This window comes from Dasypus novemcinctus, chromosome 3 (assembly GCF_030445035.2).
Source record: "Dasypus novemcinctus isolate mDasNov1 chromosome 3, mDasNov1.1.hap2, whole genome shotgun sequence".
In the NCBI taxonomy this organism is placed as follows: domain Eukaryota; kingdom Metazoa; phylum Chordata; class Mammalia; order Cingulata; family Dasypodidae; genus Dasypus; species Dasypus novemcinctus.
Window position 1 is genome coordinate 96,203,635 of NC_080675.1, and position 72,089 is coordinate 96,275,723.

The 72,089-nt window shown below is 40.4% G+C and overlaps 1 protein-coding gene and 3 non-coding genes across 7 annotated transcripts; all 4 read right to left on the reverse strand.

Annotated features, from left to right (window-relative positions):
* Nucleotides 1–31,663: 31,663 nt before the first annotated feature.
* Nucleotides 31,664–49,446, reverse strand: LOC101442087 (ribonuclease 4). 4 transcript variants are annotated; one of them, XM_058293828.2, is made up of 2 exons: nt 49,289–49,446; nt 31,664–32,847 (listed from the first exon to the last, which is right to left on the reverse strand). In XM_058293828.2, exon 2 carries the CDS (start codon nt 32,828–32,830, stop codon nt 32,396–32,398), a length of 435 nt encoding a protein of 144 aa, XP_058149811.1. In that variant the 5' UTR covers nt 32,831–32,847; nt 49,289–49,446; the 3' UTR covers nt 31,664–32,395. The 4 variants fall into 4 exon arrangements, with proteins under 4 accessions (XP_058149811.1, XP_004482344.1, XP_071070183.1 ...); XM_004482287.5 differs by lacking the exon at nt 49,289–49,446 and adding an exon at nt 43,108–43,297; XM_071214082.1 differs by lacking the exon at nt 49,289–49,446 and adding an exon at nt 43,127–43,296.
* Nucleotides 49,447–49,912: 466 nt separating this feature from the next.
* Nucleotides 49,913–49,984, reverse strand: TRNAP-UGG (transfer RNA proline (anticodon UGG)). The gene has a single exon. It is a non-coding gene; the product is annotated as a tRNA-Pro (tRNA).
* A 1,429-nt stretch (nt 49,985–51,413) lies between these two features.
* On the reverse strand, nt 51,414–51,504 carry TRNAY-GUA (transfer RNA tyrosine (anticodon GUA)). The gene is given in 2 exon segments: nt 51,414–51,449; nt 51,468–51,504. It is a non-coding gene; the product is annotated as a tRNA-Tyr (tRNA).
* Nucleotides 51,505–52,660: 1,156 nt separating this feature from the next.
* On the reverse strand, nt 52,661–52,733 carry TRNAT-UGU (transfer RNA threonine (anticodon UGU)). Its single transcript has one exon. It is a non-coding gene; the product is annotated as a tRNA-Thr (tRNA).
* Nucleotides 52,734–72,089: the final 19,356 nt, after the last annotated feature.

The window sequence follows — 72,089 nt, forward strand, 5'->3', positions numbered from 1 at the left end:
ACCAGGGTCCTCCTATGTGGTAGGCAGAGGCCTTATTACTTGAGCCACATGAGCTTCCCATACAATTATTTTTAAGATAAGAAATAGTAAGTCAATTGAAGAAACAGTTGCAGTCTTGAGCTATGAAACATTATACCTTAACACACTGATTAATTGGAACACCTATAACAATACTGTAAAGATGTTAATTATGTTGGCCTTCAACATCCAAAGAATGGATGCAGCTTTATTGTGACTTCTCCGAAAATGCCCTTGCAGCACTTAACACACTTCTGGTGTTGTAGAATTTGAGAGAGGTTCAATTATTTGCATATAGAGAGGCCAGGACTCAGGAATGATTTTGAGAAGGAAAAATGGTTTATTTACGGCCAGCTGGACTCAGGAGCTTTCTGTTTGAATCCTGAGCCAGAACAAGATTTTCAAATGTCTTTTATACAGAGAGGAAAGGCCAAATGGTCCCTTTGTTTCAGTTCTCAATAGGCTTCAATTAGCATATCTGTCTTCCACATCTTAGGTAAGCTTTTAGCATGGACTCCAGACATTCTAGGTAAGCTTTTAACATATTTGGTTTGCATTTTCCCTAAATACTTAAAGTTTATAGACCTTGCTTTGTTAAACTGTTTCCTGGGACTGGAGTCGTTGCCATTGTCACTAAGGGCAGGACTGCAGCCTCTTACTGTTCTACACCCACAAGTCAAACAGCTTACTTAGGTTGTTACTGAAGAGACAAAGACCCTCCCACCCATAGCCCACATCATTCCCCCCCTTTGCCAAAGTTTAACTTGCTAAGCTTTGGCATAATTATTGTTGGAGCTATGAGGTGGATGGCTGTTTGTTGTTTTGATCGATTATTTATCAATCTTTAGTGTAGCATCCAGGACTGTTTTTAAAAGTTTAAAAGTTTTCATTCTGGACAGCAGAATCCTGGGGCGGGGGCCTCCTGCAGTCATCCTGCGGCCCCCGGCACTCACGTGGATTTCCAGTCAGGTTCCAGATCCATCTATTAATTTTATTTTACCCTTGAAGAGTTTACACCTTTAATTTAAAAGGGGTGCTGAAAGGAGACAATCTCTTTTCTGTAACTGCTTCCTCCTGGCCATGGGCTGTAGTCATTGCCTAATAAGGTGTAAAACTCTTAATTTATTTTAACTGAAGGAAGATGGATCTGGCATTCTGTACAAAGTTGGATGAAGTTTTCATATGGTTAATAAGATGTTCACTTATTAAGCAAGCCTCACCTTTGCTACACAGCAGAGTACAGAAGAATATAGTAAGTTGACTGAGACTGGCTGAGACTGCCACCTTATTCTATAGACATGTTTATTAACTGTTTAGAAAATGATTTTACCAGGAATTTAACATGTCTAATATACTTCTGCACTTGATCCAAAATAGAAAAGATAACGTTATAATTATTAGGCATATATTTAGTACAGGATAAAAGTACAGCACTTAATATTAACTAATGTATTACTTAATGCATAAGGATTCAGAGTTGCAGTTATTAGTTTTGAGTTTCAGGTTTGTAATACTTTACATGTTATCTCTCCATGAGAGCAGGCCATAATGCCAATTGTGTTTAAGTTTCACTTACAGTATTCCTGATATCATGGCTCCACTTAGCATGTTGTTCAACGCAGTGAGCAAGTCGCAGCATCCTTGATCTTAGAGAGATTTTCCAGTATTCTACTAGCCTGGTGCATAGTGCTCTCTGGCACCATGGAACAGTGCCAGTCTGGAGTCGATATCCATTGTACACTTGGCTGTACCGAGTCATTATTGGCTGCTGCAGGAGCTTGAAACTGCAACTTAGTTTCCATCGACTTCAGGAGCAAAACCAGAGGCTGATATAGCAAATATTTTTAATTGAGGGGTCAGTGACCAGCCTAGCCAATAACTCACATGGAGAGGCAAAATGCAATGTACAAGGCCTGGTTTGAATACACAAGAGTTTGATAATGTTAACATTTATTCCTTGTTTTTATATATATTTTAAACAATTTAATGCAACACATATATCAAATGACTGTTTACTTACACAATTTTATTATGAAGATAACAGTAGGTACTTTACTTTAGTAATAGAGGAAAAAAATTATTTTTCATTGTTAAAATGAAAACAGAATATTTCCAATAGAATCAAGATAACTTTTTATTACCATTTACTTAAATATGTACCTTGTGGTGGCCGTCAGACAGGTTTTATTATCACGAAGTTATTTTTTTCAACCAATACCAATCTAAGTTTTAGTTAACAATGACTTTTAGAACTAGAACTATTTAAACGTTTTTAGTTTGGAAGATGTTTTACAAACTCTTTATAATTGATTATAACCACATTGACTAGCCACCTTATATTTAAATAAACTTATTAAATTACAATTACCAACCAAAGATATGTACTCTATTTATTTAAGAGAGCATATCTACAATTTTTCTTTTAGCCTGATTTCACCAATGTGAACTTATAATTTTATTACTCTAAAGATTTTGTACATATGTTAATTTAGTTTATAAATTAACTATGGGAGATTACACTCAAGTTAAATAAAATTGAAACCATTATAGTTTATGCAAGGAATGTTCTCTTTTTCCCTTACAGGAAGCTAAAAACTTCTTTTCTTTGTTTAGGTTATGAAAATTAATAATTTAAAAGCATACTGACTTCCAGGTTTTAAAACACATTACACAATTACTTAATTTGTTTAATCATAACCCAGGAAAGATCTCTCCATAGTTTTTATGGACTTTTCTTTACTTACTGAAATTTGTTAATAGAGCCACTAATTACCTTTATTTTGTTGGAAAGAAATCTTCTGGAAGAAAATAAGGCTCACCAGAGTGTGGAGAAGAAAATAATTTATTCTCAATCTTGCAAGAAGGGGTGCAGAGCCTGATATGGCTGGTGCCCCGAACAAAGAAAAATGACACAATTTATACCCCTAAGCCTAGCATGCAAGCTTTTCCTCTGTTTTTCCATAGATTGGATACTTCAGAAGTTACATCTTATCTGAGATTTAACTTTCCCACGCAAAAGTTTGTGATTTAACTGCTTCCTCTATCACATTCCAACCATTTTAGTTTTTACCTGCTCCCCTTTGTCAAATAAGGAATAGAATTTAGTGCTGAAATGGCACCGACTTAGCTCCTTCTTGGGCATCCTTCCACTGCCCATAGGACTGGCCTAAACTGGTCTCTTCCACTGCTGTCCAACCCGGGAGTGGGAGACTGAGGCAGCAGGCCACCAGGTGACACTAATCAACATTTTTTTTTCCTTTATGTGAAAACTAACCTAATCTTTGTTTTTGTTTTTTTAACATTTTATGGCTGATAAAAGGTTTAAACTGGGAAATTACAGGGCAAACTGATTCTTAATTCCCTAGCCTAGTAGATAGGTTTAATCTGCCACACCTAGTCTTGGTTTTAAAGCTCTTGCAAAGAGGAGGCCCTTTCCCAATTGTTTCTATAATCAGATTTCTACATGACTTTTTCATCCTGCTTAGTTTAATTTGGGCTTTAAGAATATTTACATATATAACTGCATATTTAATTTTTAACAATTTGAATAGAACTCTTTTAAGAATTTTCATTTGTTAATTTGATATTATTTATGTATGAAGACATACACTGAGCAAATGGGCAGACAACGAGTTAGACATAGAAACACAACTCATTGATATTACTTATAATTTGCATTATTTTATATACTGTTTAGCTTAATTTGGGGTCCAGAAATATATTATTTATATAACTGCATATTTAACCTCAACAATTTGAGCAAATAGGCAGACATGAATAGTTTGACACAAAAACATAACTTTAGTTACTTTAAACTTATAATTTTTACAAAGCAAGTGTGACTGCAAAACATTTCAAAGACTCCTGAAACTTTTCTTAATTTGCACTATGACTGTGCAGTTTTACACTATGACCATGCAGTTTTACACAAGAATTTTCTTGCTTAATTAATGGATTGTAACCAAAATGTTCTCAATGCTTTAGCACCATTTTGTTTCAGAACTTTATATTTTACTTTGAAATTAGCAGAATTTTGGATAAGCAACAAGATTAATCTTATATATATTTACTGAGGCTATTTGAAGCCTCAGGGAGACAGATTGGTTTCTCTCATAAATTACTACTCTTAGGAACACTGACCGTCAGGGCAGGAGACTTCTCCCCCTCCACCCCCCTTTTTTGATTTTGGAGATAATAAAACTCCAGTGGTCATTTAACCTTATTCTATCAGGCAGCAACTTATTTAGTTTACACTTGAATTCATGAGAGAAAGGGTTACTAATACCAGGACAGGAGACAGTGATGTCCCAGCTCTTCTCTGGCCTGTAGGGGCAAAAGCTATTATGAAATAACCATAGGCAAAGGCAAGGGGTGAGGTTAGGCTTGAAGTAACCATAAACAAAGGAAAGGTTAGTTTAGAATTTACACTTAAATAATAGTTTCAGGCTAAATTCACTCAGCTATAATTTCAGTTATTATCTTTTCACTGTTTTATAGTATAGATGCATTTATAAATGATTTTAACTCTTAGTTACAGTTTTTATTAATTTTTAAAAACCTGTTAATTTTATAACACTTTTAAACACTTTTCATTTGACTTATAACATATTAAATGAACTTAACCATTACTTTAATTTTTCTTTTAAGGTAAAATAAATCTCTTGCAGTTAGTTTGAAATAAAAGCTACTTTTCAGGATTTGATGAGATAAGACCCTTTTTCAAACACTGAGGAAATGATGAGGTTAAAGCACAAGAAGCTATTTTGATAAAACAGATTTTCTTTGTATACTAATCTTACTCAATTTTAATCATAAAAGTTTCCTTCCACAAACCTTCTACACTTTCAGTATTCATTCAGGTTTTGTCCCACACTCTACTCTTTCCAATAATCAATCACTTTATCTTAGGAAAAAATCATCTTCTGTTTCCTTAACAATAAAAACACATTCCATATATCCCACATAATAAATTACCAGGCAAACTTCTTACAATATATAATTGCCATTGATACTAAACAAGCTTGTTAAAATAATGAACTTTTCTTTGCTTTTAATACTTAGTAGCATGTAATACCAGAAACAGTTTTTTGGATGCAAGTTGGCAGGGAAGGTTGGTATTATCAATTCAGTTTTTGTTTAATAATGACTTTCTGCAATTAGCCATTTAAATACCTTAATTTAAACAATGCTTTGTTAAAACTTTTATAACTATTTATACCTTAAAAACAAATTTTACCTTCACAGAACACATTCTCTTACTTAAAGTTACTACAACACCTTCTAAGAACCTGGGCAGAATGCAAACGTATTTTGGCTTTGACACCCTATGGAGGGAACTTTACTGCATTTATTCTGATTCTGCTTTTCACCCCTTTCACTTCCCCCCTTCCAGGCAGTCGGGTGCCCAACAATTAAACAGGAATGCGGCTTATGAATAGAAGGGTGGACTCACTGGAAAGGGGCAAGCCCCTCCCCCCTTTCCAGCTTTCAGGCCAAAATGGGCAGACAGAACCTTCTCAAATTTGGCAACTCTCTAGGGGACCCAGCCACCCTGACTGGGGCAGCCCCAATAGACTTGGGTGTGTGGCGCGGACACAGATGGCCTCCAAGCCCCGGCAAAGGGCCAGACGAGAGACAGACAGCAGAGCATGCACAAACATCTAGACTCCGCAAACATCCATGCTCCTCAGTTTTGCCCCATAATCATTTCACCCCCTTGCCAATGGCAAGGGAGGGCTCCAGTTCAGCTGTAATTCTACTTTACATAAGGACACAACTCCAGCGCTAGCACTGAGCTGACACAGACAGAAGCACAAAGGTCACTAATCTGACCCACAAGTTCTATATATATATTTTCAGCATGGCTGCCCCCACAGCCATCACAAACCTTAGAACACTTAACATTTGGTATAAACTGAATTCATTCACAATTTAGCACCATATCAAAAGATTTCAGCTAGACTTTCTCCCACTGTTTAACTTTACACCCAGACCAAGCTCCACTAGAAAAGCTGATCCATTTTCCTGTAACCAAGTTGTTGTTTTTTTTAATCTAGATCAATTTCCAGGATGTTAGGACTTGAACCTATAAACAGCCCTTTTTATTAAAATCAAACCTCCACTCGTTTAGTGGATAAAAGACTAGTACCAGATTCTAACATGCAGTTAGACAAACCCAAAACACCAGGGCTTTTTCCCAGTTTTTCTCCAAGACATTAGGACTCGAACCTATAAACAACCCTTCCTATTAAAATCAAGACTCCACTCCTTCAGTGGATGTGAGACCAGTAACAGATTCTAACATGCAGTTAGACAAACCTAAAACACCAGGACTTTCCCCTGGTTTTTCTCCTTTTCCCAGGCCTAGAGAGAACGGCTTCCCCCCAATTTTCTGGGGCTACTAAGGTTCTCTCGGGAGGTGATCAGCCTCCCCTTCTTAGCAATTAAAGCTAGGGCTTTACAGACTCTGCTCACCCGGGGAGTCTTACCTTCTTCCATGTTTGGAATTCTTTTTCGTTCCCAGAATCTTTCTCTTCAGACCTTCCATTGCCCTCGATTTTTGTCGGGAAGATTCTGGTGGAGCCCACATCTTTTCTGGATTAAATTTAATCCAGGGGTGCCCAGATTTGGGGTTCACCCGAGTCCTCCCAGCTTCCTCGGGGATTTGGAAGGGGCAGCAAAATGGTACTGTCTCTGGCCTTCGTTTGCTCTCCCATCTGGGTCGCCAAAAATGTTGTAGAATTTGAGAGAGGTTCAATTATTTGCATATAGAGAGGCCAGGACTCAGGAATGATTTTGAAAAGGAAAAATGGTTTATTTATGGCCAGCCGGACTCAGGAGCTTTCTGTTTGAATCCCGAGCCCAGAACAAGATTTTCAAATGTCTTTTACACAGAGAGGAAAGGCCAAATGGTCCCTTTGTTTCAGTTCTCAATAGGCTTCAATTAGCATATCTGTCTTCCACACCTTAGGTAAGCTTTTAGCATGGACTCCGGACATTCTAGATAAGCTTTTAACATATTTGGTTTGCATTTCCCCTAAATACTTAAAGTTTATAGACCTTGCATTGTTAAACTGTTTCCTGGGACTGGAGTCATTGCCATTGTCACTAAGGGCAGGACTGCAGCCTCTTACTGTTCTACACCCACAAGTCAAACAGCTTAGGTTATCTCTGAAGAGACAAAGACCCTCCCACCCATAGCCTACATCACTGGTACACAGTCTGAAGGTCAGTCATTCCCATAATAGGGATCTTCAATAAGTTGTTTTGAGATCATAGCTCCCAAGTAGTTCAATTTTAGCTTTGCAGTCTGTTTTTTTTTAAGATTTATTTTATTTATTTATTTCTCCCCACTCCCTCATTATTTGCAATTGCTGTGTCTGTTCATCTTTGTTTCTTTAGGAGGCATTGGAAATGGAATCTGGGACCTCTGATGTGGGAGAGAGACACCTAATCCCTTAGGCCACCTCCATTCCCAGCTTTGTTTTGTCTCTCATTATGTTCTTCTTCCTGTGTCTCTTGTTGCATCAGCTTGCCATGCCTGTCCTTTATGCCAGCTCACTGTCTTGCCTGTCTCCTCTAGGAAGCACTGGGAACCTCCTCTGCTCCCTGCTTTGTTGTGTCTCTCATCATGTTATCTTCTTGTGTCTCTTGTTGTGTCATCTTGTTGTGTCGGTGTGCTGTGCCTGCCCATTGCACAAGTTTGCTGTCTTCTTTAGTAGGCACCAGAACTGAACCACGGACCTCCCATGTGGTAAGCAGGAGCTGAATCACTTGAGCCACATCTGCTTTTCTAGCCTTGCAGTTTATTTAATTTTTTGCAGTTTTTGACTTATTTTTTCTCTTCAAATTTCTCAGATTGCTTTCATCAATACCTCGCATATAATCAAATATGGTAGTCTTCTTTGGTAACCTCCTAGGCAATGTGATTCATAGAGATCTCATGCCTCTTCATGCAGTTTTGTTCTCAGTTATCAGGAGGGTTTCCCAAATGATATGTGGATGTTGCAATACTGCCTATCCTCCAATTATCTGAAAACAAGTTTTCTGAAAACTGCTTCCACAATGGGTAATAAACAAATGTTGCTTTTATAGTTGTCATTTTTTCTACCTGGAATGTCTTTTTGAATCTAGCCTTCTTAGAGAGCACCTATCCATTTTTGATGATCGTGCACAAATGTCCTCTCCTCTGAGAAGCCTTCCCATTTCGTTCTTCCCCTTTCTAAACGCAGATAGTCTCCAGCTAATCGGTGGAAACCCTACTAACACTTACTGAATTCTATTGCAATTGTTAAATTATATTATACTCACACCAAAGTATAATTGGAAAGGAATTCAAATCTGCTGATTCCCTCTTCTATTCTCTGCAGGATTCTTCAAGGCAGAGTGGTTTTAAATAACCAGACATCTGCATAGTAGCTTCCATTGTTCCTTCTAATTAAGTTAGGATTCCTCTGTTACACAAAATTAGCCTCCAGGTTTTTAGCTTTCCTGTAAACAACACTATGTGGGGAAACAACAATGCATGCTTCTCAAATCTAGAATAAAAATTTAGGACTTTGGATAGTTGGCATAAGATACTCTAACATCTGGCAAAACCAGGATTCTTCAATATTTGAGGGGAAGAAAGGGAGGACTGTAAACTGCAGAAAGTTCACAAAAACAAGATGGGTTCAAAAATTTCTCCGTACATACAAAAAATGACAAAGATGGCATAGCAAGTCATCTCTCCTTCCCCCTCTCTCTCCAGCACACCCACCACCAGCAATCTGGATGTGAATTAAAGTGTTGTGTGGCATGGAAATACATTTTATGGAAGGGGACTTAAGGAATTACTATAATTTGGAAGCTTATAACATCTTGATGAAAGCATCTATCTTTTTAAAAAAGAAGTTGTGAGCTTACAAAACAATTGAAAACATCTATCTTTGAATAAGATTTTATTCAGAACCATATTCACTCCACAACATGGGTTATTGATATGGGGTGTGTGTGTGGGGGGCTGTGTGTTTCTTCATGAATAACCTGGGCTGTGTATACAAACTTGCTAAAACTTAAGATTCCAGTATAAACCATGTGTGCATGCAAACAATATGAACTGCAGCCCTGCCTTTCATAAACATGCCAATCACTCCAGTCTGCCTAGATCCTGGAAAGCCAATTAAATGTTTAAGGTCTATAGGCTTTGGATATTCAGGGAGGATGCAGACTAAATATGTTAATTCAAGCTTACCTGGAATGTGGGGGATATGTGTTAATTCAAGCTCATCTGGTACTCAAACAAAGCACCATTTGACTCCCCACTCCTACATCCTCTGTATAAAAGAGACTCAAAACTCCTATTTGGGGCTTGGCTTTTTGGACAAGAGTCCACCGTGCCTGGCCAGTTGTTAATAAATTTTCCTTCTCAAAAATATTTCTGAGTCCTGGCCTTCTGTACGTGATCAATGAATCTCTCTGCTTCCACAACATTTCAACATATGGCCAATAAAATCTGAAATTTTGACAAAAGTATCTCTATCTTAATTTAAATTATTTCAGCACTATCAATCCTAGTTGTTAAAGATGAGTTCTGAGTAGTTTTGTTGCTGGATTTCCTCTGAGTTCTTGGCTATGTTACATGAGAGAATTTAAGAACATGACAGTTCAGTTAGGCCAGTAGTTTATTAAGGAAATAAGAAAAGAGAACAGAAATGGGAGAAAATAACAGATTACGGGTCTCCAGGTATACTTGTGGTCTTGTCCAGGTATGGAAGGGGTGATTTAGTCTCTGTGCTTGCTTTTTAAACCATTAATTATTCTTCCCTTTGTTAATGTTTCAGGGGAGGGGTCCCAGCTGTTCGGTGCTTTGATTTTTTTTTATTAAAGATTTATTTATTTTATTTATTTCTCTCCCCTCCTCCCCACCCCAGTTGTCTGTTCTCTGTGTCTGTTTGCTGCGTCTTCTTTGTCCGCTTCTGTTGTTGTCAGCAGCATGGGAATCTATGTTTCTTTTTGTTGCATCATCTTGTTGTGTCATTTCTCCGTGTGGGTGGTGCCATTCTTAGGCAGGCTGCACTGCACTTTCTTTCGTGCTGGGCGGCTCTCCTTATGGGGCACACTTCTTGCACGTGGGACGTCCCTGTGTGGCACGGCACTCCTTGCATGCATCAGCACTGCGCATGGGCCAGCTCCACACGGGTCAAGGAGGCCCGGGGTTTGAACCGCAGACCTCCCATGTGGTAGACGGACGCCCTAACCACTGGGCCAAGTCCGCCGCCTCTGCTGCTTTGATTGATTGCCCCACACATCAACTCCCCTGGGAGTGCCCAATGATAAGCCTCCTTGACAATATCCAGGGCTTTTCATTGATCTCAAAAGAAATCTTGTTCCAAATGGGGGATACTTGTGGGGTTCTTCCAACAGCCTTCTTGTGGGATCTTTCTCTCAGGGAATTTCCAGGTGGAATTCCATGGCCACGTGTTTCATGGCCATGTATTTCTGCCAGGTTTTAGATTCATCTTCTCATTCCCTAAACTAGCCTACTTTAGTTTTAATGTTTTGGTTTTTTTTTGTATATTTATGTGTATATATGTGGTATTTACATCTCAGACACTCGACCAATGATTCATAAACTTCTATGAGAAGTTGATGGAATGTATGGGCCCTCTCTACAAAAAGGGAAGTACATCAAAATGCACACATAACAATTTCATGGGTTCATGGACTTCCTGAAGTCCCCAGTTATAAACAACTGTTCTGGAAGAATTGATCCACTTGAATACATGGAAAGCATCTTTTTCATCATTATATCACTGTAGCAGTTTGGCATTATTTATGAATTCCAAAAATATTGGCTTATGTTTATAAACTGGTCTGTTCCTCTGGTCATATTAGATTGTATTGGATTCATGAGTTGCACTTTTACTTGATTAAATAATGATTAAGGCTTTGATTGAACCACATCAGTACGATGTTGGGTGCCCTCCCTCTTAGTGGGTGGGGACCCACGGAGAAAACACATGGCAGAGGAGAGAGATGGAGTTTTTTGATGCTGAAGCCCCGGGAAGTAAACACACAGGATAAGAACACAGAGAAATAGAAATGGCTCCATAGACACAGCAGAAGCCCTGGGAAGAAAGAAAGCCTGATAGTCTACAGAAGACCTTGTAGAGAGAACAGAGCAGCTGAGGCTGGAGAGAGTGAGACCCGGGAGAGAGAGAAGACTTATCCCAGCCTATACCTGAGAAAATTCTCAGTTATCAGCTTCTACCTCAAATAAATACCTTTTATAAATGCCAACAGATTTCTGGTATTTTGCATCATCACCCTTTGGCTGACTAATACAATCACACAGTAGATATTCTACAAATGCTGCTGTGTAAGTGAATAAATGAATGAATTATTGAATATCAGTAGTTTTTTTGGTGATGCAAAGTGATGCATGCTAAGTGGCCAAATGTGAGGTATAAATGAGTTAGGAGGCGTTGATAACCATGAGCTAGAACCTAGAGTATGGGACTGAACTGGGATATGAAGACTGGACAGGCTTTCACTGAGTGACAATGAGTAGAAAAGAGATTTCAGTGGCTGGAATGTGTACAGCATATTCCTGGAACAGTAAGTGACTAGGTATGACTGCAGTTAAGGAAACATGTGTAGCAAGTTGAAGGAGATGAAGTTGGGGAGACAGGCAGAGGTCAGATTATGGGAGAGATTATGTGCTGTTCTTAAGAAATCTGATATTTCCTGAAGTATAGGCACCTAGCATGCATGGCACATACAAAAATTTCAATGGCATAATTTCTGGCACAATCATGAGGATCACAAATGTTGAAGGTAGATATGTAATACGAATGCTGCATCCATCAGGATTTTTTGGTTGCAAGCAACACAAGTCAATTTGAGGTAATTTGTGGGGGAAAATTTACATGATGGTGGGAATGGGTGGGAGATTTATTGAAACAAACTGGGAGAGATTATAAAATGAAGAAATAAAGCCAAAAAATCAGTTTTTGGAAATAGCAGGGCCTAATGGATATGAATCAGCCCCAACTAGCTTGTTTGCTTGTTTTTAAATCCTTGATTTATTGCTTGAGATTCAGACTCCCAGGAGAAAGGTCAGTTAGAAGATCTTGGATCTTATGATCATTGCTCTGCTCAAAAGAGGAGACTGGGAACCTTGATGGAAAGTCCCACCAATACCGTACACGAAAAGAGGAAGAATAGTTCCTCCAAAGGAAATTAATTACAGCTCAACAATCCGAATTAGGGGAAGTAGATGCTAGGAAAGTCAAAGCAATGACTCAAAGCTATTATGCAGATTGTCTCTAAATCCATCTCCTTGTATACTGGTTTGAATCACCATCTGGTAACATTTTAATAAAAAGCAACTTTTAAAAAGTTTTAAAAATGAGTTATTTCTGTAAACCTATGTTTGAAGCAGCATTTATCAAGTGAAAAATACAATTAGTATTCTTCATATGTAAATCGATAATTAATGAAGAACTACTGTTTTTACATCAATCTCTTTTGAGTTTAGTTGGTATTGGTCACTCCCCAGGTGTGCGTTCATACTCAGGTGCACCGGAAAATTGCAAAGCTGAGGATCTGTACTTGGAACATGATGACCCATCCTAGATTCACTGGCTAGTCATTGAGGTCAGAGTCCTAGGAAGGTAAGCAGTTGCCTAATTGAAAATGTGGTTCTTTGGTCTTTTCTCTGTTTTGCTTCAGGGCCAGAGAAATTTAATAGTGCAGGAGACTGAAGAACATAAAGTACTTCAATGTTTAGCGTTTTCTGTCCCCACACTTGCTCCAAACGAAATTATATGAAGCAACCGTGTCTCTTAACTCCCCCTCTCTTAATACTCTGTATCTCTCTTCCCTCTTCTTGTGGTCTCTGGTTCCGTGTGTCTCAAATATATCGTTCTCTCATTTACTCCTCTTCCCTCCGACAAACTTTAAGTTTTAAGCCCCATTCTTGAGCACTGTTGCATTTCATAGTTGTCTCACTCCCACTCTATTTCTCTGCCAAGTAAAAATGAGTATTTTCAGGTAAATTCATTTGTGCTAATATACTTAACATGTTAGCCCCCAGGAAACAATAATCAGTAATGCCTTAATCCATTTAAATGCACTAGCCTCCTTAGAGACCTTCGTCAGGAATAAATCCATTAAGAGCTCTGTCAGACTGTGGCAGATAGAGAAAGGTCTTTTTGATCCTGAGAGTTCATAGCTTCCACAGAAATAACAACTTAACTCTATTTTCATATTTTAAAATACTCGTCTTCTGGAGCCAAAGAGTACAGATGACCAGTGAGCACTTGTCAGGTTTCTTTTATGACTTGGGAACCGTGCTACATAGTTTATACTCAGTCAGCTCTACCTCTTCCCTCACCCCAACCTGGTTGGTATTCATAATGTCATGGTAATCAATGCCTAGCACAATACCTGGTCACAACCTGTGCCAGTTTAGCACATAAACATTTACATACCCACCATAAACGTAAGACAGAGCATACATGTGAGACATGCACACGATACACACCTTAAACCTACACCCAGCACAAATTATATCCAAGCATAATGTACATCACACACATCCATATCGCTCACACCAATCACACAGTGTACACTCTGCACACATCACATATATAAATGCTTCACACTTTGGAATGACATAATTTATTTAGAAAAGAAGTGATTGTTCAACTTGGGTAGGCATAAAGAGAGTCTATATTAGGAAATATCCTGGGTTACTGAAGAAGAGAAGCCATTTGAGTTGAATGTTGAAAAAAAAAATGTAGGAGTAAAGCAGGTAAATGAGGAGAGAAGGATATTCCAGGCAGAAAAACAACATAGTCAAAGTTATGATATCAAGAAACAGTGTGACACATAACTCTAAGTAGTTTGAACACATTAGCATGTAAAATACAAAGCAGAAGGAGCTGTTAAAGTAGGCAAGGACCACCACCTGGGAAGCAGTTAACATTACTAAAACCTGGGGTGGTGGGTAGCCACTCTAGACACTGATAATGTCTAGCAACTGTATGTCTTCTATGTTATCAACATACCCCTTCATGCTACAGTGGAATTCAACGTAGCTGTAGCTCCTCCTCTCTTTGTAGCTCTTGCTGGAATTATCTCGGGAACACTCAAGTACTTTGATGGGAGACCTGGCCCATATATATACATTACTATAGCGCTCTTTCCAGGTCTTGAAGCACAAACGATCAATATGATGCCACAGAGTATAGATGAAAATGTGAGAATTTTTGCCTCTTAAAGCATCTATTTCCTTCATGAGGACATTGCATTTGTATAGGCCAAATTCTTGGGTTGGCCTCAGATAGTGCTGTTTCATGAAATCCTTCCAGGTGAGGTCCTGGCCATGTATAAGCAGCCCACATAGGGAGAACAGGACTGCAAGAGAGCCCAGGACCTTTAGAGAGGATGCCATCTCCCTCACCAGAGACACCTGCAAATCCACAAGGAAGAGAGAGGAAAACATTAACTGGATACTGCCCTGAAAGCATAGCTCTTAAAATCCATTTCCCTGCCAGTGCAGGCCCTTGAATCCAATTTCACTATTTGGTTTCCAGAGTAAAAGATGAACAGTCTCATTAAATAATAAAATTTATAAGAACTGAAAATGTGCTGTAGCTTGAGTAAGCCAAGAATAAAATTGAAAAAAAAAAATTTATTTTAAGAATTCCAAACATCTGTCTGCCCTGTCTCCCACCCAACTAAGGAACCAATTGCCTTCCAGCTGGCTCCTTTTTACCATCCAGATCAACTATCAGGAGAGCATGTGTCCGAAAGACAATGGAACTTTAAGCTTTATGTTTGTGAGGTAGAAAGTAGTGTCACCTTTTAAGGGAATGTAGAAAATGAGTAAATATTTGGGAGATATTTTCTAGACAGGAGTGCTTTGTTCTCCTGAAATCATATCTCAGGATGCAATTTTAGTGATTCTATATATAATCACACTTCTCCATCTTAACTTCCTAACAACAGTTCCCCAAAGCATGTGTAAAACGCATTATCACTTCCAACTACCAACATCCTTTCTTAGGGCCCATTTCCCTAATTATCACCATGGTAAATTATCTTGATTTATCTTAGCTGGGTTTTGAGAATGCCATCATAAAGGAACTCCAGTTCTGAAACATTGCTCTGACCAATCAAGCACTACGCTCACAAAATCTAGTCTGGTCAAAGCATAAGGTGTAGAGATGTTAGAAAAGGCTACCCTTTAAATCAGCCCCTCTGTTCTTACCTACCATGTAGAGGGTACTTGGCCCAATTGACCTCTGACCTGATTCTCAACTCTCTGAACATCAGGATCCTCACTCGGCCTTATAATGACTCCCTCACAGACCTGTGAGAATCCAATGAAATGCATACATGTGAGAGCACCTCTGAAGGTATCAAATGCTGCTTCAGCCACAGGACCAGTTCTCATTTGTGGAACTCTGTGCCTGGCCACAAAGGCCTAAACAAAATGAGACCAGGCTTCAAGCTGCTTCACTGCATTATACATGGGAAGGCTGAGGACAAGGAGTCTATATCAGTGATACTAATGCAGAGTTAAATTCAGTCTTTGCTTCCTACAAGTTTGATCACTTTTCATTCCTAAAGTCTGATCACTTTCCATTCCTAAATCTACCACCTACAAATTCAGCCAAGATCCCGATGCCTTCCAGTATTCCTGGGTCTTTCCCCCAAGCATCGGCAGCATTAACCCTCTAACTCACCTTAATTAGACTCAGAATTCACGTCACGAGTTGTAACTGGCATCAGTACGTGAACCAGAAGAGCCCCTTTGTTGAGCCCAAAATGTCTGTAGCAGTGGGAAAAAAGGAGCAGCAGTGGAAGGTCCAGAATTCCAGCTGATTGTGGTGGTAGAGAGAGAAATGGTAGGGGAGAAAGCAGACTAGTTATGTGAACCTATTCCTGTATCTTCTCATGTAGAACACTTGGGTCACTCTGAGAATAGCCCGAAGCAACAATGTTATGCATCAAAGACTGACTTTTGGCACAAACGATTTGGAAGGCCTGAAGAGAGCTGACCCAGGAGAGGGGTTTACTGGAGATATCAGGAGAAAACTGAGAATCTGGCTCCTAGACTCATTTCCTGACAAAAATCTGGGGAAGTCTCTGATAACTAAGCTCTGGTCTATAGGATCTTTAAGGAGGGAAATTGCCTCTTACGTTGTGAACTGTGGGGCCCTCACTGAGGACTGAAAGAATGTCTAGTCAGGGTGCAATTTAAGTGAGCTCTTTGAGCCTGTTTTCTACCAACACGTCCAAGGGCTGCTCTGAGTTAAGCCACGCTGGTTGAGTTTCTCACTGGGGCAACCTTGTTATCAGTAAGTCAGAATGTCCTGTTTATCCAGAGCTTATCTTCAAAGCATGTCAGCAATGCCATCCTGTTTTTTAGTCTCGGAATCTTCTTTTGAAATGGGAAATAAATCCTAGAATTAGGAATACTTTGGCATTTGTAGAAACTCTGTTGCACTAACCCCAGTTCATGTCAAGCATTCCTTGAAAAATAAGGAATAACACTAGGTTTGTCTCAGCTCACACTGTGTAAATTGTCTTACAGTTCGGTCCTTGTGGTAACAAGAAAGAACAAAAACAGAGGAATTCATGGTAGCTCAGTTTGGGTGACTTGAAAGGTGACTCTGAGAAAAAAATAAAGCAACTATCATATGCCCGTACATCCAGAGTCCTTTCTAAGAAATTTCTGTTATCCACAGAAGACTTGAATTCAAGTAGTGACTCAGTGAATGTAGAGAGTGGGGAGAAAGAAAAGTCACCTTGGTCAATATGTGAAGAAGCAAGTTGAGAAAGAAAGCCGTGGAGTTTTCTAAGGCATCATATTTTCTGGTATATTTTAGAATCAATGGGTAACTTTAAGAATTATAAGAAGCAATGCATGTGAAAATATTTTTTAAACAACACTGTATTGTGCTTATAACAATGGTTACTGTTATTGTTATTGTTCTACCCCAGTCATTTCCAATGTAAACTAGTTAATCCGGGATTTTTCAAATAAATGTGATGTTCCACTTTTAATGTGGAAAAATAATTTTTGTGAACCCCAAGCATACATTCACAAACCCTACTATGAGCTTTGTCAAAAATCTTAAGGCCTCCCTGATATAAAGTAAATTAGGAAACAAGCTAAACTAAACTGTAGGAGCAGTATCCTTTTGTATCCGCAGAAATTAACAACTGCTAAAGCAGTTCAGGAGGTAAAAAACAAAACAAAACATAGTTTCTGGAAACTACCTCTTGGTTCTACCTCCTACAGCCCTAATTTTTTAACAACAGAAGCTGCTTGGGTTGTGGCTACTAATTTGAATTTTTAAAGAGATAATGTCCCTTGAATATAAATTTTAAATCTTTTGCTAATCATATTTTTTCTTTAAAAGTTTTCCTGGATTTTAACTCCTTTCTATTAATTCCCTGATATTTCCTGTTAGCCACTATTTTATTTTTCAATTTTTCTGAATAGCTATTCCTCAAAACCATAATAATGAAGTATTTTAAATATTAATATTGATTTTCAAGAACCAAGTTAAGAATAATCTCTACCAAGTCAATACACAGACCTATGGCCCATTTACGGTTTTATTTCCAGTCTTTACAACCACTGGCTACTACTTAACATCATCAGTCCAGGTGTTATGAGATGCTCATCCATAAAGATGGTACTTGAACCATTCATGCCAAAACCCTCTTGTAACCAATGGGACACATTTCTCAGGCAGGTGATACTGAGTTATGTTACTGTCTTTGACCTGGAACAGAACTTCATGAAGAAACATTAAATAAAGGGCTGTGGTATTGGTATGCAGTTTACTTCTATATGAATGAGGCAGAGACAGCTTCCTACTCTATTTAGGAGGTTAGCTTTATTTTGTCTTGAGCCTTTCAAAGTGACATTCGAGGAGAGGAGAGGAGGGAAGGGGAGGGGAGGGGAGGGGAGAGGAGACTTTTGACTTTGCAGTTCAGAGACCTGACTTTTCCACTAACTAACAGTATAACCTCAGACAGGTGACTCTATCTCTATGGACCTCAAAATATTCTCCTGCAAACACAGAGAACTTAGTATGTGGCAGGTGTTGTTTGGGGGCATTTTATATATGCATACTAACACATTTAATCTTCACAACAATGCTATAAGGTAGGTGCTATTATTATCTGCATTTTCTAGAAGAAAGGAGAACAGAGAAATTAAGTAACTGACCCTAAATCCAAAAGCTCGTAAAAGCCACACGGCCTGATTGGAAGCCAGACAATCCAGCTCTAAAATCTGTTCTTGACAACATTACCAGAACAGAGGAGGGTTGAAGTCAAACCAGCTCTAAAATCATTTTATTCAACTAACTGTAGAATTGGTTTGCGTAACAGAGAGGTGCTTTGTTGGACTAAGGGGTAGAAAGAGTAAGTTGGGGCAAAGGTTTGGATTTTGTAGTTTTTGTATAGCATTAAGAGATGTTTCTACCAGATCACTTTTTATTTGCATGTTGAAGTGTTGGTATCTAGGGAAATCATCAAGCTACTGGGAGGGGAGGTTGAATTGGAGTGGTGTGGTGAGACATATGGAGGGTAAAGAAATCTGGCATGGGCAGGGTAGTTGTATAAGAATTCAAAGATTTTGTTAACAGTTGGAAGAAAACATCTTTGGGCATAGCTGTTTCTTATAAACTATGGTGGGTATGCAGGGTAAGCAACTCTGCAAGGTGTGTCTTATACTTTTCTAAGTTAGTAGGTAGAAGTAGTTACAATGCTCAGAAAGCATTAGCCAGATGGAAGGAGACGATGGTTTTTTAAAAAATGGGTTGTTGGAATGAAGAGTGTAAGTGAGAGTGTTGAAGCTTACGTATGAGATGGAAATGGCCAAGGCCTCTGACTGGAACATAAAAACAGGTTGGTAGAGAAATCAGGAGAAAAAAAATGTCTTGGAAAGTTTGTGTCATGACCAGATGCCTCAAACTCATTAAGGAAATTAAGAGAGATGTGACTATGAATAAGAGCAAGTTTGTGTTCATGGGAAAAAGATTGCAATGCAGTAGAGGAAGGTGGCAATCTGAGTAGCAGCCAAAGGTAAGGCCATGGGAAGGCTGGAAAACTTTCTATGTTCTACTTAAGGGAAGGTTCTGGTCCCAAGAGCATTTACACCTCTTTCCATGCTATACAATGGTAACTTATTGGTGATATTGGTTGTTTTGGTACTTGGCGATTTCCCCCAATGTCAGGATCAGTTCTTGGGCTTGCTAAAATACTTTTTCTGTAAAGAGTGGAGCAGACTCATTGCTGTCCACCAAAATCAATTCCTTGTCTTCCATGGTAATAGAATTGTAGCTGAGTATGTTGGTTTCCAGCCAGACTACATTTTTCAGGTTCCTTAGGAATTAGGTGTAATCAGATTACTGTATTACTACCAGTGGAATAGGATGAAAAGTGACATGTCTGGTCCATAAGACTTCCCATGTGCCCCTTCCACTCCCTCTTCCCTTTCTGTTGCTAGAACTTGGACAAGATAACTACCCAGGTTTCCTCATGCAGACAATGATAATGTCTCAGGAGGTCTTACCATGAGATCCATGGGCCTCCAAGGGCTCCATGGAAGAATTCAGAAGAGCTGTGATCTGGTATGGGGGGCAGGGAAATTACAACTTTTTTCACCAGCCTCCAACTGAAATTTTGCAATTTCTTTAGTTATAAATGTAGAAAAGAAACCATGGCAGTATTAAAAGTACTTATGATTTGGTCGCAAATTGAAATCACATTTTTATTTCACTTTACACTAGTTACAAATAGCTCAAAATATCATTTTACATGATCACTACTTCAAAATTATAGTAGTATAATTTACATCTTATTGAATACATTAATAAACATATTACTATATCACAAAATTTTAAATATTTAACATTTGATTTCCTTGGTAATTCAGTGTACTTTATTTTAGGCATTGAATAATGCATAGACTTCACCAGAATGCCAAAGAGGTACATGGCACAAAAATACTTAAGCCTTACCCCTAGGGGATGGCAGAATAGCACAATGGATAAACTCTGGATCCCTGAATAACCTGCACCACTCACCTTGGGATTCTTAAGTGAGAGAGAAATAAACTTCTTTTTTCTTAAACTACTATATTGTTTTCACTGCTTAGACTTATCCTAAATAATACATAGGGATATTTTGATTGCCTTGACAGTTATGATAAATGTTAACTTTTATTATTAATAATGTGAAATTTAACTTTGCCTTAACTATTTTAAAGAGAGAGAAGTGTGATGTCAATATTGCAACAACAAATTAAAAGACAATGCACTAATTGTTTTCATTAGGCCTTGAGTGAATTTCTGAACTCCCAATAATGTCACATTTAGGAAGAAATACATTTGCACCCTCGTGATTCTCCAACCCCCAAGTTTATCTCTAGCTTTCTCTTTGTCAATGAAGTTAAATGCTTAGAAAGTTATGGAAAGGACATGTCCTCAGACTTTCTCTCTAAATTTCATATTATTAAGATGACCCCAGAATGACTGTAGATAATCAAAATACTGCCTGCATATCAGACATAATTAAAAAGATCGAAGAATGCAAATATTTGAGTTATGCTATCTGTGTTACAGTAGGAATGATGGGGAACAACAAGCTCACCAAAATGGACCAGGTACATTAAACACATTTGTCTCTGACTGGTTAAGAGGGATGCAGTAGAACTTGAAAAATCCCATGAAAATGTTCAAATGCCAATTTCAATTCAGTCAAGAAACTACATACAAGTCTTGGCTACATTACTATTAAAACTAAGAATGTAAAACCAAAGAATGAAAGGGAAAACAGGGTCTGGGACATAATTGGTGAATAGAAAGTTAGTAGAATATGGGCAGAAGGCATAGAGACAGGACTGGAAGATAAATTCCATCACAAGGGAGATTTTTATTTATATATTTATTTTATTAAGATTTATTTATTTTTATTTATTTATTTCCTCTCCACCCCAGTTGTCTGCTTTCTGTGTCCATTTGCTGTTTGTTCTTCTGTGTCCACTTGTATTCTTGTCAGCGGCACTGGGAATCTGCATCTCTTTTTGTTGCATCATCTTGCTGGTCACTTCTCCTTGTGTGCGGCCCAGTCCTGGGCAGGCTGCACTTTTTTTCACTCCGGGTGGCTCTCTTTACAGGGTGTACTCATTGCATGTGGGGCTCCCCTATGCAGGGGCACCCCTGTATGGCACTGCACTCCTTGTGCATGGGCCAACTCTACCACATGGGTCAGGAGGCCCTGGATTTGAACCTTAGGCCTCCCATGTGGTACGCAGATGCTCTATCCATTAAGCCAAATTCGTGTCCTGGAGATTTTTATTTAACGTGCGACCCAACTGAATCAGGGTGGGTCTTAACTCTTTTTACTGGAGGCCTTATGAAAAGAGCAAACTAGAAGCCAGCAGTCAGAGAAGGTCACAAGGAGAAGTCAGAAGTCAGAGGAAACTGCAGGAGAAAGACAGGAGAAAGCCAAAGACATCACCATGTGACAGAAGGCAGAGACAAAGACATGAAACCCCAAGGATTGCTGCAAGCAGAGAGAAAGACTAGCTTCACCAACACTTTAATTTTGGACTTCTAGCATTCAATATGGTAAGACAAATTTCTGATGTTTAGTCAACCAGCATACATTTGTCATAGCAGCCTGGAAAACCAAGAGACTGACCAACTCCTGTGACTATCTGGATGGTGCCAAAGAGAGAATTCCCTTCCCATCCTCCCTCCCTATCCTCCACACATAGATAAACACAAATACACAGAGACACATACACTCAAACATTCATTCACACACACACAAATAAACATTCACACACACACATCCTTCCCTCCTTCAGTAAGCAGGATATAAATACAGCTCTGCTAACCAATTTTTACTAAATATACAAAGGAAGATCTGGGGATGGGAAAGTTGTGAGAATTCCTTCAGAGGACTCATTCTCTCTGCAGTAAATTAGACAAAAGTTTGTGTCATAGATTTCTAGGAAGATGAAGAATAAGAGTGGCAGAGGGATCACTTCTTTCACAGAAAAATTAGCTAGGGGACTGGCAGAGATTGTCTGGAGGGATGTTCTGGGGCTCAGGACACCAGGGGAAGGCAAGATACCACCCAGAAGAGAGTGGGGCAAAGGAAAGGAGTCTCAGATGACTGAAAAATCCTGTGAGTAAAGCTGCAAAAGCAGCAGCAGGTGCCCATCCTCCAACCTTCAGAGCAAACAGCAGTCTGCAGAAATAGACTTACATATGAGATGGACAGTCTCCATAGGCTGTCTGCAAGAGATTCACCTTAGACCCAAGGATGCTGTGTCCTACACTGACTGCAGACTGAGGTGGTTGCAGGAGTCCTCTTCCCCAAGAAAGGGGAGAGGGAGGCACACAGCCTACAACAAATTCAGATTTTGGCCAGCAAACTTGGTCTGCTGCATTGGAAAGGTCCCACACTTCCTGGCTAGGTGGGACTGTGACCTTGGGTGCACTGAGAGGAAGCTAAAGATAGTTTGACTTCTTAAACACCCTCCCTATTGCCCTGGGGCTAATTGTTGAGGAGGCATAGGGAAGGTGGGTGTAGTCAGACAAGTGAGGAGATTCTGAGAAAGTATGTTTGTGAGGCTTGGCCGGCCCTAAGGGCATTGCTTCTGCACAGCCTTCCCACTCCTCCAGTTGCACTGAGTGCATTCCCTCTAGTACCTGGGGTCTGAGAGGAGAGGTCTGTCAAAGATTGCCATCTGCTGGCCAGACAAGAAAAGTGCACAAAAGGAGAAAATGAATAAATAAAAGAGGCAGTTTCCTTTACTGCCCCCTTCTCCAAGGCACTTAGAAACTGGCCCGCACCCCGTTACTGGGTTCTTAGCCTTGGTTTGAGCAGTTAAACAGGGGCAATCCTAAATATTTAGAACAAGTTGAACCAAGCATCAGAGAACAGTGGTAGCACACAGCCACTTAACAGTAACTCCTTAGGCAAGAGAGAACCTGAACATCAGAGTAAACTTAGCATCAGTATCAGATGCCTAGTCATCAGCAAAAAATTACAAGCCATACTAAGAAAAAGGGAGATAGAACTCAGGCAAAGGAAAATATAAAAACTCCCAAAGAGGCACAGGACTTGAAACAACTAATCAATAATGCTCATATAAATCTTCTAATTCAAGTCATGAAGTTGAAGGACAACATGGCTAAAGAAATAAAAGATATTAAGAAAGACACTAGGTGAGCACGAAGAAAAATTTGAAATATTGGATAGAAAAATAACAGAGTTTATGGGAATGAAACCCACAATAAGTGAAATTAAAAATACGTTAGAGGCACACAACTGCAGATTTGAAAGCATGAAAGAAAGAATCTGTGATGTAGAGGAAAGAACAACTGAAACTGAAAAGAGAGAACAGAGAGAGAGAAAACATAGAAAAAAATTGAGGAGGGACTCAGAGAGTTGAAAGATAACACAAAGCACACCAACATGCATGTTATGAGAGTTACAGAAGGAGACAAAAAGGTGAAAGGGGCAGAAAGTGTATTTGAGGAAATAATGGTGAAAAATTCCCAGCTCTCATGAAAGACATGAATGTACATGTCCAGAATAAATCCAAATAGACCTTCCTCAAGACACATAATATTCAGAATGCTAAATGCCAAACATAAAGAGAAGATTCTGAAAGCAACAAGGGAAAAGCACAACATCACATAATATCATCCAATTACACTTAATGCAGATTTCTCTTCAGAAACCATGGAGGCAAGAAGGTATGATATAATTAAAGTACTCAAAAAGAAAGACAACCAGTCAAGAATTCTTCATCTGGCAAAACTGTCCTTCAAATATGATGGTGAATTTAAAATATTCACAGATAAACAGAAACTAAGAGAGTTCATAAATAATTAAAGAGATTGAATCAGTCATCAAAACTTTCACAACGAAGTAAAGTCCAGGACTAGATGGCTTCACAGGTGAATTCTATGAAATATTTTGAGAAGAATTAATACCAGTCTTGTTTAAACTCTTCAAAAAATTGAAGGAAGAGGAATACAAGGGAAAATTACTCAACACATTTTATGAAGCCAACATCACTCTAATACTGAAGCCAGATAAAGATACTACAGGAAAAGAAAATTGCAGACTAATCTCCAATGAACAGAGATGCAAAAATTTTCAAAAAACTACTTGCAAATACAATACAATAACATACCAAAAGAATTATACACACAACAAAGTGGTATTTAACCATCCATTCAACGATGGCTCAAAGTAAGAAAATCAATTAAGATAATACATAACATTAACTAATCAAAGGGGAAAAAAACCACATGATCATCCCAACTGATGCAGAAGAGGCATTTGACAAAATCCAGGATTCTTCTTTGATAAAAAATACTTCAAAAGGTAGGTATAGAAGGAAAGTTCCTCAATGTAATAAAGGGTATATATGAAAATCCCACAGCAAGCATCTCACTTAATGGGGAGAAGTTGAAAACTCTCCCTCAGATCAGGAACAAGACAAAGATACCAATTGTCACCACTGTTATCCAACATAATGTTGACATTCTACCTAGAGCAATTATGCAAGGAAAAGAAATAAAAGGTGTCCAAATTGAAAAAGAGGAAGAAAAACTCTCACTATTCACAGATGACATGATCCTGTATCTAGAAAATCCTGAAATATCTACAACAAAGTTATTAGAGCTAATAAATGAGTTCAGCAAAGTGGCAGGATACAAGATCAACAAACAAAAATCAGTAACATTTCTATACACTAGTAATGAGCAAGTTGGGCAAATCAAGAAAAAATTCCATTTACAATAGCAACAGAAAGACTCAAATATCTAGGAATTAATTTAATCAGAAATGTAAAGGATCTGTATTCAGAAAACTACAAAAAAAGTGCTAAATGAAATCTAAGAAGACCTAAACAAATGGTAGACATTCTGTGCTCATGGGCTGGAAGACTACACATAGTGAAGATGTTAATTCTACCAAAATTGATTTATAGATTTAATTCAATACCAGTCAAAGTTCCAATAGCCTACTTTTCAGAAATAGAAAAGCCAGTTACCAAATTTAGAGAAAGAGGTTCCAGATAGCCAAAAACATCCTAAAAAAAAATGAAGTCAGATGACTCATGCTTTCTGAGCTTGAGGTATAGTATAAAGTTATAGTGATCAAAACAACATGGTATTGACATAAAGATAGACACATTGATGAATGGAATCAAATTGAGAGTTCAGAAAAAGACACTCACCTCTGTGGTCAACTGACTTTTGATAAACCTATCAAGTCCACTTTTTTGGGACAGAATTGTCTCTTCAATACATGGTGCTGGCCAGCTGGTGAAGCAACTAGAGAAAGACCTTGAATAAAAGGGGGAAATGGTAAAGACGAATGAGTTTATATGGGTAAGAGACTTCAAAATGAGTCAGAAGGTCATCAGAGGGGTTGCGTTTACACACATCTCAGCAGAAGCCCAGAGTCAGCCAAAGTAGATACAACCCCACGTAATGGTGCTCCTGAGGGCTATGGAGACACCCAGGTCCTATGGTCATGACAGATAGCTCTGGAGTTCAGTGCCTTGCTAGTGGGCTCTACTTTGGAATTTGTGTTCCTGAGTGTAATGGAGTTGGACTCAGATGTGACCTTTCTACACATGACTCTTCTGTCACTTTTACTGAATCTGTGGTTGGCACTGGGGTTGGTGTATGCTCAGGAGACTTGAATCTCTGGACTGAACAATGTGCCAGCTGGGCCCTGAGCCTCAGCAGAATTGTAACAACTACTCTCCGGTTTGTTGGACTTACCCAGGTCAGGTAACAGGAAGATGAGGATGCTCAACCAAAATACCAGGGAACTGTGAGAGTATACAACTACAAGCAGGAGAATTCCATCCATCATCATATGGGATCTAAGCCCCCTCTCAATTTAGAGGTGGAGTGGACATCACCATCCCAGGGTCCACAGGATGGAGGAATAAAATATGGATTAGAGTGGACTTACTGGTATTCTACTATAGAATTAATATGACTCCAGCAATGGAAGAAATTGTATCATTGATGTGGATACAGTGGCCACAGGAGTTGCTAAGGGCAAGGAGAGGGAAAAAGAGGTGTAATATTAGGGCATTTTCAGGACTTGGAGTTGTCCTGAATGATATTGCAGGGACAGATGCAGGGCATTATATATCTTGCCACAACCCACTGAATGAACTGGGAGAGAGTGTAAACTACAACATAAACTGTTATCCATGCTGTGTAGCAGTGCTCCAAAATGTACTTATCAAATGCAATGAATGTACCACATTAATGAAAGAGCATGTTGATGTGGGAGGAGTGGGGGTGTGTGGAGTGGGGTATATGGGAACCTCTTATTTATTTATTTTTTTAAAGAATTATTTTTTATTTTTTTCTCTCCCCTTCCCCCCAACCCCCCCCCATTGTCTGCTTTCTGTGTCCATTTTGCTGTGTGTTCTTCTTTGTCCGCTTCTGTTGTCAGCAGCACAGGAATCTGTGTTTCTTTTTGCTGTCATCTTGTGTGTCAGCTGTCTGTGTATGTGGCGCCATTCCTGGGCAGGCTGAACTTTCTTTTGTGCTGGGTGGCTATCCTTACAGGGTGCACTCATTGCGCATGGGGCTCCCCTACATGGGGACACCCCTTGTGTGGCATGGCACTCCCTGCATGCATCAACACTACGCATGGGCCAGCTCCACACGGGTCAAGGAGGCCCAGGGTTTGAACCGCGAACCTCCCATGTGGTAGACGGATGCCCTATCCACTGGGCCAAGTCCACTTCCTCTTATTTTTTTAATGTAACATTTTGTGTGATTTATGTATCTTTTAAAAAAGATAATAAATAAAGCATAAAAAAAAATGACACTGGGAGAACTGGATCTCCATAACCAAAAGAATGAAAAAGGAGCCTTATCTCACTCCCTATGCAAGAATCAACTCAAAATGGATCAAATGCCTAAACATAAAAGACAGGATCATAAAACTCCCAGAAGATAATGTAGAGAAACTTCTACAAGACCTTGCAGTAGGTGCGGATCTCTTAAACCTTATATCCAAATCATGCGCAACAAAAAAAGTAGATATATGGAAGCTTCTCAAAATTAAACACTTCTGCACTGCAAAGGACTGTGAAAGGACTGTGAAAGGCAGCCTACTCAATGGGAAGTCATACATCCAGCTAGGATCCAATATTCATGATAAATAGAGATCATATAACTCAACAACAACAAGACAAATGACCTATTAAAAGTGCAATGGCAAAGACCAATGAAGATGGATGGTCCAACAATGAGCCCTTGATACTGATGGCTATGATTATGAGCCTGTGTGCCTGAAATATGAACTAGGCCTAGAGCTGCAGGGTGCCTAAGAGTTACCTCCTGAGAGCTTCCATGTTGCTCAAATGTGGCCATTCTCTAAGCCAAACTCAGCATGTAAACTACCTTCCCCCCAGCATGGCACATGACTCCTGGGGATGAACCTCCCTGGCACTGAGGGATTACTATCAAGCACCAGCTGATGATGTAACTAGAAAAAGACCTTGAATAAAAGGGTCAATGCAGACCAGTAGAATATCTTAGCCTACATGTAATATCAGGGTGTTAAAAACTGCCTTTCAACTTTGGATGAAAGGGGGAAATGGAAAGGCAACTGAGTTTATATGGCCATGAGTCTCCAAAAAAGAGTCGGGAAGTCATTAGAGGGGTAATGCTTATGCATGCCTCAGCGGGGTACCAGAGACAGCCAACGTAGATAGAAACCCAGGTACTGGTTCTCCTGAGGGCTACAGAGACAGGTTCTACTGCCATGGCAGATGACTCTGGAGTTCAGTGCCATGTCAGTTGGCCCTACTTTGGAGTTTGTGTTCCTGAGAGTGATGTAGTTGGACTCAGATATGACTTTTCTACACATGCCTCTTCTGTTACTTTACTGGACCTGTGGTTGGCACTGGGGTTGGCGTATACTCAGGAGACCTGGATCTCTGGACTGTCCATGTGACAGCCAGGCCCTGAGCCTCAACAGACTTGCAGCTCCTACCCATTGGTTTATTGGACTTACCCTGGCCAGCTAACAAGGAGGTGAAGAAGGTCAACTACCACACCAGGGACCCAAGAGTGCCTACAACTGCAAGGAGGAGAATTGTACCCATCATCCATGTGGAATCTAAGCCCCCTCTTGATGTAGAGGTGGAGTGGACATAATCATCCCAGGGTCCACAGAAGGAATAGAGTATGGATTAGAGTGGACTTACTGGTTTTCTGCTGAGGAACTATTGTGATTAGTAATGGAAGAAATTGTAACATTGATGTGGAGAAAGTGGCCACGGTAGGTGCTGATGGTAGGGAAAGGGAAGAAGAGGTATGATGTGTGGTCATTTTCAGGACTTGGAGTTGTCCTGGGTGGTGCTACAGGGACTGATGCTGGACATTGGATGTCCTGCCATGGCCCACTGGGTGGACTAGGGGAGAGTGTAGACTACAATGTCCATGTGGTGCAGCAGTGCTCCAAAATGTATTCACCAGGTGCAGTGAATGTGCCAAGATGGTGGAAGAGGTTGTTGATGTGCGAGGAGTGAGGTGAGGGGAGTGGGAGGGTATATGGGGACCTCATATTTTTTTAATGTAACATTTAAAAGAAAATAAAGAAGAAAAAGAAAAAACAAAAAAAAAGGACAATAGACCTGATTAGACATTTTTCTAAAAAATAAATACAGTGGGAAGAGTGGGGTGAGAGGGTTTGGGGGTACATGGGGACCTCTTATATTTTTTGAATGTAACATTTTTTAAAAAATAAAGAGATCATGGGGAAGAACAAACAAACAAAAAATAAAGATCTTACACACAAAAAATAAAATAAGTAAATAAATAAATACAAATGATTAAAAGACACATGAAAAAATGTTAAACATTACTAGTTATTAGTGAAATGCAAATCAAAGATTCAATGAGATATCATTTCACACTTATTAGGAAGGCCACTATTAACAAAACTGAAAATTACAAGTGTTGGAGAGAATGTGCAGAAATAAGAATGCTTATTCACCATTGGGGGAATATAGAATGGTACAGCCACCATGGAAGTCTGTTTGGCCTTTCCTAAGTAAGTTAGGCATAGGTCTATCAAGTATCCTGGCATACCGCCACTAGGTACATACCCAGAAGAACTGAGAGCAGTGACACAAATAGATATCTGCACAATAATGTTCATAGTGACATGATTCACAATTGCCAAATATGGAAACAACCCAGGTGTCCATCAACTGACAAATGGATAAGCACTTCATCCAGCTGTATGAAGAAACAAAGTCAGGAAGCATATAACAACGTGGATGAACCTGGAGAACATTATGTTGAATGAGGCAAGCTGGACACAAAGGGTAAATATTGTATGATTTCGCTATTATGGACTAAATATAATGAGCAAACTCATGGAGTTAATAGCTAGAATATAAGTCACCAGAGAAAAGAATGTGACTATGGGATGGAAAGCTGAAGTTTAATTGGTGCAGAATTGGTAAAAAAACTGTTCGGAAATGTTTGGAAATGAATAGAAATGGTGAAAAACACATCATAGGATTTGTAATTATTAATAGTAGCACTAACATATGGGTATGATAGTGATTTGTTTTCTGTTTCTTTTTTTTTTGAGTAATAAAAATGGTTAATATTGATTGAAGTAGCAAATATGCAACTCAGTGATTATAATAATTGCCATTGATTGTACAGTTTAGATAAATTATATGGCTTATGAACAAAAAATAATAGGGTGGGATAGCAGTTTGAGATTATTTATGAATTCCAAGAAGAAAGATTATGTTTTTAAATTAGTCTATTCCTCTGGTTGTGATACTCTTTGATTATATTAAATTTAATTGAAGAAGGAGGTAAGAGGAGGGCTGAGAAGGATTACTGATGCTTAATGTATGTAGAAGTTTTAATTAACTTGACTATAAAATTGTGGAAATGCATAGAGTTGATGGTAACACATTATAGTAACAGCTGGTTTATAAATGGGATTGTGTCTGAAAAGGGTAGTCTAGGGGTGTAAATGTCAATTGAAAGAAACCTAGAGAATAATCTAAGGACTGAATAACACAGTGAATCCAGAGGTGGATGAGAATTGTGGTTGATAGTAAAGATGCAAGAGTGTCCTTCTGTGAACTAGAGTGGATGTATGTCACTATTACAGGGTGGTGGGAATGTGGAGAAGCATGGGAAAAATACTATTGGTATAATCTATGGACTGTGGCTAACAGCAATATTGTCATATTCTTGCATCAATGCCAAAGATGTACTGTGTTGATAGAGGGGTGTGGAAAAAGTGTGCCAAATGTATGCTATGAACCATGGTTGATGGTAACAGTCTGAAGATACTATCTCATAATCTGTAACTAATGTTCCACCAAAGTGTGGTGAGTAGGTGAATACGTGATGTATGGGAATTCTACACTTGTGCATGATTGTTTTGTAAGTTCACAACTTCCTTAATAAATACATATTAAAAATAATATACTAGGGTGGGTTAGGGAGAAAATACACTAAAGGTGAGATAAGAACTATAGTTAGTAGTAATATTTTGATGATTTCCTTTCATAATTTGTAACAAATATTTCACAACGCAAGATATTGGTGGTGGGGTGATGTATGGGACTCCAGTATGATGTTATGCATGGTTGTTTTGTCAGTTCACAACTTTTACTATATACTTTTTGTGTATGTATGTTCATGTATGAATAATATAATTCAATAAATTCTTTTAATGAAAAAAAATTAATTGAAGGGCCTTTCATTAGATTACCTGTTAAGATTGCTTTTAGAGCTTTTTGATTTGACCATGTCAGTAAGGTATAACTCAGGTTGAGTCCTGCTCCCTTGGTGAGTCTAATATAAGTGGACTCATATGGACAGACAGACACACAGGAAGAAAGAGCTCTGTCATTTTTTATCCTGCCATGTGACAAAAGGAAGAAGGTTAAAACAGCTGGGGTCCTGGGGAGAGATGAGCCATTTATTTGCCTGATAGCTACAGCTGAGATTGGGAAGTGATCAGAACAGTTGAGACTGATACAGAAGCCCAGGAAAGAAATAAGCCTGGTGCCAGAAAAGAAGAGGACTACAGGATCATTTAAGCACAGAGTCAACAGGTATTTTGCATCGGCATCCCTTTGGCAGACTTATACAAGTGGGTTTGGGGAAAAATACACCAAATGTAAGTTAGTAGTTAGTAGTCATACTTTGACGATGCTCTTTCATAATTTGTTACAAACGTTTGACAACAACGCAAAATATTTGTGGTGGGGTGGCATATGGGAGGTCTATATGATGTTAGGTATGTTTGTTTTGTAAGTTCACAACTTTTACTATACACTTATTGTTTATGTATGTTCATATATGAATGATATACTTCAATAAATTGCTTTTAAAATGAAAAAAAGTTTGTGTCATAGTCATGGATCTGATGGGCATTAGTCTTTAACCAGAGCTCATGAGGAAGTTGTGGTGTGTGCATGTTTGGAAACTAAAGAAGAATTAAAAGACAATAAGAGAAAAAAAGAGGAGACATCATACTCAATAACTATAGCACGGTTTGCTCAGATACCTATAGTGTAAGTTCTTTATTACAGGGAACATGAAAATTCTCTCAGTCAGGAAGAGCTAATGAGTCTTAAAACATTGACTTACAAGGACAATTGAAAAGTTTGGGAGAAAAAGTGAACATTTCTTACATCATTTCTTGATCTTATTAGACCCAAACATAACAACAATGCCAAATTATGCAGGCAGAGCTCTTATTTTGTCAGTATATATTTCCAAATTTTTGAAAGCTTCCCCCAGTAAGCAAGTTTTGGGAATAACAAAAAGCAGATAATTTGAAAACATTCCTTATAATGAAGTAGAAAAAGCCTTGCATGAGTAGCCAGAGAAACTAGATTTTTGTGTCACTAACTTTGTGGCCTTCAGCAAATCACTTAATTTCTAGCTTGTATATTAATATACAAGAGCATGATCAGCATCACAGGTTGCTATGGTATTAAAATGAGCTACTTTAGATGAATTCTCTTTGAAATACTATATAAATGCATATAATGGTTAAGTTCCATAGACTATAATCAGCATTATAATAGAAAGTTTATTAGAGCAAAGCCCAGATTCAGTTTTGTGTCTCCATTTCTCTTTGATACAGTTAGTTAACAGAATGGGTTATATAAAGAAAAAGAGTAAGAAATAAGCAGAGAAGTTAGAACCTGGGATAGCTCAAATGCATTACTCATTGCAATTTAAGGAGTAATTTACAGGCCAAGCACTGGGCTCTAACCCCTACAGAGTGGCATCTATCTGTCAAAGTGCACAGGCACCTCTGGGTTACCCTCACAAGCAATGACAACTCGTCTAGTGCTGGCCATGGCCCGATATCTACAGTTGGGAGTTCTGGAACTTCCCGTCTCCTTGCAATCTGTGACCTTCACTACACCCTCATGGCAGTTCATTTTGCCATTCTTGCACATGATACTGGTGGTGCTGCAGATACTACGAATGTTCCAGATGTCTTCATGGATGAAGGTGTTGAAGTGCTTGCACTGATGTAATGTCATCTTCCGTCTTTGCATCATCAAGTTGCAGTAGCCATTATTCCCACCTGTCCCCTGAGGGTCCACGTGCTGCCGCAGGAATCGTTGGTACATGTAGTCCTGGCCACAGGAAAGCTGCACCAGCAACACGGTCAGCAGCAAGAACAGAAGCAATGAATGGGTCCTTTGTAAAGCCATCGCTATCTTAGATGAGCCTAGAGAGAAAGCAGGGGGCAGGAGAAAGGGAGGTAAGAATTGGGGCACTGGAGAGGTGTGGTGAGACTGGCAGGATGATATTTCTTCACTTGCAGCCGTCTATAAATCTCTTACCTCCTTCTTTTACGTACCATCTCCCTTTCTCTGCTCACAACTTTTCCCACCCTTGCTTCCAAGGGTGAATACTTTGCAAACATGATCTCCCTGAGAGTAAGAGCCTTCCTCTTTAATAGAGAGAAGTTGCCATAGCTAGTACAATGACTCAGGGCAGAGACTGACTGAATCTTTTTCCAATGTCATTTTAAAAAAAAGAACAACCCAAAACCAGAGCAACAAAAAAACAGAGCACAGTCCTTTGAAGAGAGCAGATAAATATTGGTTGAACGAGCTAATAAATGAAATGAGGGAGCTAATGAATAAATGAAATTTACAGATATAGATAGTGAAGTTGTTTACTAGGCTTGTGAAAATGAGTATGGAAATCTAAGAAATATCTTACAATAATTCTGAAGAGCGTAGTTTCCACAAAAGAGAACTTGGAATGCCTTCCTTTCTTCCTCCCTCCCTCCCTCACTCCTTCCTTCTCTCCCTCTTTCCCTTCCTTCTGTTCTCTTGCTGTTTCTGGGCACAACTTAACCTTGAGACCTTGGGACGTACTCCATTCTCAGGTATTTAGCTTTAATACTCTGCTTGAATTGTCAACAACTGTTGGTAGTTATCTATCTTCTCTAGTTCCAAGATAATTTGCCAGCACTTCTAGGCAGTGAAAATTAAATGTAGATTCTATACGTTTAAAAAATTCTCCAGAGCAACAATAAAGAAAGCATTGCCATATAGTCCGGATCATTCATTGTTTTTGTTGACTGATTGAAGAAAGGAATTCAGACCTACCTGACTCCAAAGTCTGTGCCCTTTCCACTACACTCTCCTGGTAGTCTTTCTTACCCCATACTCCCAATATTCAGGATGTTAAAGGCGTTTGTGTTCAGAGTTGCTTCTTCTCTCTAGCAAGATGGTTTCATTGGAGGTTAAGGGGATGGAAAGAAGAGGGGGACCACATACCAATACTGATGCTACCAGTGTATTGGGATACACTGGAACCAGATGCTACCAGTGTATTGGGATTGCCATGAACTGTAAATCCACTTGCCATTTGAAGTTAGGGCTGACACTAAAGCAAAGCAAAGTCATCCCTGATTCAAATGGAAGTAAACGACCCAAAGCAGCAAGGAAATATTTTTTTGTAAGTGAGAAAGACCCATCTCTAAATGTACAGATTGACCCTATCTGAATTCCTGGTTTGATGTATGTGAGTACTACTGTCCCTTGATTTGAAGATGCTGCTTCATGATGGCAGATCACATTGTCCTGAGTAGATAAGAGTTCAAATGGCTGATTCATTCCACCTAAAGTCTATCCTTTGGTTAATGGTCATGAGCACTATCAAACATAACTACATTATTTTAAATGTCACTTTCTAGATCACAGTCACCTTTGCCTATGTGAAGAAAAACATAAAGCTTTATGTCATATTCTTGTGTCTGCAACTGTAGATAAGAGATATGGTGTTAATAAGAGGATGGATTATGGGACAAAGGGTAGCAGGGATATATGAGGCTTGATTCAGTCCTCACCAAGATCAATGGGTACAACTTCTGAAAGTACACTTAATATTTAGATAGCAGTTCCAGTACAGCAATGTCCTTTGGGTTATTTTTCCAGCAGCAGCTCTAATTTTGCATGGTCTTATCTACTTTCTCTCATGATGCTTTTTGGCAACCAAAAAGATGGTTTTACAATTAAGACCTAAACTATTCATGGATGAGAAGCCCATGGCCTCAGCCACACTAACAGAGTTAACAAGCCATAGAAAAATATTTGGGAACAGACATCCATTGTAGAAGTAAATGGGTACACCTCAAGGCTCTATCTGCAAGAGACAATGACATGATACTGAAATCGTCCCAACACATACTTTTTTGTTTCTTTGTTTGCTTTGGTTTTGTTTTATACTCTTTCTTCCTCTTTTACTTTCTCTTCTCTTTCTGGAACTCCCCTGACATATATGTTGTTGTGTTACATGATTTCATTCAATTCCCTTAGTTTCTGCTCAATTTTTTCCATTCTTTTCTGTGTTCTTTTCTCTCTTCAATTTCAACTATCTTCAGTATCACTTGTTCTTTCTTCTACCATTTAGTGTCTGCTGTTGTATGCCTTTCGTATGTCTCCCCCACCCAGAGATGGCTCCCTTGTCTGTCTGCTCATTGTCTCCACTTGTTGTGTCTGCTCATTATCTCTGTTTGTTGTCTCTGTTTGTTGTGTCTGCTCATTGTCTCTACTCATTGTGTCTGTGCATCTTCTTCAGGAAGCACCATGAACAGAACCAGGAACCTCCCATGTGCTCAAGCCACATCCACTCCCTGCTCATTGTGTCTGCTCATCTGTCAGCTTATTGTGTTAGCCTGTTACATCACCTCATTGCATCAGCTCATCTTCTTTAGGAGACACCAGGAACCGAACCCAGGACCTCCCATGTCAGAGGTGGGTGCCCAACTGCTTGAGACACATCTGCTCCCTGCTCATTGTGTCTGCTTGTTCATCAGCTTGTTGCATCAGCTTGTCTTCTTTAGGAGGTACTAGGTACCAAACCCATGTGGGGGGTAGGTGCCCAACTGCTTGAGCCATATCCACTCACTCAACACATAATTTTTGCTCAGGGCTTTCCCAAGACTTTCTTTACTGCACCTTACTGACTCTCAATAAGAACTTCTTTTGACACTGTGGTCCCAAAGACCTAGTCCTGACATAATAACTGTGTGACCTTGGGTAAATCTCTTAGGATATTCCTTCCTGAGTAAATTGAGCATGATAATCCTATCTACCTCTTAGGGATCTTAAAAATCAATGTAGAGTGCTTATCACAATGATTAGTGTTCAATTAATGCTGGCAATTCTTATTTTTATTGTTTACATTTATCTTGGTTCCCTGATTCATTCAACATGGATAAAATAATGAATGATTACACTGAATTGTGTATATTAAAGTTCTCCCTCTATTCTGTAGAGTACCTGGTAATTTCAAGAAATCGGAAGGCTGTTTTTAAACTATAAAATATCTTAGCTACTGGAATATATACTGTGTTCTGAAAAAAAGTGTTCCTGTCCAAATTACACGGGATTTTCTTCCTTGGAGGTCATCATTCTTCAAAGGGCTTAACAACTGGGGGGGGGGGGGGGGCGGGGGGGCGGTTCTCCTCTTTTCCTTACAAGACACAACAGACAAGGGCTTCAATTCCTTAAAGATTTGCTGGAGATAAAATATCTTGCCTGTGCCTTGGCATTTCATTCCAAACAGCTTTTGGTTATGATGGAACAAGAGGCCCACAGTGAAAAACACTAGGATAGGCTATCTAACAGCTATCTCCATCCAACAGGAGAGGAAGCACCCCAACCCACGGCCATGCAATTTCCTACAAAGCAGTCATTTTCCCTAATGCCAGAGCCATTTGTGCTATGATAATGCCCCACGGGGAAGTCTGGAGAAGATGTGATTTTCACAGTTATGGTCTAATCACTATAATAAAGTTCCACACCTTTTACTTTCTCCTCTATGGGAGTCACTTTGTCACACATCCAGGAGAGACTAATGGTTATAGAAGTTGAGAAAAGGTCCACAAATTCTACCAAAGATGGGGAGTTTCTCTCTCCCTCAGAGGCTTTTGAGCTTTTTATAATAAGGTAAATTTTCTAATAAAAGAGGTTTGGAATACTCTTCTCCCTACTTTCTTAGAAAGTGACTTTCAATTTTAAAATAGCCTGTGTCCCAGTGGAGAGATTCCTGTGGTGCGTGTGCCCTATTTCTCTATCCCCTTCCTCTACAAGCCTGAGCACTTTCAGTGAGGATGGGCTCTGCCAGACGGTACCTGGACACTGGTAACCAGGACCATTGGCACAGTTCAGGGCAATGCGGCAACAGGAGAGGCCACCACTGGCAGCCTTGAGACCCCCAAAGTCACATACTAGCTGCAGTAAAAAAGTACGGCAAACTAGATGGCTTCAAACAACCGAAAGTTATTGTCTCACAGTTCTGGAGGATAAAAGTGTGAAATCAAGACGTCAACAGGGCCGTGCTTCCTCTGAATTCTGTGGGGAAGAATCTGCTCTGTGCCTTTTTCCTGGCTTCCGGCCGGGGCTGGCTGGCTTCCATGGCACTCTCTGCCTCAGTCATGTCTTTCTCCCTTCTGTCTCCCTGTCTGTGTCTAAATTTCCTCTTCTTATCAGGGCCGCAGGCACACTGCATTAAGGGCCTACCTGGCTCCAGTGTGACCTTATTTTAACTGCCTAATATCATCTGCCACAACCCCATTTCCAAAACAGGCCACTTTCTAAGATATTAGGGATTAGTACTTCAACATACCTTTTGGGGGAACACAATTCAATCCATAGTAACTGTTAAACTAGTTGTTTATAATTAATTTATTAACAACGACTTTCTAAATAAAATATTCAGGCACCTATTTATAGAGATCAGGAAACAGGAAGCTAACCACTGAACCTGTGGATTGACTCATGTATTTTACAAAAAGAGTGTCTGTCAACCTAAGTTTTTGTTTACTTGAAAACAAATCTAGTTGAAGAAAAATAAGCAATAAGTTGGAATCTTTCTATAACTTTCCTAAGACACCACAGTTGCTAGAAATCAGTTGATAAAGTAGAAGGTTAGAGAGAAAATAATGGAATCAAACCTTTTGAACTTTATATAAAAGAAAGACAATGTCCTGTGAGAATTGTCAAACCAACATCAAAATTACCTCCTGCATAAGACAAGAGGTGGCTATGCTGAACAGATTCTGGTATTCATTCAGGATTGTGTGTGTATATGTGTGTGTGGTGAGGGAGAGAGAGAGAGAGAGAGAGAGGAGAGACTGCAATTAATCTGTTGTTACTTAGTCCTAACTTCTTCTCTCTAAGATCTCATATTTGTAAAAGTAGTAAGTAGTATCAGCTTATTGAATAGCAAAAACAAAACAAGACAAAAAAGATAAAGTAACCACAAACAAAAGCAGTTTGCCTCGCCTGAAAATTCTGCTCAGTGGCCATGAGCCCTGGAATTGCCTCAGCTCTATCTTGTAGAATCAATGTGTCATCATTACCTTCAAGGAAAGATAAACCCCACCTCCCCACTCTCCACTATCCCCCAGAACAGACAAATAAGGAAACAGGCATATCTATTCCATCCAGTCTTCTTGGGGAGCAGCTGGGTAGAAAAAATGGGAAAGATCAATATGGTATAAATCAGTGAGAAGATTTTGATTCTTCCTGATTTCAGAGACACTTTTATTTCTTAAACACGTGGTAAAACAGGAAACCAAAGATCCAGGCAATTTCTTTTCTGGGCCCCAGGCAATGAGTTTGCAACCGTTTTTCTGGGGAGTGAAGGGGAAACACAAGGGGAAGACAGCACTGTCAGCTCCGGGCCAGCGCCCTGCTGGTTACAGCTGGAGAAAGGACTCATCAAAGTGGACAGGCAAGCCGTTTTCACAGGCAACAACGATGTGCCTGGACCCAGCCGTGGCTCTGTACCGGCACGGAGGCCGGGGGGACCCTCCTACATGCCTGCAAGTGGTGACCTGGAAAGGAGACTTGCTTATTCTTAAGTTTGCTCCATGAGGGTTGCCGTTCTTATTTTCACAGATGGCTTTGATGCTGCCCTTGTTGCCATGAACAAAGGTGTTGGTGTCTTTGCAGGGTGTGGTCAGGCCTCTTCTCTCCATCATGCTGTCACAGTATCTGCCATTCCGGCCCCTTGGTTTGGCGTCATAGTGCTGGGTCAGGAAATGTTTGTACCTGGAGTCATCCTGAGTCAGGGTTGGTGGGGTCAGACCTAGACCCAGCACGAAGACCAGTAACAGGGGGCCCAGGCCCATCACCATCTCTTCTAACAGAAGCTCCTGCCAAGGGCAAAAGGAGGTGTGGTAGGAGCACAGAAGAGCATTGCCAAATTAGGCATGAAGGACAGGCTTTTCTCCCAACAGGGCATCATAAATGAGGTATTTGCCATCACATGTGACTCTGTCTTTTCTTTTCCCTCCTCAATTAACCTCACACCTCTAGTCAACCCACTCCTTTGGAAAGTGTAACAGTTTCCTCAACACAACTTCCAATCTCAACCATTCATCCCTATTTCTTAAGATCATTGAGTCTTTTTATCAGTCTTAGAATCACAAAATCTATTCACCTTCTTTAATTCAATTATTACATAAGCCCCTACAAGGCACCAAGCACTGAGCTAGGTCCTGGGAACACAAAGACCATTAAGACACATCAAATGTCTCCCTAAAAGCAGAATGTAGCATCCAGGGGGAAGGGATGGGAGCTCCAATTTACAGAGATGAGAGAGGAATATAGAAGGTGAAAGCTGGGAAGAGGAGGGGCTTAGAGGGAACCCTGAACTCAGGGAAGAGTCAGCCAGAGGATTGTTGAAGACCAGGGTTCCAGGTCCGTAAGTCAATTGGGTGGCTAGCTGCGAGGAGAGCAGTTCACCCTGATGTTTAGGAGGCAGACCTACCTCTCCAAGAACTAGAAGGTTCACACCCCAAAGTGGAAGTACTATAAACTGTTTAGAAAGAACAGGAAAAGAGCATGGAAGTGGGTCTGGGTTAACTCTTAACAGGATATTGAAGGAGGGATTCAAAGCAAATTCCATTGTATTGGGAGCTTATCACTTTGGAGACAACCTGCTTTTCTCAAAGAATATTTTCTATACTTTCTCCTGCATATGTTCATGGATAGTCACCCAACAGGCAAATGCCATTATCATGTGGTGGTGGGTGGGGGTGGGAGACCTCCTAAGCCCTTTTTCATCAAATCAAAGGCCTTACAATTTGCTGTAATGATTCCTTAATGACTTCCTCAAAAGAAGGAGAAAAAGAAGTAGAGAATTCTTGCCATCATCTCTCCAGAGCTGTCAATCTCATACCATCCCGGGTTGGTGCGTCACAGACACACAAACACAGGCATAGACTAAATATGGTGCATGTTCCTGGGGCACGATTTTAACTCAATGATAGGTCATTTAAAAGAGAATTAAGTAAATGTGATTGCAATGAAACAAAACAAAGTTCTTATCAACCTTTACGATTATATTTCTTAAGAAATTTGAAGATTTGAAAATTCAAAGATATTTGATGTTGCCAGCAGGTAGTTTCTGACTATCCCTTTAGCTGACATGGTTACTGTTCTCTACCCTTAGGAGTACTTAGGTAAAAATTTTAAGGAACATCTGAAGCCTTTAATGAAAACCACTCTAGACCTACCCTACATTATATCAGACATATGAGAAAATACGCAAATACCAAAATCATACCAAGGACCAATATTACTTGCTGTAAAATTTTAACTGATGTTTATGATTTTGTTTTTAAAAATAGTTAATCTATTAGTAGCTTAATTTATGATGGACTATGATTCCTTTGCAATAATCACACATACTGAGAAATTCTTACAGAGGGAGAAAAATCTGAAGCTTCAAATTATTCTTGAATAAAATGGTTATAAATCCTAAATTTAAAAATAAATGGTACATTTATGTACTTATTTGTAAGTTTTTATTTGTGCTTTTTTGTTTGTGGAGTTAAGAAACATTAATTTCATATGTGCAATATTTTTGTAACCTTTAAAAAGGCTATGGGCCCTAGTACCGGTATGGTATTGATAAACAGCTCTGGGAGTATTACCATAAATCTAGAAAGATAAGAGAACTCAAGGCTCTACTGTTTACATAGGAAGTCATGTGAAAGAGTGAGCAAAGTTAGTTCTCTTTCTAGTGAGCATTTGTCATTAATCCACCTTGTCTACTTGGTTAATAATAACTGCTGACAAATTTTGTACACTACTGAAGAATACCAAATTATACTCTAAGGAATTTTTTGGTCATTCCACATTTGCCAAGCCCTTTTCATCTACTGAGTGTCTTCTCTTTCTAGTATTTTGGGACACCTTATCAAAGTTTTATTAATTTGTAATCAACTAAGCCTCTTACTCTGCCATAGAGATATATTGGCAATTGTAGAATCACGTGCTCTCAGGACTGGAAGAGATCTTGTAGGTCACACAGTCAATGACCCTCTGTCAGGTACCAGAATCCCAGAGTTCAAAACTGAGGATGTAGAACCAGAGCTGGTAGTACCTAAAAAAGGCAGTGGGTGGCAGTGGTAGATAAGAATGTTGCCAACGTCCTGGCGCTGTAGAAGGAACTGTGGGTCCCTGTAGCAGTGCCAGTGTTGTACTTATGGGGAAAAGGTTGCTGACAAAAAGGGAGTCTCAACTAGCGGGCCTGTCTAGAGTCTCTGTCCAAACACTATGCTTTAGGTAGTAAGACCAAGGACACCTCCCTAGAGCAAATGTCAAAGCAAAAGTCACACACCTGAGGATCTGACCACGAGGATATCACAAAATAAAGAAGATTGACCAGTTGTCAGGTTTTATGGGCACCATTTCTAAGCAAACAATCGCTTATCTTGGGCTAACAATCGCCTGTTTACTTGTCAGTGTTTCCTACTGGTCTATAATTTACAAAAGGGCAAGGCCCATGTTGGTCATCCTTGGATCACAGGGCCTGACTCCTATTAAACTATATATGATTGACTTTATTACCCTCTCCAGGCCTAAGCTTGCTCTTTTATAAAATGAGTTGCTAGCTCTAAAAGTCTGAAACTCTGTGGTTCATATTCAATACAAGAAAGCTTTTCTTAGTTTCACCATTAAAAGTCCAGTGAACATGAGCTTACAAAGACATGTGCATATAAGTTTATTTAATAGCATGTGCCATCAGCTGGACAAAGTAGATGACAGGGTAGCCTGTGGCTCAGTCTCTCTGAGATGCATTATCCCTCAAGGCTCAGCACATAATCCTTTCCATTCCACCTCTAGTTAAGGCACTGGACTGACACTACATGGGGCTTTGCTTCCTAAAAAACACATCCCAGTCTGGAGAGGTGAAGAGATAGCTTTGTTTCTGATCTGCAGAATTTCCATGTTCATCTTATAACAACTCAGCTAAGGTTTATCTCTGGCTTATTGTAATCTTGACTCCTTGACACATCCAGAATCCAAATCCCAGCAAGCACTTATTGTGACCACCAATATCTAATATGTGCTTCCCCATTCATGACTTCCTTATTCATACATTTAATTCTAAATTTCCCAGAAAGCAAGGTAAGCTGGAGTTGAGAAAAAGCAAGTAAGAGACAGACTATTTGTAGCATAGACGTGAACCCACCCAGACCAAGGGTGCTGCTTGCCTCATCCTAGTGGTCAAACAAATATGCATGTCCTTCTATATTGAAGCACATAACTGCCAACCAGCTTTTCACAAGTGGAATTTGTCTCAGTTCTTCTTTAGAGTAACTTTATCCTCCTTCTTAAACCAATCTCTTAATATTCACAAGAATTAATGTCCCCTACCTCTCCCCACAGGCCTTGGTTTGTGTCCAAGAGAGCTATCAAACTTCATGCAATGGGAAGTCACCTTGACAGTGTATGGTTATAATTTCCAAAAATATAGTTTCATATTCTTATATTTTCTAGGGCATTATTCCCCAAAGTGAAAGCATTAACACCCAGTACATATATTCCCCATACTTTCTTTACTTCCTTCCTCTTTTCAACCTGCCACCGTAACTTCTTTTGATCTTAGGATATGTTCTACTATGCTTTTTGTTTTGTTTTGTTTGTTTTTATTTCTTTCCCCTTCTTCCCCCGTCCCCCTCCTCCCCCCCCCCCATCTGCTCTCTGTGTCCATTCGCTGTGTGTTCTACTACGCTTTTAAAGAACATCCAAAGATTTTTTAAAGAAAGAAATTGGCAGGGACGGTTAGAAAGAGACAATACTAAAACTTACTTTGTGTTTCTTTCTCTATTAAGCCACATATAATGCCTGTACCCAGAGGATCCAGAGTCAATGGCATCCACAGACCTTTGGGGATTTTATTGCAATTAAGAATCCCACTGAAATCTTTACTGGTACTCAGTCTCACTAATTTCCCTTTATCCACACATTGACTACCCCAAAAGAAATCTGCTTTCATTTTAAACTTTATAATCCAATTTGGTTTTGTTTTCCTAGCCCATGAGCTTGGGCCCAGAGATTTTAAAGAGGGAAAATGGTCTCACTGAAATGGGTGGATGGTTAAAAATTATATATATATATATATATATATATGCACAGCACACACACACACAAATAGAACAATAGATTACCCAGAAAGAAGAATCTTACAAAAATCTGGCAGTTTCCTTCCAACCAGAGATGCGTTCCTGCTGTTTGTTTGAGGAGATAGTTTCCAGCTGGGTGAACCTGGAGATACCTCCTGGTTCTGATTATAAAGTATTCAGATGAACAGGGTGGGGAGATTAGAGATGGCAAATCCCCAATCCTGGATAGAGAAGTGAAAACCAGGATCACTGTTTTGGACAAATGAAGAGAGTCATTCACCTCTTCCCTAGGCAGGATTGGGTCAAATATTAACCCACCTAAGTGAGTTAGACATTTGCCCTGGGAAGTGAAGTTTGAAAAACATGATCTTTTGTCCAAAAGCTACCTTTTTCTGAAGTCCAGGTTTCTTACTCTTGCCCACGACAGGACTGAGGTTTCATTGTTCACATGCAATAGTCCGGATCCAGAAGATATCGTCTCTGATCTTATGGGCCAACTCCAAGAACTGCCTTTGGTCTCCCAGCAGGATGCTTTCCACTGCATTTTCTATTTATTTGCATAATTTGGTTTCAAAAAAGGATACTATGCAGGTCATTCCATGGACTTCACTGAGCCAGGAACGTGCTTCTAGAGAAGGTTATGTGACAGCTCTCAGTTCTCTGCCCCTCACCTCAACCTCCCAGACACTAGCCCCCAGAAATGTCCTTGCCATGTTCCTTGGGCTCCTCTTTCCTTGGGCTCCTCTTTCCTTTCATTCTTACCTGTTCTCAAGACATTAAATGTCTTTTTCCTTGAAACACTGTTGCAAAATCTAACATCTCCACTGATATTGCATCTACTCACAAAGCAGATTTGTTGCTTATAGTGGAAGAAGTAGTTGGCTAAAGGTCACCAGGATCACTTTATAGAACCTATAGCTTCAAAAAGGTACCCACAGTATGCTAACTGTTTCACAGACCCCCAGTACCTACCTATACTGGTACTGGACCTAGAACAGTGTTATTTCTTTAAAAATCCTCAACCGTTTGTCGTCACCCACCCACTTTCAAGTATTTCATTTCCCTGTATTTGAGATGGTATCATTTAAAGAATGCCTGCCTGCCGGTAAAAGAAAAAAAAAGAGAAAAAAGGCACTTGGAATCGTCATAATACTTACAATAATCACTGTTAATAAGCCCCTTTCATTTTATGAAGTTTGTACATACATGATTTCACTTCATCTTTACCAGGGCCATGTGAAGTAGATATTATGTAAGTCTGTTTTGTTTATGGTGGAACACTAAGATCAAACAACCAAAGAATGAATGGTCGAGTCAAACTTCAAACCCTTCATCTGCAGGAAGGCGGCTTCTCTTGACAGAGTGGGGCTGTAACAATGCCTCCTCTATCAGCCCTTACTGACCCTCCTCAGCCCCACCCCAACCACCCCAGGAGCAGCTGCCCACTTCTTTCTTTGTGGATTTATTGTGTCCAGTACATATGCTTGGCTAGCCAAGCATGGAGCAGGGGTCCCGAGCTGACAGCTTAAGCTGCATTGACTCTAGACTTCAGACAAGTCTGGGTGTATCTGATATGCTAGTGAATCAGTGTGAGTGAAGCCTATTTGCCTAAAACTCTGTGCTGCCCCAGGATTCATCCTGAGGGAAGAAAATGCTGAGTGGAAGGAGAAAGACATAGAGGCCATGGAGCACTGTTTGGGGGGGGGGCGGGGTGGGTAGAGTGTGTGCCATTCAAATCCTTTCCTGATCCAGCCTCCTGGGTACTACAGATGGGGCACGACCATAAAAACTTGAATAAAAATAAAGGTTGTTTTGTGAAATCACTCTATGATACTGAAAGCACATGGCAAGTCAGTGTAAAGACCTACACCAGAAGGTGGACAGGGAGTGGCATAGGCGGGTGAGGGCAGGAAGCAAAGTACCTCTCCCCCTCTTGAGGATCCTGATGGGTCAAATTTGAGACAGGTCTGGACAAAAGAGCTAGAGCACCAGGCCAGGCCAGTTGAACTGCCAGTGGGGAAGAGGACACTGTAAGTTTGCCATCTTCAGACATTCTCTGTAGGTCTGATCCATTAAATGGTAGGGAGAGACCTCACAGAGGGTACTGAGGCAGGAAAGGAGTAAAAAGGCAGCCTTCTTTTGTAGGTGAAAAAGGTTTTCACTTCAAGTTGGTGTAATCTGGGAAATGTAAACTGTTAACCATCATTCCTTTGAAGACTAACTGATCTTATTGGTGTAACTCTCTCTCCATTAGGTGGAAGAATGATTGTCTTATTCATCTCCATAGTCTTAGTATCTAAAAATAGTGACTGACACCTGGGAAGTGACCATTAAATGTATGTGGAATAGAAAAATCTCATTTTTCTGACTGTAGTTCCCAAGTTCTTTTGTTATCCCCCTTGCTTTTCAGGAATACACCATCTGATTTCATTTTGGAGTCTCCAACCATGCCAACTCTCCTGACTTCCCTCAAGGCCTACAAGCACAATTAGGTTGAGTAGCAGTTAATAAACCAGGCAGGCCTGATTCATAGGCCTGGGTAGTGTAAGTGTAGGAAGGCTTTCAAGGTTTCCAGGAAAGTTCTGCTTCTGGCTTACCAGATAATTCTTGCAATGTCACTGATACACAGTCCCCACTTCAATGCAAATATCACTAGAAAGGTAAACTCTTTAAACAGCTACCAGTAATTTACACATCCTTGGGCATGTGCTCCAGAGCCTATCTTAAGAATAGTTTTGGTAAGTGGAATGGTCTGAGGTTTTAAGGAGGAAGAAAAGTGGTCCACATTGGGAGCCTGAAAACAGGCAAACATGATCGCTGTGTCTGAGCTTCACTTTTTTCCCTGTCTCCATCCCTTCCCCCTACTTCCCCAACCAAATCCTGAGCTAAAAGGGAAACAAGGTTGGGAACAGTGACAAGAGAACCAAGCAAACTGCCACAAATTGCTTTTCCTCAGTAACTGGTGCCCCAGGGCTACTGGAGTCTCTGGAGAGGAGGAGATAGGCAAACAGCTGGCCAGTACATTTTTTTTCTGCCAAATGCCAAAGTTCAAAATGTCTCAGGAGCAAAAAGAAGTAAAGAGACAAGGAGTCCACAGAGTGGGGCCTCCACCCACATCTGACAGACTGCCCAAAGGCAGTCTTTTGGCAGATACACCATTTGCAAGTGGTACCCATTTTAAATTATTCACACATTATTTTTTAAACAGACTCTGAAGAACAGAGCTCTAAAAGTTATCAACCAGTCCTTTGTTAGGAAGGACAACTACCAGACCCGTGGCAACATCCCACCTACCTCAACAGTCCTTGACAGAGCAGCAGCCCATGCTCACAGCCTAGCATGACTAGATCAACATGACACTTTGTGGTGGTTTGGAGCTACATGGACCCCAGAAAAAAACATGTTTTTAAACTTAATCCATTCCTGTGAGTGTGGACCCTTGGTTAAGTAGGACTTTTTAATAAGGTTTCTTCAGTTAAGGTGTGGCCCACTTCAGGCAGGATGGGTCTTAATTCTATTACTGGAATAATTAATTCAGACAGAAGGAGAAAGCCACAGAAGGTGGCTTAACATCATTGGAACCTGAAGAAGAGGGAGAGACCAGGAGATGCCATGTGCCTCGTCATGTGACAAGCCAAGGATCAAGAATGCCAGCAGCCATCTCTAGATGCCACAGTCTTCAGGGGAGAGAGCATGGCCTTGATGATGCCTTCATTTGGACTTTCTCTTAGCCTCTAAATTGAAAGCAAATAAATGCCCATTGTTTAATCTGAACCATTACATGGTATTTGCTTGAGCAGCCCAGGAAATTACAACACCCTTCTATGATAAATCTCGCAAAACCAGAGATAAGGCACATTGCCACAACATACAGCACGCACACACATAGTTCCATGGACTGAGGCACCAGCTCGCTAAAATGCAGCAGCCTCTGATGTTAGAGTTATGCAGTTGTGCTGGGGAGCAGCCTCCAACCCCTTGAACACTGCCAGGTCCATTCTCTGCCTCTGGGCTTTCACCTACAGCCCTGGAGGATTCACAATTTACCCACACGGTAGACAATACAAAAAGCCAGTGGTGAATGGTTGCCTTTGTTTTCTTTGTTTCTTTTTATACTGGCACCATAAGGTTATGTTGAAACAGAAAATAGGGTTTTGACAGAAACATTTTAGTAGTTCATTAAAATGCGTCTAGGTACTTACTCATTTGTATTTCAAAGTACTTACATCAAGATATTATAGTCTGTGATGAAGAACATTATATCTTTGTCAATAATTTGAATAGGTGTGAAGCAATTACCAACTGAAAAAAATACTCACCTGTTTAAAAAATATTCTGACAGTTTGAACTTGCAAGTCATTCCTTTTTTCCTGGAATCTGTTGTCCATGTCTCTCTCCCTTAAGCCCATAGTGTCTCAGCACATAGACACAGGAAGCATAAGTTTGCCTCCCAGGGACTCCAGTGTTGGTTTACTTTACCCCCTTTCTAGAGTGTATGTGTTTAATTCTGCCTTGTATTAGAAGAAGTTTCAATTTTATGGAATTGAAGCTCCCATGGAAAGGAGGATCAGGCTTCCAGAAAGCTGGGACACTGTTGATTGAGGGAGAATGGGGGCAAAGTCCTGTTGATATGCCTATATTTACAAAGACAAAAATCAAACATTCACTTTTCTACAAACACTGGGCTTTGTGCCCACTTTTCTTTCCCAGGTATTTTAAGGCTTTCTTTTGAGAATAATCGTTTACAGCGATTTCTTTTTGCTCAAACACAGATAAAATTAAAGCTCCTAAAGAGGGGTTTCACCAGCCTGCCTTGGGCCACTTTCTTCTTATTCACCTACTTTAATTAACAAATCACACTGGCAAATGCTTCCAACAGTAACTTGACAAATCATTTTCTTTAGCCTGCTTATAAATTTATCTGTTCTTTCAACAAGAGTCAAAGTCATTCCTCTTTTCCTGGAATGCTCTTTCCCATTCCTGCTGAAAAACAATCGCCCTTCTCCACATTATTGGAATGCCTTCTTTTATCCCTCATGTTACTAACTCTCTCCAACCCAGCCCCACCCATGCAGCCATGGGATCAGAGAGGGAGGGGCCTCCCAGACCATATTCAACCCTTATTTCCCAGATGAGGAAACTGAGGAACAGAGAAAGAGAATATGACTTGTCCAAGGTCACGTATGACATTACAGGGGCTTGAGCTTTCCAAAACACTGCACAATTTTCAGATTCTAAACTAATTAATTTCTAGAAAATAAAGCTAATTTTAAATGTGCCACTGAGATTTGCCGTTAAAGGAAATCTACATTGACTACTTCCATAAATTAAAAAAAAACATTTTATTTTTCCTTTTTTTTCCTACTCTGTTAAAAAAAGTTTGATTGAATTAAAGTTTTGTCTGTAAACAAAATTATCCACTAGTGCTAACCAACCAGTTAGTACCCTTCTAGTTGGGTAGCTCTTTGACTACCTGAGTTTGCTTCTGGGAAGCTGGTCATGTACTAGTCAGAAAAGTTTGTCATGTGAGTTTCTAGTAATTACATTTATGGCCTATTATAAGGTTTTTTAATTTAACAGCGGGAGGGTCTTGGCTCAATTGAAATTTCCCCCACCGTGGTGTTGAAACGGTTTCTATTGTCCTTCCTGCAAAAAGATGTTCTGTTTTATCCTTTGATGTGATGTCTCAGAGTAAGAATGCTGAGGATCCTAATGTTTCAGTAAGAGAGCTTACAGCAAAGGCCATCTGCAAAGCCTGTCCAAGGATTTCATACTGGCTGAGGGTGGGTTAAGAGTGAGGAGACAGAAGAGAGTAAAAAGAAAATGAAATCCCCAAATTTTGCTTGCAAACCCTCCTTAAATCTGGTGATCCACTTAAGTACAAAGCAAAGAATCCATAGTTTTTGAGTAAGCACAGGCCTCACATGCCTCCTTTCGGCTCGCTAGTTCTGGGTTCCCCCCCGAGCCTGGCATTCGGGCTGGCATCTCTGTCCAGCTGCGGAGAGTGAACATCGCGTCTGTGGGGCTGTAGAATCACTAACTCGTACAAGAACTGGACTTTCATCTTCTCCCCATTACTCAGCCTCCCCGAGAAGCCTCATATTGGCTTCTGCTAGGTAGGGACTCCCTCGGCCAAAACGCCCCGCCAAAGTCATCAACAAGAAGGAGGGGTGTGGATACGAGGCGGCGGAAACGAACAGGACAGTGGAAAAGTTTTTGTTCTCACCCGCTTCTTCCCCCTTGTGCAATGGAAGCCGGTAGAAAACGCAAAGGCGTTCTTTTGAATCCTGCTCTGGATCCGCGGCCGGCAGGCGTACCGTGTGTGTGTATGTGCGGGTGTGTGTACACCGACGGGGCCGGGGTGCACAGAGAGGAGGAGCGCTGGCGTCCGAGCCTGCCTGTACTTGGACAGCGCCCTGTTTCTCGCAGGAGGCCCCTCCCGCCTGCACCCGCCCGCCCAGCAGGCGCCGCTGCAGCCCCAGCACTCGGCGTGGCCGGCGGGTCCAGACCCGTGAGCCGCGGACGGGAAGATCCTCGTTCCAGGCCAAACCCGACGGGCGGCGCCGGGATAACACGCCGTGGACGGCAGCAGAGAGCGGGAAAAAGGCCCCTGTTCAGGGCTGAGCGCGTAGCTCCCAGGCGTCTCCTGGCGGAGTGTCCAGGCACCCAGGGAGTTTCATCACGGTCCAGGAGTCTGCCCAATCTGCCTTGCGCTTATTCAGCGATGCTCAGTTTTGCAGGAAAGTTAAGAAACGTGAGAAAGTTTGTCATCGCGTTTAACTATTTCCCAAGTTCCTAACTGTTACAGTCAAACGGGAGGGGAAAAAGAAAAAAAGTAAGTCCCTAAAAAGGGCTCGTCCGGGATTTGAACCCGGGACCTCTCGCACCCAAAGCGAGAATCATACCCCTAGACCAACGAGCCACTTTATGAAGTGGTGTTTAACACTCACTCTAAATGAAAGTTTTCAGCCCCCTTGATTCTATTTAGATCTTCCTTCCATCTTCACGTAGTTTTATGTTCCAGCCTCCTTTGTGCTCACTGATCCACGTCCTGGTGGGTCTAGATTCTTGCTCAAGCCTGGAGGGAACCTGGAAGGAGCCCAAGGGCCGAAGAGGTGCTTGGCTGCAAGGCTGTAGAGTCCTGAGTCCCAGGACAGAAAACCGCAAGGTCTGTCGGTTTTTGCTACTACTTCGCATAAGCATAAAGTCCTACGAGCAAGTTAAGTGTGAATTAAAGTACCAGGAGCCAGAGTTGGTTAGGGGTGAACTGTGTATTGCTTAACCAGGCCGCTCGCAGTTTCCCTGAATGAATCAAGTTTTCCCTCTTCCCATCCTTGCTGAAATTGTTTTCTCAGTCTACAATTCCCTCTGCCAAGTCTCATTCTCAACTCTTGTCAAATCTTATTCCTCCTTCCTGCGCCAACTCAAAATTTTCTTGTGGAATTCTATTATAGATAAATATTTGAATTAAAAGCGCCTTGTCTTAAGTTTGCTAGCTGCTCCAATAAATACAATGGGATGGTTTAAATAACGGCAATTATCAATAATTGGTTCACGGTTTTGAGGCTAGGAGAAATTCAAAAGCAAGGTATCAGCAAGGCAAAGCTTTCTCCCCAAGACTGGTGTTTCAGAGCTGACCGCCAGCAATCTTCAGGTTCCTTGGATTTTCTGTCACATGGCAATGCACATGGCATCTTCTCTTCTGGGTTGTGTTGACTGCCAGCTTCGGGCTGCTCCAGTGTCTTCTCTCCCTGTTGCTTCTCGATAAGGCCTCCAGGATTAAGAATCATCCTGATTCAGCTGGGCCATACCTTAACTGAAGTAGCTTCATCAAAAGTTCCTATTTACAACGGGTCCACACACACGGGAATGGAGTAAGACGAAGAACACGCTTTTCTGGGTTATGTAACTCCAAGCCAGCATATGCCTTGTAAGGGCTTACCAGGACTGGAGGTGTATTGTAGAGTGGGTGCAGACACCAAGGCTCAAGGTCAGAGTGAGGCCAATCACTGTACTTAAGGTTGCACAGCACAAACAGGCAGACATGCACTCTTGTCTACCAACCAGTGGTCTTAGTTCGCTGACCTTTGGGCCGACTGGAAGCTAAAGGAATGTGCCCATCAAAGAAAGTAACCCAGAACCTTATCCAGTTGATTGAAACCTTTGGTTTGCTGTCATTCTCACAAGTAGGTACCTTCCATAGACAAGGGAAGCGAAGTAGAAATCCTTGAGATGAAAGAATTTATTTCTTTGGAAAAATGCCACGTGGGTTTGGCGAGAGACTGCAAGAGTCTATGCGAGAACGAATGGAAGGTCTTGCTTACGGCTGAGATGCGAACACCAAAAGTAACTCCTTCGAGCCGGAATCGAACCAGCGACCTAAGGATTCCTAGCGACTAGTTACACTACAGTCCTCCGCTCTACCAGCTGAGCTATCGAAGGAAGTACACAGTGGTACTTTGTAGAACCTCTTTTTTAGTAAATATATAAACAGAGCTGGCTGGTAGAAATTTTGATTGCTGGAGGGATTGTAAAGTCAGCCTGTGAGAAAATCCTGCGTGCTCAGTTCTGGGGACAATCCTTTCAGAGCTGGAATCTCCCCCTTCACTGAGGGACTTCCAGGCAGAGCCAACCTTGAACTCTTTACAGTCGACCCTGGAACTCATTCACCCGGAGACCATACATCTTTTGTTTTCCCGGCTTTGGTGAACTGGGACCTCGGCCGTGGGGGGTTGGAGGAGCCACGCAATTCTGACTGTGTAACTGCCGGCGGAGGAACAGGCGGAGCCTAGGGGCGTGGCTGGGGTAGTTTTCATATCCTCACCTCCTGGGCTTGCCTCTAATTCCAGCCACGTCTGAACCGGCGAGCTGCATCTGTGTTCCACTTACACGTCCACGGAGGCAGGGGCGGGACAGGGAGAAAGAAACCGGGTACTCAAAGTAGATATGGAATATAATAATACAGTTAAGCCTAATGCTTCTGTGAGAAGTCACTTTTGGAGAGGCTATTTTTAGCTTTTTCAAAGAAGCCATAATGTCTTTGAGTCAGTATAAAATTTAGTGACCCATGTCCTACCCCCAAAGTATGGGCCCTTAATTTTCCCCGCCGAGATACTGAGGAGTTCGGGAAACCACTTACTACTGAGGAATAGCCTATATCCTCCCGGAAGCTAACCGGTACGGCTGTCGCCGACTCCTCCCCTTGGGGATGGGGGCGGGGGGGGGGGGAGGGGGGAAGGAGGCCTCGCTCTCGGCTTCAAATCCAGACTGGTTGCGATGGGTTAGAGCCATTCTGCCGGCAGCCCTCATCCCAGCTAAGGCGCTCCGCGTTGGGTGAACCGGCTCCGGCGGCCAGAGTCCACGCCAGGCATAGCGTCATCAAAAGCTGGCAGCGCTTCCCGCAGCTTGTAACGACTCCGCCACATTCCAAGCAGCAAAGCAGCACTTATCCACTAAAACTAGAACAAAAGAGGAATAGGGTTTAGCTCAACGGGTGTTCCTTCTGGAAGTCTGGATGGTGGTCTATTATAATCCAATTACCTGGGTTGAACGCTGGACAAGTGGGGGAAAATTCCCAGAAAATATTGACTTCCTCTCTAGGCCCCAGCGAGATTTGAACTCGCGACCCCTGGTTTACAAGACCAGTGCTCTAACCCCTGAGCTATAGGGCCCCGCAAGGAAAACGACTCCCTCTTTTTCATAAAAGGACAGTTTACTATGTTTGCTGGGCCTTCCTACATGCAAAATGAGATGCGGTTTCGATCTGTCCCCCAACTTCGAGAACTCAGAGAGTATAGGCTCTTCCTGATTTTTTCCTGGGGATGGAGCATTGTGGGGACAAGTGGCAGGAACCACCACAATTGGAAAAAACTGTCCAGCCTGATACACTCTAACTCAGCTCTGAAGAGTAAAAATGGGAGGAGACTACCAGGTCCTTTAACTGAGAATGGGACATTCGCCCTTGGGTTTTCCCTTTGCCTCATAACATCCGTCAACCTGCTAGCGGCTACCCCTTCCAAGTTCTTTGGACTCAGGGACCTTTTTAACAGCTCCAAAGTCTCAGGTCCAGAGCAAATATTCGTTGACTATTTCGTTCATACCTTCATTCAACATTTACTGAACTTCACTGAATACTCACTACGCTAGGAGCTAGGGATCCTGGTATTGTCTTTGCCCTGAAGTTACTGACATAGTCTTGTGGAACAAAAATACTGTAGCTTTCATGAAAGAGAGCAGTGAAAAGTGGCTGGGCCAAGTGTTAAGTTGATCTGGCAGGCTTTCAGGAGGAAATGGGGCTTGAGCTGCACTTCGAAGGACAATTAAAATTTAGACAATGTTTGGGAGAGGAATGATTCCTGTAGAAGAAAATTTATGAACAAACTCTGAGAGAAAGCCTCAGGCATTTAAGGCTCCACAGCAGAACACTGACTGGGCAAGTCTCTTGAGAGTGAGGGAAGGTGAAAAGACAGGTTAGCAGAAGAAAGAAATTTCTGGAATGAAGTTAGGCCGCTTTAAAAATAGAAAATAAGGAGAAGCTGTAGGTTTATCCAGGGGCTGGCAGGAGAATCAGAATTTTAGGAAAACTAAAATCTAAATGAACATAGACATGGATATGCAGAATGAATTAAAGGTAAGAGCAAACAGTCAGCAGAACACCAGAGATGGACCATGGTGCAGAAGGTCAAACATCTAGCTGCAAGGTGGTAACACTCAGGGGAATGAAAAAGAGGGAGTGAATGCGAACAATATAGGGAAGGAAAATTCTCCTGAAAGTAGAAATGGAGGACAGTAAAGAAGAAAGAGGCAGGGAGGACTCTGGCAGAATGATACTCACAGGAAAAAAGGAAGTCTGAAGGAGAGTTAGGTATCTGGAGAAAGCAAGGAATGTTGAAATGCTAGAATTTAGTTTGGCTGAATTTGAGGTGAGGATGGAGCAGTTTGTAAGAGCTGTACAATAGCCAGAATACTCTTGTGCCTAGAGTTCCATAGACTGATAGGGCAAAGTTAGATCTAATCACATAAGTTGCCCATTGAATTAGAGCCTCTACATATTAGAAAGCATTAGAAAGAGGAGAGTAGAAAGGGACAACAGCAGAGGCCTGAATATGAGCTTTCTAAAAAGCCCTTTTGTAGGCATGTGTCATATTAGTGGCTGTCCATCATCTGTTAAGCACCTCTGAGGTTTGTTAAATTCACATATTATAAGTAAGTGTATCCTAGAAAACTTGCTATCCCAGCTTGCAGCTGAGAGTGAGTGTGTGATCCAGGTTCCTCCATTCAGATGCATCTAGGGAAGATTTCATTTTAGCAGTGTACCACAGGAGTAAATGATACCACAGGAAAAATTCATGTTTTTCCAAATATGGTGGTGGAGGTGTCATGTTCTTGGGTGTGGGCTTCTTAAATCTGTGGACTGTTGTCTTTTTTTAGTTCTGGAAAATTCTCAACCACTATCTTTTCAAATGTTGGTTCTACTCCATTTTTATCTCCCTCTTTATGGAATTAGAATTAAATGTATATTAGGCCTTCACTCCCTATCCGCCATTTCTCCTAACCTCTCTTCCATATTTTTCTCTTTATCTCTCCATGTTGCATTCTTGATAACATGTTCTTACTCATTATCCTGTTAACCAATTCTAACAGCTGTTAAATCTGCCCACCAAGTCATTCATTTGTATTAAATTATAATTTTCAATTTTTGAAGTTCTCTTTGGTTCTTTCTCCAAATTGCTAGGCCAAATCTTATAATTTTCTCTTTCTTGCAGATACTTACCAGGTGGTCTTTATTTCTCTAAGCATAGTAACTATAGTTGTTTTAATAGCTGCACTGATAAACCCAATGTCTGGAATTTATGCTGTTATTTCCGCTAATTCTTACTCATGTTATTTTGTATCTTTGAATGTGCACCACTCAGTACCTTCCCAAAATTACATACAGTGAATTTTTAACACCAACGTAAAACTCTCTTTCTTCAAAAAAATGAATTGATTTTGTTTCTCCCAGGCACCTGGGAAGCACTGCCAGCCCAAGAGGACCCTAAACAAAATTCATGGCCAGTTATTCCTTGGACCTCCAAGATGATCTACACCCAAATTGCAAATCAGGAGGAATGCTGACCTATGGACACAACTTCTCAAGAAAAGTCTTTATCCTTTCTCTTTTCCCTTGCTAAGCTTGGCTGATTTTCTGTTGTGCTCCACAGCCATTACCAGAAGTGGGGGTGTTGAGATAGGTTCACTTCTTGTTCACTCTTAGCTAATCGGAATAACTCTTAGGTATTCCAGCTTACTATTGGGAGAATATCTTACTAGACTTCTCACCTTTGGTGTGGACTTAGTCTTGACATCTGTTCCCCCTATCCAAAACTGGAACCCAGTTTTGTAGGGATTAACAAATGTCTGATCAATGCTCAGATACTTCCTTTACCTATCTGGGTTTTGCCTTTCTCTTGGACTCTGGCCTACTAGTTACTTACTACCATGTCAAAACTTTGATGTTTTAAAGATTTGGTAAAATCTTAAAATCTTATCCAATTCTTTAAAAATCACTTTTCTTCAAGACTGTTGGTCCAAATTAATTAGTCCACCATTAATAGAAAGGAAATTGGAGTTGCAGGAGCTGTAACCTCAACTGTTTTCTACCACATGGACTGAGAAGTAGAGAAAGCATGACTATTTATAGAAAGAACAAGAAAGCACAAAAAGCAGGAGAGGTGATTGCTAGAAATGGCACTAGTTTACCTTACAAGTTCCTATTTCCAGTCCATTCCAGAGGCCTGGTTACATCCCATTCCTAGATTCTATAAGATTTCCCTGAATCTTTACACAATTTTTCCCTTTTTATTTTAGCAAAATCTACTTTAAACTTAGAGATTCTTAACTAAATGAAGTTATTCTCAAAGAGTGTCTCTTACACACAATGACTTTGCTGTTCCAAGATTTAATCTCTTCTTTCCTTTGAAACTAATGGCATCTTTTTCAGAAGAGGGCACCCTTCCTCTTTACTCCCACTCTCAAAATTTGGAACAGGACACATGAATTAAAGTGACCCATGGCACCCAGAAGTAAGTATGTAGACTGAGATTACCATTCATTCTAACTCGCGCTACATATATTCAGCTCAAATATGAAATTATCAGAATGTTCTGTTCTCCTTCCCATTTTTCTTATGTGAAAGATTGCCAAAAGATAATTCATATTTTATTTTTTAACCTTCCAAAACAACTTCTGAATTGTAGTTTTTCATCTGTTCCTAGGTCCATCCTTTTGGAAATGCTGCAAGAGATACAAAGAAAGAACTATATGAGAAGACAGAGAAGGGAAGGAGGCTTTACTGAACTTAATTATAGACTGTTTATTTTGTTTTTAGAATTGTCTGTACTAGTACAGCATTCCCAGCTTATAACCTCAGATCCTTCACAGGGGATTGTATGGTTCATACTTCTGTATCACCTAGCAAAGTGGCCAGCACATGCCAGGGTATTAATAAATCCCTAAATGGGGAGAAAACTAGTGCATAGACATGTGCAGAGAAAAAAAGTAAATTATCATCCACGGAAATCTGGAACACTGTGGAATCTTTGTTTCCTTTTCCTGAAATTCTTGGAAAAGTAAGCGAGAAAATCTCTAAGCGCCTGTCAGCTTTCATAAAATTTAAGTAAAACTTCCAGGAGAACAGTCGTAATTCAGATGCCAACTTTCATGTCAGCTTTCATAAAATTTAAGTAAAACTTCCAGGAGAACAGTCGTAATTCAGATGCCAACTTTCATATTTATGTGGTTACTATTCTTAAACATCTCAGTGAGGAGAGGAGGAAAGTAGTGCTTATCATATAACAGGTTGAGGGTGAATTTCAAAAAGATTCCTAAATAAGCTGATTGCTTGTGTTCTAAAGGTGTTTAAAGAATTTCAAGAATCAAAAAGCCAGGCCTGCCACCAATTCCCAGCACCGCGGCCAACATAGCGCCGCCCCCGGCGCAGGGAGCGCCGGGATCTGCCTCTGCAGCCAGCGCCCAGCCTCCGCGACTGCCACATCCTGCCTTCTAACCCCAACTAACACCGTGTTTTCAATCATGTTATATGTCATACAACTCTGCCCACTTCCGGCCAGGCGTGACTTTCAGTGGGAAATTCACAGACAAACATGAATGGATAACAACAGAAAATGGTGCCGGGACGGTGGAAATCAGCAATTTTGCACAGGAAGCTTTGAGAAATGTTATCTTCCCGAGGCTGAGACAAAATTGAACAAAACATGATGAAATTCGGTGCTTTGAAAAGTGTGAAAGCTGCTAGTGAACTTTATTCTCCTCTATCAGGAGAAGTAACAGAAACTGATGAAGCTTTTGCAGAAAATCCAGGACCTGTCAACACATCTTATTATGAAGATGATTGGCTGATCAAGATGACACTGAGTAAGCCTTCAGAACTTGATGAATTAATGAGTGAAAAAGCATATGAAAAAAGACATAAATTCTATTGAGGAGTGAAAGTGGAACCCCTAAAGAAACTAGTCTGAAACAAATTAATCCAGCAATATTTTAAGTTACTGGTGGATAGAGATTTATAATAGCAACTTTCAGCAGTACCAATCAAAAAGCAGAAATTACTTGTTCCAACTGTGATATTGAAAGAAAACATTGCATAAATTTATAACGACAGCGGAGAAACACGAAATCCATCTTTTTCACATCACCCTGTGATTTAGACTAGGAGCTAGTTATTGTATTCAGAATTCATGAAATTACCTAAGGTAAAAACTTTTTTAAAAAATTATGTAATCAAGGGTAATATTGTTATCTTAATCCTTATATAATATTTTAACTATAGCTTACATCTATCCCTGCATTTGTGTCAAAAAACCTAATGATATTTTCATTGGAAATAACTGGGAGTGTAGAAAAGTTTTTATTAGTTGGCAGTGTCAGATGAGGAACAATACTACCTTAATTTTGCAAAATACAGTGTTTGCTGGTTCTATTTTCATAAAATGAAGCAATAGCCATATGGCAAGATAAGAAACCTTTTAATAATAATAAAACATTCAACTTCTCCTTTTAAAAAAAGTCATGCCCTACTAACACTTGCCATGTGGCTCAGGAATTCTTGCTAACTTATTTCGTCTTTCAAAACCCATTGAAATGTTACCTACAGATTACTTTGGTCTCTAGAAAGCCTAAGTGAGCCTAAAGTGAATAAGGAGAATTTGTTATAGGTATACAGTAAGTTTTATGGAACCTAAAAGCAAATGGGTATATATCTGTACAAGCCAATGGCTTATACAGCTAAAGCCTAGCTCTTACTGTTACCAGATTTGGACTAGGTTCTTGACTATGCTGCAGAAATTAATTTCACGAGCACATCATGTGAGTTAGGCGAGTAGTTTATTCAGTTAGGAAAAGAAGAGAATGGGAGAAAATAATAGATCATGGGCAGAGTCAGAGAGACAGATAAAGCAGATACAACCCCCAGATATTGGTTCCTTTGAGGGCTAAAGAGACCCATGGGAGTTATGGTCATGGCCGATGGGGTTAACTACCAGGGCAGATGGCCCCTCTTTGAAAATGGTGTTTATGTGTGATGAATCTGGACTCAGATGGGATCTCCCTTCATAAGACTTCCATGCTAATGTGCTGGAGGTGCAGTTAATGTTGGGGTTTAAGATATATTTAGGGGATTTGAATCTCTGGACTGACAATGTGATAGCCAGATCCTGAGCCTCAACAGACTCCAGCACCTACAATCTGATTTATTGGACTTACCACACTCAGCTAAGATGGAGGTGAAGAAGGACAACCACCACACCATGGAGCCTAGAGTGATTACAACTGAAAATGGGAGGATTGCATCCAGCATCCAGGTGGAATCTGAGCCTCCTCTTGACATAAAGGTGCAATGGACACAACCAATCCAGTGTCCACATAGAAGAGGTGGCATTGGATTGGGAAAAGGGGACATAATGGACAAAGGGTATGGGGAAAGGCAGGAAGAGATGAGAGGTGGAGGCGTCTTCGGGACATGGAGCTGCCCTGGATGGTGCTTCAGAGGTAATCACCGGACATTGTAAATCCTCACAGGGCCTACTTGATGGAATAGAGGAGAGTATGGGCCATGATGTGAACCAATGTATATGAGGTGCAGAGGTGCCCAAAGACGTACTTACCAAATCCAATGGATATGTCATGATGATGGGAACGAGTGTTGTTGGGGGGGGGGGGAGAGGGGGGGTGGGGGGGTGGGGTTGAATGGGACCTCACATATATATTTTTAATGTAATATTATTACAAAGTCAATAAAAAATAAAAAAATTAAAAAAAAAATAATAATAGATCATGGGTCGCAGGTGAAGAGGAAGGGGCAGAAAAGTGGTTGAGTGGGCGATTTACAGACTACAATTCCCCATTATAGATGATAAATATCCAAGTTTTACTTGCGTGGCCACATGGCAGAGGAAAAACAGCGAGAGCAGTGTGCAGAGGGCAGGACATGGGTCCACAGGTGAGAGAGCACATGTGCGAGAGAGCGGGAGCATTCGTTCAGCCTCTGTCCTGGCTTTTTGAACTGTTAATTATTCCTCCCCTTTGCTAATGGCAGGGAATTATGTCCAGCTGTTTGCTGTTTTGATTGATTACCCCACCCATCAATTCCCCATGAGGGCCCAATGATAAAGACCTTGGGGGAATATCTGGGGCTTCTCCTGGCTTCCAGAAGAAGACTTTGTTCTGAATGGCAGGATCTTATGTGTGGGAGTCTTCCAGCAGCCGTCTTGGGGTTATTGATAGACTTCTTTGCCAAGTTCCAGATCTATCTATTGATTCCCTACCTTACTAGCCTGCTTCATTCCCCCACAGAGAGTTTACACCTTTATTCTTAAAGTGGTGCTGAAGGGAGATGATCATTCTTCTGTAGCAACTTTCTGCTGGTTAGGGGTAGAAGGCCCTACCTGACAAGGTGCAAAACCGTCCTGCTCTTCTATCTCAGTTGGAGGAAAATGAATCTGGCATCCTGGGTGAAGCTGGATGAAGTTCCCATATGCCTAACAAGATGTTGATTTTGGAAGAAATAAACTTAATTAGAATTTTGAAAATGTATGGTCCTACTAAGAAGACACTGGACCACAGAAGTAGAAAAGACCAAGTTCCTGCAAAGGCTGCATTTTTCCAAAGTTGATGGGAACGTGTATTTTTTCTTCAGCACAATGGGAAGAAGCATTGCCTTTTTAGTTAAGTTAAGGGAGAGGAAAACAGACAAGGTTTCTTAAGGGATATTTTCTTTGCTCTTCCCCTAACAATAGGCATTTGGGCTAGAGTTAGAGGGAATAGCTAACTTTGACATAGACACTACTTAGATTTTTCTTGAAGAGGTATTTCATGCCATCTAATGACTGGCACTCGTACATCCTGTCAGGTGCTTCTGGTGAACTGGCACATTGTTGGGCAGCTGGTTTCACTCAGGATTAGTACAGCAAGCTGGAAATTCCTTTAACTTTAATAAGGGCTAGCAGGGAGACCTGGGCTAAGCACATTCATTAATTACTTAGAAAATGAAGTTTACCAGGACTTTTAACATGTTTGATGTTTTTCCATATGTGGTCTAGAATAGAAAAGATATCATAATAATCATCAGGCATATATCTAGAATAGGATATAGGTATGTACTTAATGCTAATTAATGTACTTCCCAATTCATAAGTTTCTCTTTGGCCTGCAATTGATTTAAGTTACAGGTTTGCAAAACTTTACATATTATTTCTCCATGGGAGCAGGCCAATCATGTTTAAGTTAAACATGCCAATCATGTTAAAGTTCTACCCACAGAACTCTGGTGCTCATTGCTCCACTTGGTGTGTCCTTCACACAGCCAGAAAGCTGCAGTATCATTGACCCTAGAGAGAAGCTAGCAAGGTAGGTTCCAGTATTCCACTGGCCTGGTGCAAAGTACCCTTTGGCACTATGAAATAGTGCTGGTCTGGAACAATATCCATTGTACATCTGGCTATATTGGGCCATCATTGGCTGCTGCAGGTGTTTGAAACTGCAACGTAGTCTCCATCAACTTCAGGAGCACAACCAGAGATGTAGTAGATACCTTTATTGTTATAGGGGCTGGTTATGAACCTAGCCAATTACTCAAATGGAGAGGTAACCTGCAGTGTATTGAAGGCCTGGTTTGAATGCACAAGGGAGTTTGACAATGCTAAAGTCTGTCTCTTGACTTTTACACACTTTTTAAATACTCCCAATGCAATGTGTTACATATCAAGTGAACTTTTTAGTCCTTTGCTTTTTATTTTTACACTTTTACCATGAAGATGTTAATTAGTAGGTGTTTTACTCTAGTAGTAAAACAGTAAAAAAAAAGAGAGAGAGACTGAAGATTGTCAAGGGAATCAACTTAACTTTTTATTACCACCACTTGGATATGCACGTTGAGGTGATTTTCAGACAGGCTTCACTGCTTTGAAGTTATGTTTTGAACAACTTCATGAGGTTTCTCTCCTTTTCTAGCAGTTTAATTAATTCCATTTGTGATTTATACATTAAATCCACTAGCAAGACAGTATTGACATTTAAAGACTCATCTTCAGGTTACCTTTCACTGCGTCCAATTTGTAACAGGTGAGCCCCAAACCTGATTTCCTAGGCACAAGCAAACTGACAAAGTTAAACACAGATTTCAAAGTTGAGCACAAAGTTAAGCACAGATTAAAACAGAAGAGAGAATTTTATACCTTTAACATTTCTAGGAAAACCTTTGACCTTTTTTTTCAAGGGAACATAGACAACAGCAAGGAAATAGAAAAAGAGGAATGAACTGTCAAAATGAAACCTTACCACACTCAAAAACAACAAAACAAAATCAGAGCAGAGAGAGAAGGCAATCAACTTTATAAACACACCAAGATAAACAGATGACTAGGTACCAACAACAACAAAAAATCAAGCCAGGGAAGTGGATGTGGCTCAAGTGATAAGGCCTCTGCCTACCCTATGGGAGGACCTGGCTTTGATCCCTGGGTCTTCCTGGTGAAAAAGAAGAGAAAGCATGCCTGCACAGCAAGCCTGTGCCTGCATGGCAAACTGAGTACTTGTGACAAGTACTTGCATGGTGAGCCAAGTGCCCAGGCAGTGAGCCAAGTGCCCACACAAGTGAGTGTTTGGTGAGCTGAGTGCCCATGTGGTGAGCCAAGTGCCTGTGTGGTGATCCAGTGCCTGTGTTGCCAGCCAGAGCCTACATGGTGAGCTGAGTGCCCATATAGTGCCCTCATGGCAAGCCAAGTGTCTGTGTGGTGAGCCAAGTGCCTGCATGAGTGCCTACACAGTGAGCCAGTGCCCTTGCAGTGAGCCAGAGCCCACACGGTGAGCTGAGTGCCTGCAAGAGTGCCCACATGGTGAGACAAGTGCCCACAACAGCCTGCATGGCAAGCCAGTACCCACGTGGTGAGCCAGTGTCTGCATGGTGAGCCAGTGCCCATGCAAGTGAGTCACACAGCAAGATGGATGGCACAACAAAAGAGAGACAAAGGGGAGAGTCAAGATGAAACACAGCAGAGACCAGGAACTGAAAAGGTGCAATTGACAGGGAACTTCTGTCCACATCAGAGGTCCCCAGGGTCAAATCCCAGTGAATCATAGAAAGACAGACAAGAAGAGAAGACAAAAAGAGAAATAGATACAGAGGATCACACAGTGAATGGACACAGGCAGCAAAAACAGCAGGGTGGGGGTAAAAAATGAAAATAATTACTTAAAAAAATAAAAAATAGATACAAACCATACTAAGAGACAGGAAGACATGGCCCAATCCAATGAACAAACAGAAAACCAAGAGGACATGCAGAACATGGAATAACTAATCAGAGCTGTCCAAACAAATATTACAAAACAATGTATTGAAGTGAAGGAAGAGGTTAAGGATATTAAGACACTGGGAGAACCTATGGAAAAAATTGTAAACATACATAAAAAGATAATGGATATGATGGCGATGAATGGCACAATTCAAGAAATCAAAAATACAATGGAAGCACACAACAGCAGATTTGAATGGGCAGAGAAAAGAATTAGCAATGTGGAAGACAGTACATCTGATAATAGAACAGATAGATAAATAGATAGAAAAAACCCAGCAGGGACTCAGGGACTTGAACTACAATACAAAACACAAAAACATGCACATTAAAGGCAACCTAAGGGGACAGAAAGGGTGTTGGAGGAAATAATGGCTGAAAACTTCCCAACCCTACTGAAGGAGATGGATGTGCATACCCAAGAAGTGCAGCACACCCCAAACAGTATAAATCCCTACAGGCCTACTCCAAGACAAATACATGTCAAATTGTCCAATGCCCAAGACAAAGAGAGAATACTGAAGGCAGCAAGAGAAAAAAGAACCATCATATATAAGGGAAGCTTAGTAATATTAAGTGCTGATTTCTCATCCAAAACAATGGAAGAAAGAAGGCAGTGGTATGACATAGTTAAGGTGCTAAAAGAAAAAAACTTCCAGCCAATAATTCTCTATCCAGGAAAACTGGCATTCAAAAATGAGGGAGAGCTCAAAATATTCACAGACAAGCAGAATCTAAGACAGTATGTAAAAACCACAAACCTGCACTTCAAAAAATACTAAAGGGAGTTCTGCAGGTTGAAAGGAAAAAACAGAAGAGAGTTGAAGAAGAGTGCAAGAACAACTAAAAAGACAAAAAGAGTAATAAAAACAATATATGACATACATAAACCCAAAGAAAATATGGCTAATCTAAGTAATTCCATGACAATAATAACACTGAAAGTTAATGAACTAAACTCACCAATCAAAAGACATAGACTGGCAGAATGGATATAGAAGTATGACCCATCCATAGGCTATCTACAAGAAACCCACCTTAGACCCAGGGATTCAAGAAGGCTAAAAGTGAATGTTTGTAAGACAATTTTAAAAACAAACAATAACCAGAAAAGGGCAGGAGTAGCTACACTAATATCAGAAAAAAATACACTTTAAATGCAAAAGTATCATAAGAGACAGAAGCAGACAGTATATATTAATAAAAGGGATAATCTTCCAAGAAGAAAGGATGATCATAAATATTTATGCACCTTACCAGGGCACCTCAAAATACATGAGGCAAACACTTGAAAAACTAAGTGGAGAAGTAGATGGCTCTACAATTATAGTGGGAGATTTTAATGCACCAATATCACTATTAGACAGAACATCTTGACAGAGAATCAATAAAGAAACAAAGACTTTCAATAATACATTAATGGATCTGGATCTAAAAAACATTTACAGAACACTGCACCAAAATACAGTGGGATATACATTCTTCTCGAGTGCACATGGACCATTCTCCAAGATAGACCACATGCTAGGCCACAGAACAATTCTCAATGAATTCAGAAAGATTGAAATTATACAGAGTAATTTCTCTGACCACGATGGAATGAAGCTGGATATCAGTAAGGGCCAGAGAACCAGATTAGGTACAAAGACATGGAGTTAAACAACACACTCTTAGACAAACAGTGGGTCAAGGAGGAAATCGCAAAACAAATCAGTAACTACTTTGAAACCAATGAAAATGACAACAGAACATATAAAAACCTATGGGATCCAGCAAAAGTGGTACTGAGATGGAAATTCATAGCCATAAATGCATATATCAAAAAAGAAGAAAGAATTAAAAGCAAAGACCTAACTGCACACCTGGAGGGATTCAAAAAAGAACAACAAACTAACTCCAAAGGAAGTAGAAAGAAGGAAATAACAAAGATTACAGCAGAACTAAATGAAATAGAAAATAAGAAAGTAGTAGAAAAAAATAAACAAAACCAAAAGCTGGTTCTTCAAGAAGATTAATAAAATTGATAACCCCCTAGCTAGGCTAACAAAGAAAAAAAGAGAGAAGATACAAATACACAAATAAGAAATAAGGAAGGGACTATCACCCCTGACCCCACAGAAATAAAAAGTATCATAAGAGGGTATTTTGAAAAATTATATGTCAACAAGATGGACAATTTAGAGGAAATGTACAAATTCCTAGAAACACACAAGCAGCCTACCTTGATGAAAGAAGAAACTGATGGGTTCAATAGATCACAAGTAGTGAGATAGAATCAGTTATCAAAAACCTCTCAACTAAGAAAAGCTCAGGACCAGATGGCATCACAGGTGAATTCTATCAAACATTCCAGAAAAAACTAATACGAATCCTGCTTAAACTCTTCCAAAAAATAGAAGTGGAAGGAACATTGCCTGACTCATTCTATGACTCCAACATAACCCTAATAACAAAGCCAAACAAAGACACCACAAGAAAGGAAAACTATAGACCAATCTCCCTAATGAACCTAGATGCTAAAATCCTCAACAAAACACTTGCTAATCGTATTCAACAACACATCAAACAAGTTATACACCATGACCAATTGGACTTCACCCCTGATATGCAAGGATGGTTCAATATAAGAAAATCAAACAATGTTATATACTACATAAAGAGATTGAAAGAAAAATTTACATAATCATCTCTATAGATGTAGAAAAAATATTCAACAAAATACAGTACCATTTCCTGATTTTAAAAAAAACACTACCAAAGATAGGAATAGAAGGGAAGTTCCTCAACATGATAAAGGGTATATATGAAAAGCCCACAGTGATCATCATATACAATGGTGAAATACTAAAAGCTTTCCCTCTAAGATTGGGAACTAGACAAAGATGCCTACCATCACTGCTCCTATTTAACATCATGTTAGAAGTACTTGTTTAAGCACTTAGGCAAGAAAAAGATATAAAAGGCATGTGGCGAACTTGGCCCAGTGGTTAGGTCATCTGTCTACCACATGGGAGGTCCGCGGTTCTGGCCCATACGCAGTGCTGATGCGTGCAAGGAGTGCCCTGCCGCGTAGGGGAGCCCCACGTGCAAGGAATGTGTCCCATAAGGAGAGCTGCCCAGCGCGAAAGAAAGTGCAGCCTGCCCAGGAATGGTACTGCACACACGGAGAGCTGACACAACAAGATGACGCAACGAGAGAAACACAGATTCCCGTGCCACTGACAACAACAGAAGCAGACAAAGAAGACGCAGCAAAGAGACACAGAGAAAAGACAACTGGGGTGGGGTGGGGTGGGGTATAAATTAATTAATTTAAAAAAAAAGAAAGGCCAAAGGCCTTCCATAACTCATTGAAAGGAATGGATGTGTAAACTACAATCCATGCTTCATAGCAGTGCTCCAAAATGTATTCATCAAATGCAATGAATGTACCACACCTAGTTGTTGATGTGGGAGGAATGGGTATGGGGAGTGGGGTATAAAGGAATCTCTTATATTTTTTAATGTAACATTTTGTGTGATCTATGTATCTTTAAAAAAAAATTTAAAAAAGAAAAAAAATGCCACAGGGAGCACCTCAGAAACAAAGGACATCAATAGTATACACAAATGATGTTCCTATACTGTTCCATCCCCCCACCTTCATGTAGTTCTTGTCACAGATTACATGTTTATACATTATGAGTTTCAAGACAGAAACTTGAAACCGTATGTAGCAGTTTGATATTATTTATGAATTCCAAAACAATAAAGAGATACAGATTATGTTTGTAAGCTGGTCTGTTGCTCTGGGTGTGATACTCTTTGATTGTATGAAATTCAAAAGTTTTATGTTTACTTGATTAAATTAAGATTAGGACTTTGATTTGACCACATCATTAGGGTGACTCAGAGTTGAGTCCCGGCTGCCTTGGTGGGCTATATAAACAGACACTCAGAAGTTACATGGGAATAGAGAGAGCTCTATAGACACGGCAGAGGAGATAACTTGATCCTGGGACTCTGGAGAGAGATGAGCCATTTTGCCTGATAGTTTGCATCAGAAGAGACCAGAGCCCTGAGCAGCTAAGAAGGCCTGGAAAGAAACGAGCCCTCCAGCTTATAGCTGAGATAGGAGGAAGCTGGGCCCATGGAGCCTCAAGAGAGAGAGGAAAGATGAACCACCCGCCATCTTGCTTCAACATGTGGTAACAGGCTTTGAGTAAGAAAAGTACCCTTGAGTTGGATTCTTTAGGGGCTTCTAACTGTAAGCTTTTACCCCAAATAATACTTTTTATAAAAGCCAACACCTACTCTCCGGGTTTTGGACTTACCCAGGTCAGCTAACAGGGAGGTGAGAATGGTCAATCACCAAACCAGGGGACTGAGAGTCTACGACTGCAAGTAGGAAAATGGCATCCATCAGCCATGTGGGATCTAAGTCCCCTCTCAATTTAGAGGTGGAGTGGACATTGCCATCCCAGGGTCCACAGGATGGAGGAATAAAATATGGATTAGAGTGGACTAACTGGCATTCTACTATAGAACTATTGTGACTCTAGCAATGAGAGAAATTGTATCATTGATGTGGAAACAGTGGTCAAAGAAGTTGCTAAGAGCAGGGAGAGGGAAAAAGAGGTGTGATATGGGGACATTTTTAGGACTTGGAGTTGTCCTGAATTATATCGCGGGGAAAGATGCAGGACATTATATAACCTGCCATAACCCACTGAATGGACTGGGGGAGAGGGTAAACTGCAATGTAAACTATAATCCATGCAGTGTGGCAGTGCTCCAAAATGTATTCATCAAATGCAATGAATGTGCTACACTGATAAAAGAGGTTGTTGATGTGGGAGGAGTGGGGGTGGAGGTTGGAGGGTGGGCATATGGGAACCTCTTATATTTTTTAATGTAACACTTCGTGTGATCTATGAATCTTTTAAAAAGACAATAAAAATTTTGCTAAAAAATCTATATTTACCAATGTATTCTTGGTTTGTAATGATATCTATATTTACGTATGTATTCTTGGTTCGTAACTTTACTTTTTCTTTCTTACATGTCCTAAACTACAGTTTGAGAACCGCTGCTCTACCCCTAAAAGTCCAACCTTCCACTATTCTCTTTTCACAGTGTGGGGAGCCCAAGCCCCAGTACGCCTGAGCCTGTACCCTCTAACAAACATTGAGTTTCTTTTTCAGAGGTCCTATAAAGGATCTCAGAGTTAGCACTCTTCCTCACACCAAATTCCATTCACTTTTATGGTAAAACTTGTAGGTTTGAGGAAACAATTTTTCATTGATTTATGCATTTCTTCACTGTTCATTTTTTCCACAGATATTTATTTAGTGCCAACTATGTGCCAGGCATTCTTCTAGCACAAGGATTCACACCTGTTGGATTAGTTATGTTTCCCAGACAAACTTTCAATATTTTTTATGTCATGGTATATATTGGAAATTATAATATTTGTATTACACAGTAACGTAAACTGGATGGGTAGAAAGTTGCAAAAACAGTACATTTTCTTCACACTATAAAATCATTATAATAAAATCAAATACACAAAATAAATGATAAAAACTCAAAGTGTTAATACTGAATTTGAGAAAACATTGTAATATACTCTTTTAAATGCTGTAATATAATTTTGAACCTTTTAAAATCCTGTTTCATATTTGAAACAATTACAAAAAATTCCTTTTCAAGGCACTTTAATGAAAATTTTAAAAATTCCTGATGGTCACTAATGAAGAGAACCTTCCACTAGGTGTGTTTTGGTGGTACAGTGCAAGGAATGAAGCTTTGGGTCTTAGATCTAGGAATGATAAGAAGCATGACTAAGAAGCTTAGAGAGCCCTGGTGTGGCCCAGTGATCTATGGCGTACAATTAAAACTCTAGTCTCTTCCAGTGTGGGGTTCCAATCCCAACACTGCAATCATCTTTGGTACCTTTGTTCTGTGAACAAGACTGTGAACTTGGTAAGGTAACTGAGATGACCTCGAGAGGGGGAAGATTAGAGAGTCTCCCAAGCCTTGGAAGTGCAGGGTGTGCTGGGTGAGGTGAGAGGGTGGGTACAGCTGACATCCAGTGAGTGAGCTTAAAGTCAATGCGAAGAAATTCAGGCATCTAAAAATGACTGTCCCTCGCATCCCCACTGTGTTTCCAACAGGAAATTCTCTCCTATTCTTCCTCCCTCCCTTTCTCCACGTTTACCACAAAGACAAATAAATGATATCTTACCTATGTTGTGACATCCAATTTATGAACATGAAATACTTCTCCATGTAGTTAGGTTTTCTTTAATTTCCCTCAGCATTTTTTTCCACTGGAAAAATATTGCACAAATTTTATCCTTAACTATTCCATGTTTATTGATTATAGTGTAAATTGAATTGCTCTTTTATGCATCAATTTCTGGTTGTTCATTGTTGTTATAGAAACAAAATTAAGTTTTTTAATCCTCCTCTAAGATGGCTCTCTCATCTGTCTGTCTGTTGTTTCTGCTCGTTGTCTGCTTGTCTTCTTTTAGGAGGCACCAGGAACCGGACTGGGGCCTCTCAAGTGGCAGGCAGGTGCCCAACCACTTGAGCCACATCTGTGCCCTACTTTAATCTCATACCCTGCAACTTGGCTTCACTTATTAGTTTTAAAAGCTTTCTGCAGATTCCATAAGATCTTCTATATAGATTTAAACTTTCTGGGAATAAAAGACAACTTTACTCCTTTCTTTACACTTGGATGCTTTAATTCATTTCTTGCCTATTAAATGGGGAGAGATACCCATTACAATGTTGAGTAAGTGATGCAAAGTGGATATTCTTGCTTGTTTCTAATTTTACAAGGAAAGGATTCAGTCTTTTATTGTTTAGATTATATTAGTTGGAAGTTTTTCAGGGATGCCTTTTTGATTTTGGAATTTCCCTTCTCTTCTAATTTGCTGGGAGTTTATATCATGAATGAATGTCAAATTTTATCATAATTTTTTGTGCTGCTTTTGATATATGATCATATGGTATTTCTTATGATCATGATGAAAATGTGATGTTAATGGGATGAATTACACTAAGTGATTTTTAATATTAAACCAGCTATACTTTTCTGGTAGAGATCACACTTTATCCTCTTGTATTATTGCTTTATATATTGTTGGATCAACTTTTATAAGTCACTGGGTGCCTACAATAAACCACAGCTTGCCCTATGAGATGATATACAATTTTCCTTTTCTACTAGATGAAGAGTGAAAAGGATCATTGCACCTTCATGAAATCCCTCAGAAGTACTGCTGAAGCAGGGGGATAATGGATCCCTCTAGGTTCTTGGCTATGCTACATAAAAGAGTTTAAGAACATACCGGTTTAGTTAGGCCAGTAAAAAGAGTTTATTGAGGAGTGGGAGAAAAGAGCAGAATGGGAGAAAAGTACAGGGTTTATTGAGAAATGGGGAGAAAGAATGGAATTACATATATAAGGTGTAGCTGCCAGGTCCTCTAGGCAGAGAGAGTGCTTGGGCTTATGGGGCTACCCTTATTAAGCTAATATTCATTCCTCCCCTTCCTAATGTTAAGGGAGGGGCCCCAGCAGTTTGCTGTTCTGATTGGTTGTCTGACCTGTCAGTTCTCAGGGGGCAATGGTGAGGTCTTTTTGAAGTTATCTGGGGTGTGGGCAGCTCATGACATGGGTCAGGAGGCCCTGGGGATTGAACCCTGGACCCTCCATATGGTACATGAACATTCTATCAGCTGAGCCGCTTCCACTTCCCAATTCAGGATGGGTCTGAATCTTATTTTCGGAGTCTTTTATAAACAGAATGAATACAGAGAGAGAAGAAATCCATGGAAGCAAGAAGGTGAAATCAAAGAGAACCAGAAGAGAAAGGAGAGGCCAGCAGATGCTGCTATGTGCCTTGCCATGTGGCAGAAGATCCTCATGGAGACCTGAAAATGAGATCCACTGAGTGTACACTTTGAATGGATTGTACAAACCTTGGGACTGTACAATACAAGGAATACAATGATGGGATATGTACTGTGGTTAACAGGACAAATATGAAAATAGTCTCTCATGACTATAACAAATGCATAATATTAATATAGGGGGTTAATAATTGGATGAGTTGGGGGAGAAATACACCAAATGATATGGAATATAGATAGTAGTAATTATTTGATGATGCTATTTCATAGTTTGTAAGAAATGTTTCACAACAATGTAATGTGTTGGTGGTGGGGTGATATATGGGAGCCCTGTATGATGATATGCACATTTGTTTTGTAAGTTTGCAACTTTTACTATACACTTATTGTTTATGTATGTTCATGTATGAGTGATATACTTTAATAAAAAATTTTTTAAAAATACCTGTCAAACAGTCAGGCACCAACTTCTGTTATGATTATTAAATATGGCTGGCTAAAGTATAATCCTAGGAATAGCTAAAATTTGAACCTGTCCAGGTCAAAGACAGTCCCGTAGCCTCCATTTTAGCTCTGCTCCTGGCATGAGGGGAAGCAGGGCTGATTGAAAATCACAGTGATGATAGGGAATGGCTTCTCTCCACCAAGATCAGATTGCAGCCCTAGCCTAGGCTCTAGCCTAGCCCCACCTCCGGCAGGGAAGATGCTGGCGGGACCTGCAGCAGCCTCTCCAGGAAACTACAGGTGCTTTCAGCCAGCACAGACAGGATAGTCAGACACCTGGAATTCCAATCCCTGCACCCCAGTAGGCTAGGAGGGGAGCTGTGTTTTCTCAGCTAGTCGGGGCGATTCCAAGTGCTTGTAACCTGCCTGGGCTGGTTTTCTGAGTGCCTTCATCGCCATCCACCTTTCTAGGAGAGGAGGGGCTGGTGTTTTTTCAGTCTCTATGGGAACCTGCAGGCCCTTTTAGCCTGCACAGACTGGATATTCAGACACTTGTAGCTTCATCTTCATCACCACCACCTCAGTAGGATAGGAGGGAAGCTGTAGTTCCTCGGCCTCTCTGGACAATGGCAGTTGCATTTAGCTTACACAGACTGGTTTGTTGAATGCCTGGGGCTCCATCTCCAGGCTCCCTATAGGATAGGAGAGGGCTGGTATTACTTCAGTCTCTTTGGGTAACTTCATGTGCTTTAGGCCTGTACAGACTGGTTTGTAGGGTACCTGTGGTTCCATCCTCACCTTTTAAAGGGCAGAAAAGCCTCTGCCTCCCAGG

Bases quoted from the DNA above. Each gene is read 5' to 3' on its own strand.
- LOC101442087 (XM_071214081.1), bottom strand. From the start codon at position 38,781: ATGGTGATGGGCCTGGGCCCCCTGTTACTGGTCTTCGTGCTGGGTCTA.